Below are 72,089 nucleotides of genomic sequence, written 5' to 3'. Positions count from 1 at the left end.
GATTCAAATCCTAGCAAATGCCATTAAAAAGAAAATCATAGAAGCTGCCCATTCTGTAAAATACTTTTCAATAATACTGGACTTTACACCAGATGTGAGCCATGTTGAACAAATTACGATGATCATAATTTTGTGAGTATGGAAAAGTCTACAGATGAAGATAATGTTGAAGTGCTCATAAAGGAACATTTTTTGGGTTTCGTACCACTGAAGGAAACGACTGGAGCATTTATGACTGAAACAATTCTACAAGAGCTTGAAACAATGTCATTATCTGTTGAAAAAACTTATGTTGGCCAAGGCTATGATAATGGGAGTACTATGAAGGGTAAAGACAATGGTGTGCAAAAGAGAATGATGGAAATCAATCCAGGGGCCTTTTTCATTCCTTGCAGTGTGCATTCTCTGAATTTGGTTGTCAGTGATGCTGCTAGATGCTGTTTGGAGGCAAGCATTTTTTTTTTACCTGGTGCAACGTGTTTATGTGTTTTTCTCAGGCTCAACATGCCGTTGGGAGATTCTGACTCGCCATATGAATTCTCTAACTGTGAAACCACTTAGTCAGACAAGATGGGAGAGTCGCATTGATGCTTTGAAGCCTCTTCACTATGAACTTGGAAACATATATGATGCCCTAATTGAAATTTCTGATGATATTACCTTTACTGGATCATCTGGCCACGTTCAGATGCAGAAGCTCTTGCAAATGGCCTTTCCAAGTTCAAATTTGTGACTTCACTTATTTTGTGGTATAATATCCTTTTCAAAATTAACCTCACTAGTAAGCAGCTTCAGGAAAAGAACTTGAACATACATTTTGCTATTCAAAAACTGCAGCAAAGTAAAAATATTCTGGAGGCATTCAGAAGTGATGAAGGGTTTGAAAGAATACTGGTAGATTCTCTCAAGCTTACTGAAGAAATAGACTTTCCGACAGAATTTGAACCAGAGCCAGTTTGCATTTGGCAAAAGAAACAGCAGTTTTCATATGAAGTACAAGACACACCCATTCAGAACCCAGAACAAAGGTTCAAAGTGAATTTCTGCTTCGCAGTCCTTGATACTGCTATTCACTCGGTTGACGAAAGATTTCAACAGATGCAGCAGCTAGAGTCAGTATTTGGCTTTCTATATGATATCCGCAGCTTGCAAAAGAAAACAGCAAAACAGTTAAGAGAATTTTGTATAAAACTGGAGTTGGCATTGACTCATGAAAATTCAAAAGACATTGATGCTACAGATTTGTGTCGTGAGCTTCAGGCTTTTTCAAGACGACTTATGAAAGATTCCACTCCTGAAGAAGTACTGAAGTTTGTTTGTTAAAATAAACTCACAGACAGTTTTCCAAACATCTTTATAGCTCTACACATTCTTTTAACTTTGCCAGTTTCTGTAGCTAGTGAGGAACATAGCTTCTCAAAGTTAAGATTGATAAAAACCTATCTGCATTCAACAATGGTGCAAGAGAGACTTGTTGGACTTGCCACAATGTCAACAGAGCATGAAATAGCTGGAAAACTGGATCTAAAAGAACTAGTGACTGAATTTTCAAAACTTAAAGCAAGAAAAGTCATGTTTTAAGAGCACAAAGTGTTTTTTATTCAGAGTGTTTTGTAAATACAGGTTAAAGTTCATTGAAGAGTTTTCTTATTTCTTTCTATATTGGATGTGGTAGTAATGGCAGGTAAAGCAGGATAGTGTAATGGATGATTTTGGATTTATAATAATAAAAATTATAATTTACATTTTTAATGCATTTTTATTTGAAATCGGACTGAAATATCATCTAGCTGTTGTGTACAAATCTATTCTGAAAATTTTGTGCCTCTATTTTATCTGATCTCATTGGTTGGAGAGACAGACGGATGGACAAACTGAATAATTAGGCCTCTGTTTTTTAAAAAAAATGCTTAAAAGACATTAAAAGGAAAAATGGGGCAAAATGTTTCCCAGTTTACCGAAAACCTCAGCCTAGATCTGCCCTTGGGGATGGGGGCACCGATGCATGGTTCACCTAGGGCGCCAGTTGCTGGCAGCTAGTCTAGGGCCGGTGCTGCTGAGAAGTTTGAGCAGAACTGTCATAGTACTGCACCATCTTCTTCAAGGTCTTTTGTGTGCTGATCAGCAACACCCTTCAGCAAACAATATCAAAGGCAGCTTATGCATGAAGCTTTCCCATTGAAAGAGATGCCCTGCAAGACCTAGAAAGACTCCAGGTGATTGACTCCAGTTTGCTGTGTTGGAGGAGTGTATGTAAACAGCCAAAGCAAGAAAGATGGACTGTTTCAGAGAGGCTCTTCACATCAGCCTGCTAGAGCTCACAACAGCCCATCTTGCACTGATCAATCTCAAAAAGTCATTGCCACAGTCAGTGCATTCTTCTAAATGCAGACAACACTGCTGTGCTGGTGTACAGAGATCACCAAGGAGCAAAGAGCAGACCGTTGCTGAAGAAGGAGACCCTTCTGATCAAGTAGGGGGAGTTCCACCATCTGTCCATCAAGCTGAAATAAAGCCTTAGGGTTAAGCAGAAAACTGATATATGCAAGGATCTCAGTAAGTAAACATCTCAGAGGATAGAGTACAAGCAGGGTACACTGAGTATCAGCCTCTATGGAAAACTGAAAACACAAAAAATTCTGGAGCAGATACAGAGACAGGTGAGAGGGGTGGTTTCAGATGCCTTCGGGAGGCATTGGAACTTCCCTGCAGTGCATGCATCCTCTCTGATGCCTCTCATTTGGAGGGTAATAAAGAAAGTCATTTGAGATAGAGCCAAGCTCACGCTCCTTGCTCCTGCATGGCCAAGAAGATCATGGTTCGTATAAGCTGGTTGGTAGTGGTTCGCTTGAGACTTAGTGTCACAGAAACCCTGCGTTTATCATAATCCAGCGCAGCGTATCTATTGGATTGGCTCCTGTGGGAGAGAGAGTGATCAAAGTTCTAGATGCTCTCCCGTTCTCCAGAAAGAAGGGCACGTCATTTGCTCATAGCAGAACCTGGACAGTGTTCATCTCACGGTGCAAAGACAGGAGGCCAATTTGTGCTAAGTTGTTCTCTGTCCTCACCAACCTAGAATTCCTGCGTGCTAGTTTTCCATAGTCCTACCAGAGTGCGGGTAGCAGCCTTGAGAACTATGAAGGAGTTTGAGGATTGTTTCCAGCTAGGATTCCAACCCATAGCATCTCTCTCCTCTGACCTCTTCTATTCTCCCTGCTCCCTCCACAGAGCCTTCACTTAGTGCTTAATAAGCACTTTATTCCCCCATTCATACTATTCCACTTTTGCTTCTCTCCTGGAAAGTAATTTTCCTGGCAGTTATTACTTTAGCCAGGAGGGGAGGAAGCTATCAGCCCTTTCCTATATTCTGTTCTGTATTGTTTCCCACCCTGATAAAGGTGGCCCCTTCGGTTCTGCTGTGAAATAATTTTCTTCCCAGGATCACTTTAGGGATCCGTATTATCAAAAACTTTTCTCTGGTTAGTCTCTTTTGCCCTCGGCAGTAAAAGTGAAGCCAGCGTTAGCTAGCTAGCAGGAGGCTACTTAAGAGATATCTTATCTGTAAAGTGCCTTTTGAGGTATGTCTTCACTGCAGAATTAACTCAGGTGATCAGCACCTGGGTCTGAGCACTCAGGTTAGCCTAACTTGCATCTGAGCAGCCACACTGCAAAGCCATACTTGAGTTACTGAGTCCTCACTTCCTCATGTGTGTCACTAGGACTTCTGGGGGCCTAGCCTGTGGTTCTTTGTGCTGCACTAAGATGAGCTGTGCTCAGTGAATTCTGGGAGAATCTGTCTGTCCTGGGAGCACAGGGGAATTTGTGGGAAAATACTGGAGGACTATCAGCCTTTAAGTAATTAGCCTGCATTCTCACTGCAAAGTGGGCCAGTTACCAGCCCAAGTGAAAGCAGAATCTAAGCTCTAACCCCACCCAGGCCAGCTAGTCTGGGTTTAAAGCACCAGGGACTTGGGTGTGAGGTTTGTGAGTGGATGGGAGAGAGGTTGGGGAAACACCTGAGTAAGAGCTTGTGTTAACTCTGCAGCAAAGACACACCTTGGGAGGTGTGAGGACCCTTTCATTCTTCTGAAAGGTGTAAAGAAAAAGAGCCCGGGGAGGTAGCTGGGTGAGCTGGCAGGAAACCTACCTGGTTTCTGTGAGATTTCAATAGAATTAACAATTTTTTTTAATCTCCTCTGTCTGAAGCATCAGCGATGGCCACAGATGACAATGGGACATTGGATGAAGAGGGCTATGGCTTTGAGGTGGCACCGAGCTTTTTCTGTCTCAGGTGCTTGGTTGGCTGGTTCTTGCTCACATGCTCAGGGTCTAACAGATATCCATATGTGGGGTTGGGAAGGAATTTTTCCTCAGGTCAGATTGGCAGTGACCTTGGGGATTTTTCCCCCCTTCCTCTGCAGCATTTGCATATGGGTCACTTGCCAGGATTATCTGGGTATATCTCACTTATTTCTCTGCCTTTATGGGGGCCTTGGGCACTGGTGCACCTTGGGCCCTCCTGTCCTCTGCCTGTGGCACATAATAGTTTAGTCTCCTGTGGGCTGTAATACTTTGGTCTAATTTCAGTTGTTGGGTTTAGTGTATGGGTGCTAGATGGTGTTTGTGGCCTGTGATATACAGGAAGTCGGACTAGATGATCTGAGCGTCCCTTCTGGCCTTAAACTCTATGATCCTATATTTCCATGGAACGTTTCAATTCTGTCATTTCAGCATTTTCCTGTGGAAAGCTTTTCAGTGGAAAGTTTCCCACCAGCTCTCCTCTGAAGTTCCTCACAGCCGTCTCTGTTCTTGACTGACTCAAATGGCTGTATGTCCTCAGCAAGTTTTGTCAACTCAATGTCACTTTCACAAGAAAGAGAGATTGTGAAATGGACTCTGCGTATACCATCGAAACTGGAAAAGCTGAAAAGGAAGCTTTTATCTGGGTAACCCTGTCTGCATCTTTGTGAGCTGCTTGGTTGATCAGGGTTCATTAGCGAAAGAGCCAGACCCAGAACTGAGTTGGTTCCCAGTATTTAATGGTATATCAGACCCTAGGATTCTGTGTAGGGTCATCTGTTGAGGTATCTTGTTATCCGGTGCTTGAGTCCTACAAGAAGGAGTAGTGGAATTATTGCTAAATCATGACTAACATGTAGATCAAGTTAGCTCCAACCAAATTATAAATGGGTTGGAACTTCTTTCAAGAACAGATGGAACTTGAGACTGGGCCAGAGGTCGTCCTGAAGGAGAGCCCTAGGAACAGCCAAGTTTGGAGAGAAAGTGTAAGCTGAGGTTTATGTCTGAGTCACCAATAAGGTCAAAACCGGAAGGGGGTAAATGTGGCTTATGTAGGTATGCTGTCTTCAGAGCAATGTGGCTGCTCCACCTACTAAATTGTATTTGTGCTTGAATGGAGCTGGCATTCTGCCTGAAGCTGGCTGGCTCAGTTATCTAGTCGTCCCCTTACAGAATTCGTCCTCCCACCAAAAAAAGTGCAAAAACCTGCAATGAGCAAGACACTTAAATATTGATCATTATTAGCAACACAGGCCACAGGAATGTGCAGCAACATATATCTGGTTATTGCTTTATACGTCTCATTTCTGTTTTGAATTTAAATTTGAAAGTTAATTTTAACACAGATAAGGCCCAGGATGATAAGATCCACGAATATTAGTTAAAAAAATCCTCTGTCAATATTGTTTTTACTAATGTAATAATGTACAAAAGACTGTACATCATAAGGCCTATTGTATATCACACATGCATTTAATACATTCAGGGCATTAGGTTTTAGTGTGATTTCCACCCATTTTGTTACCCACATGAATTTATTTGCTCTTCTATGATACTCAGGTGACATGGGAAACTCGTACCAATGTGCCACTAGATGGCAGCAGCATAGCGTGACATCTTGTTCAATCCCACTCTCAATGGAATACATTGTACAGCATGCTGATTTACTGGAGGGCTCATAGTCTTGGGATTCCAAGCCTGTCATTTGGAGGTCAGGGGTTCAAATCTGGCTCAGGTCAGCAGTGGTTAGAAATCTTTACAATCTGACAGCTGTTCAGTGGCCCATGTGAAATGTGTTTGTGGATTTCCATTCCTGTCTCATGGACAGGTGCCCATATGATAATTGGTACTAATTGGCCCCATTGCAATTTGCTAGCAGCATTTGCAGAGAAGCTAAAAGACTGAACGGGCCACAGAGACTAAATTCCCCTCTCACCTCTCTGGCTTGTTCCACAAGGCAAAGGGTTCATCTCTGTGCACAAGCCTTCCCTCTGTAATGATGCCAGAAGAAGAATGCCCTGGCTTTGTTCCTTGTGGGAGAAAACCACTGCCTGAAATGATCTCATTCGGGATAGGGGCACAGAAGATACGAGGAGTGATATGTAGAGTCCGTTAGCAGCTAAACATTAAGTTGCTGTTAATTTAGTACATGACACTCAGATATTCTAGCAATGGGGCCATTCAATACCATTAAACATGTCAATAACATGTGTTGTTGACAGATCAGCATAGCTGCACAGACAGATTTTATCCGAAGCATTTAGTCCAGCCATAGTGGTGACCTAGCTTTAAAAAAGAAAATGGATCTGAAATCCTTTTCACATATTGAATGTCTTCTGGCTTCAAAGGTTGTGGGGAGAAGGCCCTTTTTGTATCCCCTGCCCTGGAAGACATTTAGCTGGCCATGCTCCCTCCTAACCTCTTTGTAATCCCATGTGGGGTTGGAGCAGCTGATACTCTGAGGACACCCCATGAGATAAGCAATGAGCCTAGCCAGCATGTGACTGTGAAACAGTTCTAGTCTGTGTGTCACAGATCTTGTTCCGTTCAGATCTGAGAAGCATGTTGCTATGCAAATCTCTCTGGGGAGTTGGGCACCTCTCCAGTGCACAGATTTGCCTTGCTGCTAATGAATCAACCTCTTTTGCTAATTTACCTCCCAAGCTTGTTTACTTGGAAACCAAGGGTTTAAGGAACAAGGCTCTCTCCATGCATAACAACGACCTATTTTAGATGGTCTTCCTCTCTCAGTCATATTTATGGAGGGGAGGCACAAGTGAGGGGGCCTGTATCCAAGAGGCACTTCCAGGAAACTGTCACAAACAACATCAGGCCATGTCCATTTTGAGACCTGACATTTCAGGGTGCCAGCACTTCCACAACACAGAAAATGCTGGTGAGAGCCTGCGCTGGAATTCGTCTGCCTTGTACCAAGAGCCTGATGTGGACTCACACTCTCTGTGTATGTTTGTTATTTTGCCATTTCCCTATTTTAGTGAGGAACACAAACAGTCTCATACTCCCCCACAAGGGCCGATCAATTATGACGCTGTCACAGCCACGCCAGGGCAAAACATAAACATGCTCCCCGGCTCCCCAAACCTTCACAGGGCAGGACTGCAAAGGCGATGGCATCTCGATGGGGAACGCTTGTAGAGGCAAAACATTCCAGATGCCGTCCCATCTACGAGGGGCAGGGTGCTCTCTCAGAACAGCCCATAGAGAGGACAAAAAGAGCTCAGCTCCCTCTTGTGGTTCCCCTGTAGGCATCCCTAAGAGAGAACTGGAGACAAAACCATTCAGTGTTATTTAAAAAAAACAACCACCACATTGGAAAGAGAGATGGGCTGAACTAAACCCCTGACCTCACCAACTCTAAATGTGAGGTTTGAATCCCAGTCTGAAACTTTGGCTCGAGCCAATCTCTAGCATAAGACTATTCTTAATCAATACATGCAAGGAACATGGGAGTGCGATGACCAGGGCTGGATTAACTCTCCTGTGGACCCGGGCGCTGTTAGATTTTGTGGGGCTCCTGTATACAAGTCTTTTTCCTAATTTAAAACAAAATGATCACAATTATGGCATTGAGGCTATTAACACTATACTAAACTTGCTTTTTAAAGCTGTTTTGTGGTTACATTTCAGTCTTAAAACATGTAGAATATAGTTAAATTAATTCAAAATAGCCTACTTCTTACCTCAGAACAGCTCTTATATTAGTTTCTTTCTGGGAGGGAGTTTGGGTGTAGGAGGGTGTAGCAAGTTAAGGAAGTATGGGCTGGATGAATGCACTATAAGGTGGGTAGAAAGCTGGCTAGATTGTCGGGCTCAACGGGTAGTGATCAATGGCTCCATGTCTAGTTGGCAGCCGGTATCAAGTGGAGTGCCCCAAGGGTCGGTCCTGGGGCCGGTTTTGTTCAATATCTTCATAAATGATCTGGAGGATGGTGTGGATTGCACTCTCAGCAAATTTGCGGATGATACTAAACTGGGAGGAGTGGTAGATACGCTGGAGGGGAGGGATAGGATACAGAAGGACCTAGACAAATTGGAGGATTGGGCCAAAAGAAATCTGATGAGGTTCAATAAGGATAAGTGCAGGGTCCTGCACTTAGGATGGAAGAACCCAATGCACAGCTACAGACTAGGGACCGAATGGCTAGGCAGCAGTTCTGCGGAAAAGGACCTAGGGGTGACAGTGGACAAGAAGCTGGATATGAGCCAGCAGTGTGCCCTTGTTGCCAAGAAGGCCAATGGCATTTTGGGATGTATAAGTAGGGGCATAGCGAGCAGATCGAGGGACGTGATCGTTCCCCTCTATTCGACATTGGTGAGGCCTCATCTGGAGTACTGTGTCCAGTTTTGGGCCCCACACTACAAGAAAGATGTGGATAAATTGGAGAGAGTCCAGCGAAGGGCAACAAAAATGATTAGGGGTCTAGAACACATGACTTATGAGGAGAGGCTGAGGGAGCTGGGATTGTTTAGCCTGCAGAAGAGAAGAATGAGGGGGGATTTGATAGCTGCTTTCAACTACCTGAAAGGGGGTTCCAAAGAGGATGGGTCTAGACTGTTCTCAGTGGTAGCTGATGACAGAACAAGGAGCAATGGTCTCAAGTTGCAGTGGGGGAGGTTTAGATTGGATATTAGGAAAAACTTTTTCACTAAGAGGGTGGTGAAACACTGGAATGCGTTACCTAGGGAAGTGGTAGAATCTCCTTCCTTAGAGGTTTTTAAGGTCAGGCTTGACAAAGCCCTGGGTGGGATGATTTAACTGGGAATTGGTCCTGCTTCAAGCAGGGGGTTGGACTAGATGACCTTCTGGGGTCCCTTCCAACCCTGATATTCTATGATTCTATGAGGGGGCTCCAGGCTGGGGGCAGAGTGTTGGGGTGCATGAGAGGGTGAGGGGTGCAGGCTCTGGGAGGGAGTTTGGGTGCAGGAGGAGATTCTGACCTGGGGCAGTTGGTTGCGGTGTGAGGGGGGGTGTGAGGGGATGTGAGCTGTAGGCTCCAGCCAGGAGGCGCTTAACACGGTGGCTCGCAGCTGGTGTCGCAGCAGGGCTCAGGCAGGCTGCCTGCCTGCATGCCGTGGCCCTACTCTGCTCCCGGAAGCGGCTGGCTGCTGGCACGTCTCTGAGCGCCCCGCGGGAAGTGGGACAGTGTGTCTCTGTGCGCTGCCCGTGCTGCCCCCGCAGCTCCCATTGGCCAGTTGCTGTGCTAGCATCTGGCTGCTTCTAGGAGCGGTGGGGCCATGGCATGTAGGCAGCCTGCCTGAGCCCTGCTGCACCAGGGTCCCCCTCAGCCCGGGACCCTGGGCTGCAGCCCCTAAAGCCCCTGTGTTAATCCAGCCCTGGCGATGACCTGTGTCTATTAGGATTTTCACCATTGATCCATCTAATCCAGTGTCCCCAATAGCTGATGTTTCAAAGTAAAGAGACAGAGAAATGCACAACATGCCTAGCCATGGACGGGAGAAATAGTATTTAGACTTTATCCAACATGTTTCACCTTCAAAGTATTTTAGTGATATTAACAAATACATTATATTCCGCTCAGAGTCAGTGCTAGCCCATTGGGGTCCCTCAGCAGGCATATTTTGAACCCCCCCCCAACACATACTAAAAAAGCAAATGGGGACTCCCTTCAGCTGCTTGGGGCCTTAAGCAATTGCTTAGTCTGCTTATGCCTAGCACCAGTTCTGATTCAGCTCATATGATTAATTAGTTAAAATTCCTTCCTGAGTGGGATATTGGAGGTTGCATCATCTGCGGTGCATATATCAGGCATTATTTCTAGACATCCGTTAACTGGGCATTACATACCGTGGAGAGTAAAGGATGCTAGCAGCCTAACTCAGTCTTTCCAGTGGTCTCAGATTTTGTAGTAATTGCTCCCCAGAAAGCGGAACGAGAGCAATCTAAGTTGCCTTACTATGTAATGGTGTGCAGTGCTGACTGTGTATGGACACAGTAGACCACAGAGTGGTAACCATGTGTTTTCATAGCAGATTTACGAGCTATTGAGAGGGCTTTAAGAAAGGGGAGAGGGACTCTCTGCTGGAACAAAGCAGCTCCAAAGATCGGCAAGGATGCTATCATTTCTGCTGTTCAGTCCAGTCTGAGAGGGATTTCCTACTATGAATACATGAGGCAATGGTTCTGTATCTTTCTACTGCTTCTTTTTTGCACTTGTTAAAATAATCCATCGTTCTAAGGCACTCAGCCCTATGGTATGCTGGGCACCATTAAATACATTTAGAAACACATCATTGCCCTGAAAGAAAAGGAACAATGCTTCCTTCCAACCCTCTCCTCCCACAGATTAATGCCTCATAGTTAAGAGGAATCAGATCTAGATGGTTTATTCCCCAGAGCACATACGTATTAAAGTGATTTTATTAAGTGACTCACAAAATGATTGTTTTGAAGTGTCTTTCCAGTTCGTTAGGATATTTCCTCAGGCACCTATTTTATCCTTGGGTTTTGCTGATCTATTTCCTGAACCTCTGCATTTAATTTCTTACCATATTTTGTTGTTTTAAATAGATAAATTGTTCTACTGAACGCTAGCTCGGTCCTGTATTTCACAATCTGTAGTTTTGTGGAAAAAATAGACATGTTATCAAATTCGTTTTCGAATGATGACAGACATGGTATCAAAATTATCTGGACTGGACTGCATGATTCAGGGATTTGGTTATGAGAGAAAGAGTCTTTCAGCTCCATGTTGCCAGTGCTAGTCTTACTCAGATCAGTAATGACTGCACATTATTACTGTCTGATGATTATTCAGAGGCCTGTGAAATGAATTGTTGGTCTCAGTACAGTTCCCAGTGGACAGATGTCCACAGCACAGAACCCCCCCTCATAGCTGACCTGGCACTAGCTGATGGTCGCAGCAGAGAGGTCAAGGCTTGTCTGGATCATGGAGCCTAAGCATGGATGGAGCCATTATTACAAAGAGGCATTCAAAAATACAAAGGAAATGATACGTAATATAATATGTGGCAGTTAAAGAAATTCAGCATTTGGGTGTCACATTTGCAAAATCAGCCTCTAAAATTGCAGGTTGAATTTTACTCACCTCCATTTTCACATATCTGAACCTTCCATTTTGTACATGCAGATTGCATATGGGTATTATGCAGATGCAGTTTGCACCAGCAAAAACTCAGATGTGAATCATTGCATTTGCCGTTTCAGTGGCCACTTTTGAAATCCTGGAAGGTGCTGAGCTCATCTCAATCCGTTGAACTCCAAAGTCCACCCCTCTCAGAATGTGGCTCTAAAATAGGGACAATCAAATCTCAGGGCATAAACTCTTATTGGTTAATTTTACCTTGGTTCAGAAGAGAACTGCGAAGCCCTCCCACTGCCAAAGGCTCACAACCGGTACCACCAGCAAATGCCTAATGCCAGAAAGGTTCTGTGCCCTAAGCTCACATGATTTGGCAGAGAGGGGCTATATACATTTACATGGATCCGCTTGCTCTGACATCTGAATAAGTGATATGCAGGGGTCTGGCCACTACTCCAGCCTCGGGGCTGCACTAGCAGCTATGGAACCTGTGCTGCAACTATTCCACTCCCTGGCCTCAGGTTGTGTGCGCGAGTGCATGGATTTCAGTTCCCTTGTACTTCATCCACAGGAAGTATTGTGGACCGATGAGCTGGGTAGCACATGAATAATAATCATATTCTATGCGTCTATAGCACTTTCTATCCAAGGATCCCCAAGCAATTTACAGGATCCCCAAGCAGATCAATTAATGGTGGGATGGCATTTTGGAAAAAAAATAAAATGCAATAGCAACGTGTGTTACTGTTATTTTTAGAGAAGGGCAGAATATGGATCGCGATCCAAACTTTCTCAAAGTTCAGGCTTGTTCATACCCAGAGCTTTAATTTCTTCACATCAATTATTATTAACATTTACTAGCTATTAACTATCCTTTAACTAGCTAAGCCTCATAAAGCTATGTGACAAAGATCAGAATTAGAGGGGTAGCCGTGTTAGTCTGTAGCCACAAAAACAACAAGGAGTCCGGTGGCACCTTAAAGACTAACAGATTTAATAAATCTGTTAAAGATCAGAATTGTCACTCCCACATTACAGATCAGGAACTGAGGTGCAGAGAAGCTAAGCAACTTGCCTGAGGTTATGCAGCTTGTCATTGGCATGACTGGAAATAGAATCCAAGAGTCGTCCCACAGCAATTCTTCTGCTCTAACCACTACCTACAGCACTCTCTCCCACTGTTCCAATGCAGTCCTTTTTCTGAATTATCTGCTCTCTTTAGGGCCCACTCCTGCTCATGTATTTGAGCAGTTCAAGGTCTACTCATGTGAATAAGGGTTTGAAGAACTGGGCCCTTATTTTGAACACCTAAAGCAATAACTTTAGGTAGCACTTCTAATTATATTTCATGATTTTCCTCCCTTTTCCCACCCACAAAGCACTAATTTCCCCTGTTGACTCTCTCCCATAAATACAGTTTTTTTCGACAGTCCAGAGAGGGTAGGGAGCAAAGACAGAAACAAATGCTCAATGCACAGAGCAGATCTGTTCACTTGGCCTCATTGCCCTCCCCAGAGCTCTGAAAACAATTAGAGCGATCCTCTAATTGGGAAGAGCTAGGTGTCCCTGGTTCCCAGCTCACCCACCAGCTTGGCAGGTTGCACACACTAGGCTCCCAAGGTTTACAGCCAGGTGTTATTGCTTAGTGCAGCTGGGGCCTTGCCAGGCTTTCTGAAGAAAGATGTATTTATTTAGAACTGGCTTATGCGATGGAAAACTGGTTTCTATATTTAACAGGAAGCACCCTCTGCAGATTAACACCAGCAGTATCTTCTTTGGGGACTGCTGTGTTCTTATGTGAAAACGTGCCACTACCCTCTGTGGCCTTTTTAGGCATAGTCCTCCACAGAGCTGTGGTCTGGTAATTTACATATTAACCATTTATAGGTCTTTTCCCCTTCAAAAGCCTCAGATTAAGAATTAAATAGCCTCCTAGAGCACAGGAAGATAGGAATTTTCAGAGCCATTGGAAGACTGTTGTGTAGGATTTGCTGGGAAATTTTTTCCATGTTGAGAAACAATCCTTTGAATGAGTATGTGCATACTACTTTGTTTGTCAACCTTGTCCATTGCCACGGGCTAAGCCAGGCATGACCACATCACTGCCTGAAGGGGAGACCTCCAAGAAACCCCATGATTCTGCAGCAAGAGGTGATTCACTATTACTGTGCTCCAGTGTATGAGGGTGCTATGGTGTTGGAGGTACCATCATTTGGACGAAATGTAAATCCACGGCATGTTTTTGTAAGAGTAAAGGTAGCGTCCCCCAAACTCCAACCTGTGTATTACATTCCATGTACCTACATTTCCACTGCCTGTTCAAATGCATGCAGTCTCTTTCCTCTCTTCTTCTGCTAGCTAAACTCTTGTGTAATATTCCTTTTTATTCCAGGGGCAGGTACATAGTTCTTGTATATGCCTTCCAACCTACCCATTTAGGCTTGTTGTGAACATTACTTACTGTTTGAAAAAAGGCATTTGGATCATCGGATGAAAGGTGCTATAGCTGTATCGACATAATTAATTAGGCCTCACTACACCCTTGTTAGTTAGATGGTATTATCCTTATGTACTATTTAAGGAAACAGGGGCACAAAGAGGTTTAATGACTGGCCTAAGACTATATGAATCAGTGGCAGATCCAGGAACAAACTCTCAGCATTTCAGTTCTCCTGCTGTGCCCACAAAACTAAAAATTCCCAGCACTCCTCATGTCCAGTCCCTTCTCCCTTCTAATAACAACAGTAAAAATATAAGTAAGATTTTTAGGGCTAGGACTGTGTCTTTAAACGTATTAGTACAGCATCCAGCATAATGGGGCCTGATCCCGATTTTGTGACCAGGACCCTATTGCAATATCAATATGAAATAACAGTAAAGCTACGTGACAACATTACCATAGACAACTATTGTGCAAGGAAATCCTGCATTTGTGTTTGCAAAGTGGACAGCTGTGAGGAGCATACGTTCTTGTTTGCACGCAGTTACTCATTTAGTGTGTGCAAATGCTCAGATTATGTATGCAACAGGTACACATGTAGGTTTTGTAAGTACAAGTTGGATGTCAACATTTGAGAAACCTAGCCTAGTCATCACATTCACTAGCAAGGCCTCGGACAAATACGCGTACAAATTCAGTTTGTACCGAATTTCCCCAGTAATTTCGCAGATTTTGAGAAAAGCAAGTATTCAGGTTTTACCGATTTTAACACAGATTTTGCAAGTGCCAGCACTCCCCAGAGCCAGTTATCCCCAAACAGAGTCCCCACAGCACGACTCCACACAAGAGGGTAACTGCTGGCTGGCGACTGCTTCTGCACAGGGTGGGAGCGAGACGGGCAGGGACCTGAGTGATAGCCCCCATCTGCTTTCCTTGCCAGACAGAGCCCCCTCCTGACCCCTGCCCTTCAGCGCAGCCCTGTCTGCTTCCCTGTGGAGTGAGGGAGTGAGAGAGGCAGCCAGGTCCTGGCAGCTGAGACTGCTCGACCGCTGCTGTGACTGGCCCCAGGGAGTGGAAGGCTCCCACTGTGCCCCTGAGAGTACTGGGAACCCTTCATTTTCCACCTTCTGCCCCCCATGAGTATCAGGCACCTGCCAGTCCCCCCACCAGCTTAACCCCCATGAGTACCAGAGACCCCTCACCCTGACTACTATCCCCTGGGTGTACCAGACGCCACTCATCCTCCTGCCCCCCATGAGTACTGGGAACCTCTCACCCCTTCTGGCCCTTCATTTTAGTTTTTTTAACCTGTTTTCACCCATCTTTTAATTATTCTTTTAAATAAATGATAAATTCCCAGAAATTTTTTTTTTTTTTAATTTTCTAAAGCCAAAGGCCTTACATATCCATCACCTGAACTGGCTTTTCAGAAACCTGCACACTGACTGTTAAACAAATCACTGACATTCCTTGTGCCACTGGCCATAACCAGAGCCTTGTTTTCTGCTACCAGCAGTGACTGATTTATATTATCTGCAAGGCAGCCAGTTCAGGAACAATGAGGATTTGTAGCTATTAGGACAGGAGACATGCTGAGGTGGCTAATTCAAACTCCTTACTGAAAGCCTCGAACCTGCAGAAAGAGGGCAGGAGCTTAACATGTATATGTCCTTGCCAGGCAGCACAGTCTAGTGGTTGAAATATGAACCTTGGAGGCAAGAGAGCAAGGTTTTACTTTCGGCTCAGCCACAGAATTGCTGTGTATCCTTGACCAATATTTAGGCTTTTGGGCCAGAGTTTCAAGGATATGTAGGTCCCTAAAGATGTAGATAGGCACCTGGTAAGTGTTTCTCAGGGGCCTAAGCAGTTTAGGTGCCTAGGTCCCTTTAGGAGCCTTATCTGCCTAGACACTTTGGAAAATCCTGCCAGGCGCCTAGCTGCATCTTTTGGCACCTGAATACTTTCGAAAAGCTGGCCCTTTGTGCCTCAGTTTCCCCATCTGTAAAACTTGGCTAACTAAAATTAACCACCCAACATGGGCTACTATATATCTTAATTTGGGGATGTTTGTAAGGCGTCTTGAGATACTTACATGGAAGGTGCTGAAGAGGCGCATATCGTATTTGCAGATTTTTATTCCATTAGTAGCATCTTTCTGCCACAAATAGAATACAAAATAGCTCTGGTATCTTTAAGGAGAGATCTATTTATGTATCTGTGGGCAAAAAATCTAAAGTCCTTGGATTGACAGTTAAAGCATACTTCTGAACTGGGCATCTGCGCAGATGGGCTAACGGGGAAGAATATGCTTTAGAACCACCTCCCCCCCCCCAAAAAAAAATAAAAGAATGCAGTACAATGATACAAAAGAAATAAATTCTTGTGAATAGAACCAGTTCCCTTTTCTGCCTGCTGGAAACTCTGATCTGGCAGCAAGTGTTTGGGAGTAACAAGAGCCATAATAGGTATGAGACCCTTGTGCTTTCTATATTTGTAATGGTCTGGCCTGGTTGGAGGCAGCTGCATTAGCGGCCGCATGTTATGTCTTGTGACCTGCTCTCTGATAATAAGCATAAAATGATGGTGACGTTAAGAACTGGCAGAAGCCATTTTTAGAGTGTGGAGCAGGAGAGGGCAATAGTTTATTGAACTTTTGAAGAATTTGTGCCCTCCCAGGAAACTCTGGCCGTGAATCCTCATTGAAACATAATCCTAGTGAATATTCCTTTAGCTGAATGCCAGATCCTGAAGCTAAAACCCCAATGTGAGGCCCATGCAGGTGTGAAAAAGATCTAGCCGTCCTTTTATGCTTATTATCAGAGAGCAGATCACAAGACCTACCATGCGGTTTCATCCAGTATCAGTTGAGAATTCTTTCAGGATTCTCAGGCTCAGCCTGGACCAAAGAGATTGGAGGATGGAAGTGGCCACTGGCTGCTTTTCTAAAAAGGCACAGCAGCACCACAATAGCCCAATCACCAAGAAAGTCACCACCTTGAAAGTAAAAAATAGGCTGCATGGCGATTGTGAACCCTGTTTCTCCAAAATTACCTCCCCTTTCCAACGCCACGAAAAAAAATTGAAAAATTTCAGCCAGCACTATAGTTGGCTGAAAATAGGAGGGGAAACCCCCCAGAAAAAGCTGTGTCAAAAATGTTCCCCCCCCCTTTTTTTTCCAATTTGCATCTAAATTAAAAAGAAATCCAACCAGCTCTACTTGGAAGATTTAAATGATCTTCAAAATCATTAACACTTGTGCTGCAAGCAGACTTTTTGAACACAAAACAAAATGCCTCTTCCTTACCTCCCAACATTAAAAACCTCCAAAATATTAGATGGGCTAATATGTGTCTCAGATAGTTTAGCTGCTCAATGTGTAGCGGTTACCAACTCCCAGACGTGTCGGCAGTAAGCCTCCCCCACTGCTATCTTACCATCATCTGAAAGCCTTCGATGTGTTTCATTGATCATTAATGCATCAGATTAATTATCTATGTTCAACTGCAAAAAAGCAAGGAAGATACATGGAACTGGCTAATTAATAATAACTAGCTAGGTAAATACTGACTCATTATCATCCAGTCATGTCTTTAAAGGAACAAACATTACAGGGCAGTTCCTTAACCTTTTGCTAAAATGATGGAGTTCAGTTAAACTGAATATTTAGGTAGCTTAAATCAAAACTGAACCCAAATGTCAGGTGGAGGAATTCTCCAAATTAAAGCATTGTATATCACCAGGCCCACTTTTACTTCCCATCATTGCTCTTCTTTAGCCACTGTCCCTTCTCTAGAGTGTGCTGGCAGCTGAAATAGCTACCAGAGGTTACTTTCAAACATGGATTTTGCAGAAGTTAGACACATTGACACAACAAGGCCTATAAGCTGATTGTGATAATACATTCAGCAAGGGACAGATGGATATTCTGCGTTAGTCTGTCTCTCTTTCACTCTGTCTCTCAAGGTGCAGACAAAGAAGCGGACTACAAGGACCAAGAGAAGCTATGGGCTTCTGGAGAGATGGTTGGAATTCCAGTTAAGATTGAAAATGGAAATGAGTTGGCTGATCTCATCCGTTCAGTCCAAACTACAGAACTACTCTTTTGCATGACTGGTAATGTGAGTTCCAGAGATATCCAGGATCAGAACACAAGGGCGTGTTGCACATCAGAATTGGGCAGCACTTGCAGAGCTGTTTAAGGGAAGTTTGCCCAGCCTCTGTGCACACTGCAGCCTTATTCCGACAAGATCATGCATGATGCGCAAAAGGGTCCCCAAGTTTGTAGGCCAGTGGGTGCCCAGAAAGTTAAGAGCTAAGCATCTATCCTCCGTACTTAGCAGTAGTAAATCCCAAGTCTCCTGAACGTTTCCTTCCTTCCTCTCAAGATTGCAAGGTAAAAATCAACCAGGTGGGGTGTGGCCATTACTCTTGTACCTAGGCAGGAGCAGCTTAGTGACCACACAGCAGCAGTCTCACTGATGCAGGAATGGAGTCCCCTGAACGTTTACTCTGCCCCGTACTATTTACCTTGCACTTTCCCAAGCAACATGCTGCACCTATGCTAGATAGGCTCAAGTCCTAGGTCTGATGCCATTGCAATGATCTGTGCATAATTTCCATTAGTGCTAACTACAAGTTCACAAGCCATTCATTTCCAGCTACTTACCCCTGTCTTCCATTTTATGCACATCAAAAGCGAAAAGTAAGAATGATGTAAAAAAACCTGGATGGGGCAGGGCTCCAATGTGAGCCAGCATGGCTGCTGAGTGCGAGTGCCCTTTGGCTGTAGGGGAAGAGCTGGATTTCAGAATCAGTAGCTGGGGTTACAATGAACGTCATTGCACTGCAATGAAATGTGTTGCTCTGCAGTTAGAGCAGGGCTTCTCAAACTGGGGGTCGGGACCCCTCAGGGGGTTGTAAGGTTATTACCTGGGGGGGGTGGTCACAAGATGTCAGCCTCCACCCCAAATCCCGTTTTGCCTCCAGCATTTATAATGGTGTTAAATATACAAAAAAGTGTTTTTAATTTATAACGGGGGGGTCGCACTCAGAGGCTTGCTATGTGAAAGGGGTCACCAGTACAAAAGTTTGAGAACCACTGAGTTAGAGAATGAAAGTGCCTCAGGGTAGCTGCTGCTCCTCAGTTGGTGTGTTGTTAAATCTCAGGTCCTTATGTTGATAACTGGGTGGCAATAGTGACACACTTTTGGTAGCCTAATAAGGGCCGTATTGTGCTTGGCCACAGTGCAGGTACAGCAAGGAATTGTGAGGTGTCAAGAAGTGTTGCTGTCTTTGTATCCCGTTCAGGGGCTGCACATCATCGCAATCCCTCCCCAAAGAGACAATCCTGGCTTATCCCTTAGGCTAGGAAATTTCCAGGGCTTGCTAAATAAACTGGCTAGAGCCAAGTATTGGTGGCTGGTTCTCTGCAAGCTCCCTGATTTGGAACAGCCCTGCCAATGTACCTCTGTTCTCAACTGTAACACCCAAAGCTAATCTACTTCTGGGTTTTCTCAAGCAGGGAATAAAAGTGGCAATTCTTCAACAAAAAAACTTCAAAAACAGACTCCAACAAGAGACTGCTGAATTGGAATTAATTTGCAAACAGGATACAATTAACTTAGGCTTGAATAAAGACTGGGAGTGGATGTTCATTACACAAAGTAAAACTATTTCTCCTTGTTTATTTCCCCTCCTACTGTTCTTGTAAAGTGCTGGAAATGGCCCACCTTGATTATCACTACAACAGGCTCCCCTCCCCCGCTTGTAATAGCTCACCTTACCTGGTCACTCTCTTTACAGTGTGTATGGTAAAACCCATTGTTTCATGTTCTCTGTGTATATAAAATCTCCCCACTATATTTTCCACTGTATGCATCCGATGAAGTGAGCTGTAGCTCATGAAAGCTTATGCTCTAATAAATTTGTTAGTCTCTAAGGTGCCACAAGTCCTCCTTTTCTTCTTATAAAGTCTGCAGATGACACCAAGCTGGGAGAGGCTTCGGAGGATAGGATTAAAATTCAAAATAATCTGGAGAAATGGTCTGAAGTAAATAGGATGGAATTCAATAAGGACAAATGCAAAGTACTCCACTTAAGACGGAACGATCAATTGCACACATACAAAATGGGAAATGACTGCCTAGGAAGGAGGACTGCAGAAAAGGATCTGGGGGTCATAGTGCCTCACAAGCTAAATATGAATCAATAGTGTAACACGGTTGCAAAAAGAGCAAACATTTTGGGATGTATTAGCAGGAGCGTTGTCAACGAGACACAAAAAGTAGTTCTTCCACTCTACTCTGTGCTGATAAGGCCTCTGCTGGAGAATTATGTCCAGTTTGAGGCATCACATTTCAGGAGAGATGTGGACGAATTGGAGAAAATCCAGAGGAGAGCAACAAAAATCATTAAATGTCTAGAAAACATGACCTATGAGGAAAGTTTGAAAAAAAAAATGGATATGTTTAGTCTGGAGAAGACAGAGTCAGGGACATGATAACAGTTTTCAAGTACATAAAAGGTTGTTACAAGGAGGAGGGAGGTTCTCATTAACCTCTGAGGATAGGATAAGAAACAATGGTCTTAAACTGCAGCAAGGGAGGTTTAGGCTGGATATTAGGAAAAGCTTCCTGTCAGGTTAGGTAAGCACTGGAATAAATTGCCTAGGGAGTTTGTGAAATCTCCATCATTGGAAGTTTTTAAGAGCAGGTTAGACAAACATCTGTCAAGGATGAAGATAACACTTATGCCTGCCACGAGTGCAGGGCACTGGATTAGAAAAACCTCTCGAGGTCCCTTCCAGTCTTATGAGTCTATGAAGTTAAGTGACTTGCCCAAGGTCACATAGGCTGTCTGTGGCAGAGCCAGGAATAAAACCCAAATCACCTGGCTCCTAGACCTGTATCTTAACCACAAAACCATCCTTATTCCCCTTCACTGATGCTTTCACAGGTCCAATAATTCAGTATTCTAGTGTAGCAACACAAAATGCCAAGGAATGATAGTCCTCAGTGGTTCAGGAGCCAAATTAGCAATCAAGATTACTCATAAGAGCCACAATACATACATAAGAATGGCCATACTGGGTCAGAACAAAGGTCCATCTAGCCCAGTATCCTGTCTTCCAATAGTGCTTCAGAGGGAACGAACAGAACAAGTAATCATCAAGTGATCCATCCTGTCTCCCGTTCCCAGCTTCTCGCAAACAGGGGCTAGGGACACCATTCCTGCCCATCCTGGCTAATAGCCGTTGATGGACCTATCCTCCATGAATTTACCAAGTTCTTTTTTGAACCCTGTTATAGTCTTGGCCTTCACAGCATCCTCTGGCAAACAGTTCCACAGGTTGTCAGTAGTGTGAACTCGTTTCATTTACTATAGTATTATATATTCAAATTTAAACAGTATGACGGGGAAATATTTAATTTATATTATTCTCACAGCAAAATAACTGACTGAGTATTATTATTTTATCACCTACAATTGGTTAATAACATAGTAAAAGCCTCCTGATTGGTGAATGATTAAATGACACCGTGTTTTAATCTCATGTGCTGCACCTGCAAAGAGCTGCAGGAGACACATTAAATAGTCACTTGCGGCTTGTGAGCCTCGCTGTGAGTATCACTGTGCCAAGGTAATTCCATTTATGCTGCTATGCTTCGAACATTTACCAAAGAATTACTTACAGACGTATGGTATGCTTTACCATAATGCAAAGTATATAACCATCAGAGCAGTTGGAGATCTAAGGAAGGCAATCTGCAGATGCAAAAGAAACCTTGGGATAAGAATATTTCCCCATGTTAAACCCTTAGCTTTCGGCAACTATTTGGGAAAACACTTGCCTTTTGCTACTGTATTCATAGAATAGAATTCAATTTGGACACTAAGTACAAAAGCCTCCAGAGCTTCTTGGGAGTAGATAAAGCGCCGCCATGCATTCTGGGATCTCCAGATTGCCTATCTTAGAATCAGATGAGTAACTGATAGTGGTACCCCCAAACCCCTGCTTTCAGAGTATTCTACTGAGTATCTTCACAGAGCCCTCTGAAACATTCCCAGAATTTACAAACCAAAAATTCATATCCAAAAATCCCTGTTTTTTGGGAAATTTGAGATCTGGATCCACATTCCCATCTGTATAAACGTCCTAGCTAGCATGCTCCAGGCTGACTGTATATGGTGAATCACTAATAAGCATGAAATAAGATACTTAAAAGTGCTGAGTATTTCCATTGGTATCACTGAATTAAAGTATATTATCTCACATTAATTACATACTAAATGTAATAAAGGATGAAGCCAAAAAGAATCAGAGGCTCAGTTTTAATAAACTTTATTATCCATATTATCCAGGCTTCTTGGGTTTTCAGAATTGGACCAGAAGTCTCATGAGAATAGGCCCACACAGTGGATTTCTGGGGCTTACTGCTTCTGCAGACTCCCCAAGAACAGTATTTCAATGCACCTGAACCAAAAATCCTTGAACCAAGTTCTTCAAAACTTTGGGAGAGTTCAGATGTGCATCTGTATCCAGATCCAAATTTTGCAGCTCATTCCTACCTCTATAGTGGGCTGAACCAATAATTGCATTAGCTTGGCACATCAAAAAGGGTAAGCGACCTGCAATCTGGACACTAAGGCCTTGTCTACAGTAGGGAAATTTTCAGCTCCTCACATATTAGCAATGCTAGCAATCCTAGTACAGGATGGGTCTCCAGCCCTGGCAGCTGTCTCCAGCACTGTGTTGGTTAGACTTGCCAGTTTAGATGACAGGGTGTTAAAAAATGTTTGTGGCCCCTAGCAACAAGCTTACAGTGGGACTCCCAGGGTTGATTGCAGAAGGTGCTGAGCACCCACCCTCTGGAAATCAGCTGCTTTTAAGGTGTCTCATGATGGACATCCAAAATCATTGATCACTTTTGAAAATCTCGGCCAGGAGCTTTCGTGTTGCAACCCAGTAGGACAGATCACTTTGGATGAGCACAGGTCCCTGGGAAGTGGAGGGATGAGGGATAGCCAAGAACAAAGCAGACCATCCCCCTGACTTTGTTTAATAATTAGCAGTGAGTTGACAGCTGTCAATAGTGCAGCTTGGGGAAACGCGAAATCCCTTCAAGACACAAACTCACTGCTCAGGGGAGTGCAACCACATCACATCCACTCCCTGATAGTTCTACCAGCTCCTCATACACTTCAGGATCCGGTTCAGAGTATGCAGCTTAAGGGTGCCAAAAAGGGGATAATGATGCACCACCAGTATTTCCCCTCTCCCAACTCCTTGTCCTGTACCTTCTGCTCAGGTAGCACAGGCCTCCTCCCTGTCCTCCATTGCTGGCGTGAGAGCCTTCTCCTGTGCCACACTGCTGTCTGCAGCTGCCTTGCTATGACTGTTTGCCTCACCGAATCCCCCCTGAGCAAGGCATGCAAGACTTGAACCACGGTCTGAAACAAAACAAAGAACCTGACCTCCCTTTTCCCAGCTACAGAGATAGCCCCCGGTACCAGTTTTCAACTCAGTTTCATAGAAATGTTTCATCTACTGCATATATATTTCATTTCAGAGGCCAGCCTCTCCCCAGGGGCCGTTCAATGCTGATCTCTAGTCTGCTACCTCTGTGTAAAACTCTGGCCCCAGCTCAGAGAAAACAGTGGCGGTGGCAGCAGCCAGGGGACAAACAGCAGGGGGTGCGCTGAGATTGGAGGGGGGTTTGCTTGGTAGATTTTTGAATTCTTGCCAAATAGCTCACAGAGGCTGTAATAATAAGAGCAGTAGAAGATAAACACTCTGAGGGCAAGCTACTCAGCTGGCATAAATGGGCACAGCTCCACTGACTTCATTGGAGTGACACCAATTTACACCAGCGAAGGTTCTGGCCCTCTACTGCTAGCAATGACTGGAGTTTAAAGTTATGCACAGAAACTCCAAGAGATGGAATTTCTAAAGCTAAAATTCAGCAGAGATACAGCCAGATCCTAAATCCCTATGAAGTCTTTACACAGGCGCTTTTCCAATTAAAGTCAATGGGAGTTTCGTCTGAGTAATGACTGGAGTAAAAATAGAGTAAGAATATCAGGCTTTGACACATAGTCTTTAACACATACCCAGTAAACCCTATGCTGCGTGATATGCTTTGACTTTTCATCCGCCACAAAGATGTTAACTATGCCACCCAGTACATTCCACAGCAGAACAATATTTATATTTGATCTCTGAGATGGTTTAACCCCACAAGTTACATAAGACAGTCATTCCCCATACAGTAATGGAAACAGACAGCGCTTGCCATAGTTTATTTTTGCACCAGGCATTCTTTGGCAGACACTTATGGGACACAATATGGCAGGGGAATGGCATCGGACTTCCCCTGTGCGAGAGTCAGGACAGCAGCCCAGCAGAAGAGCAACACAGAACTTTTTCTCTTTTTTTGAAAAAAGAAAAGGAGGACTTGTGGCACCTTAGAGACTAACAAATTTATTTGAGCATAAGCTTTCATGAGATACAGCTCACTTCATCGGATGCATTCAGTGGAAAATACAGTGGGGAGATTTATATACGTAGAGAACATGAAACAATGGGTGTTACCATACACACTGTAAGGAGAGTGATCACTTAAGGTGAGCTATTACCAGCAGGAAAGCGGGACGGGGTGGGGAACCTTTTGTAGTGATAAGCAAGGTGGGCCATTTCCAGCAGTTGACAAGAACTTCTGAGGAACACTGGAGGGTGGAGGGGGGGGGGTGGGAATAAACATGGGGAAATAGTTTTACATCCACTCCCAGTCTCTATTCAAGCCTAAGTTAATTGTATCCAGTTTCCAAATTAATTCCAATTCAGCAGTCTCTCGTTGGAGTCTGGTTTTGAAGTTTTTTTGTTGAAGAATTGCCACTTTTAGGTCTGTAATCGAGTGACCAAAGAGATTGAAGTGTTCTCCAACTGGTTTTTTAATGTTATAATTCTTGACATCTGATTTGTGTCCATTTATTCTTTTACGTAGAGACTGTCCAGTTTGACCAATGTACATGGCAAAGGGGCATTGCTGGCACATGATGGCATATATCACATTGGTAGATGTGCAGGTGAACGAGCCTCTGATAGTGTGGCTGATGTGATTAGGCCCTATGATGGTGTCCCCTGAATAGATATGTGGGCACAGTTGGCAATGGGTTTTGTTGCAAGGATAGGTTCATGGGTTAGTATTTTTGTTGTGTGGTGTGTGGTTGCTGGTGAGTATTTGCTTCAGGTTGGGGGGCTGTCTGTAGGCAAGGACTGGACTGTCTCCCAAAATCTGTGAGAGTGATGGGTCGTCCTTCAGGATAGGTTGTAGATCCTTGATGATGCATTGGAGAGGTTTTAGTTGGGGGCTGAAGGTGACGGCTAGTGGCGTTCTGTTATTTTCTTTGTTGGGCCTGTCCTGTAGTAGGTAACTTCTGGGTACTCTGCTGGCTCTGTTTCTCAATCTGTTTTTTCACTTCAGCAGGTGGGTATTGTAGTTGTAAGAATGCTTGATATAGATCTTGTTGGTGTTTTTCTCTGTCTGAGGGGTTGGAGCAAATGCGGTTGTATCGTAGAGCTTGGCTGTAGACAATGGATTGTGTGGTGTGGTCTGGATGAAAGCTGGAGGCATGTAGGTAGGAATAGCGGTCAGTAGGTTTCCGGTATAGGGTGTGTTTATGTGACCATCGCTTATTAGCACCGTAGTGTCCAGGAAGTGGATCTCTTGTGTGGACTGGTCCAGGCTGAGGTTGATGGTGGGATGGAAATTGTTGAAATCATGGTGGAATTCCTCAAGGGCTACTTTTCCATGGGTCCAGATGATGAAGATGTCATCAATATAGCGCAAGTAGAGTAGGGGCGTTAGGGGAGGAGAGCTGAGGAAGCATTGTTCTAAGTCAGCCATAAAAATGTTGGCATACTGTGGGGCCATGAGAGCACCCATAGCAGTGCCGCTGATTTGAAGGTATACATTGTCCCCAAATGTGAAATAGTTATGTGTGAGGAAAAAGTCACAAAGTTCAGCCACCACGTTTGCCGTGACATTATCAGGGATAGTGTTCCTGACGGCTTGTAGTCCATCTTTGTGTGGAATGTTGGTGTAGAGGGCTTCTACATCCATAGTGGCCAGGATGGTGTTTTCAGGAAGATCACCGACGGATTGTAGTTTCCTCAGGAAGTCAGTGGTGTCTCGAAGATAGCTGGGAGTGCTGGTAGTGTAGGGCCTGAGGAGGGAGTCTACATAGCCAGACAATCCTGCTGTCAGGGTGCCAATGCCTGAGATGATGGGGCGTCCAGGATTTCCAGGTTTATGGATCTTGGGTAGCAGATAGAAAACCCCAGGTCGGGGTTCCAGGGGTGTGTCTGTGCGGATTTGTTCTTGTGCTTTTTTCAGGGAGTTTCTTGAGCAAATGGTGTAGTTTCTTTTGGTAACCCTCAGTGGGATCAGAGGGTAATGGCTTGTAGAAAGTGATGTTGGAGAGCTGCCTAGCAGCCTCTTGTTCATATTCCGACCTATTCATGATGACGACAGCACCTCCTTTGTCAGCCTTTTTGATTCTGTGGTGACCTAGAATCCTATTTTCGACATCTCCGACTCAAGAAATATTTCCAACATACCTCTGAACAACATACTAACCCACAGAGAGCTTCCTACCAAGACTACAAAAAGAAGGATTCTGGGTGGACTCCTCCTGAAGGTCGAAACAACAGACTGGACTTCTACATAGAGTGCTTCCGCCAATGTGCACGGGCTGAAATTGTGGAAAAGCAGCATCACTTGTCCCATAACTTCAGCCGTGCAGAACACAATGCCATCCACAGCCTCAGAAACAACTCTGACGTTCTTGTCAACTGCTGGAAATGGCCCACCCTGATTATCACTACAAAAGGTTCCCCCCGCACCCCCTCCTGCTCTCCTGCTGGTAATAGCTCACCTTAAGTGATCAGGTTTCAGAGTAGCAGCTGTGTTAATCTGTATTCACAAAAAGAAAAGGAGTACTTGTGGCACCTTAGAGACTAACCAATTTATTTGAGCATAAGCTTTTGTGAGCTACAGCTCACTTCATCGGATGCATAAAAGTGGAAAATGCAGTGGGGATATTTTTAAACACATAGACCACGAAAAAATAGGTGTATGTAGAAGTCCAGTCTACTGTCTCGACCTTCAGGAGGAGTAGAAGCTGTCCTATCTCGGGGCCTCTCCTTCTGTCCCTCCACCCCCACGAACATGATACAGTTCTGTGGTGACCTAGAATCCTATTTTCGACGTCTCCGCCTCAAGGAATATTTCCAACACTCCTCTGAACAACATAGTAATCCACAGAGACCTTCCTACCAACACTACAAAAAGAAGGATTCTAGGTGGACTCCTCCTGAAGGTCGAGACAGTAGACTGGACTTCTACATAGAGTGCTTCCGCCGACGTGCACGGGCTGAAATTGTGGAAAAGTAGCATCACTTACCCCACCATCTCAGCCGTGCAGAACACAATGCCATCCACAGCCTCAGAAACAACTCTGACATCATAATCAAAAAGGCTGACAAAGGAGGTGCTGTCGTCATCATGAATAGGTCGGAATATGAACAAGAGGCTACTCGGCAGCTCTCCAACACCACTTTCTACAAGCCATTACCATCTGATCCCACTGAGGGTTACCGAAAGAAACTACAGAATTTGCTCAAGAAACTCCCTGAAAAAGCACAAGATCAAATCCGCACAGACACACCCCTGGAACCCCGACCTGGGGTTTTCTATCTGCTACCCAAGATCCATAAACCTGGAAATCCTGGACGCCACATCATCTCAGGCATTGGCACCCTGACAGCAGGATTGTCTGGCTATGTAGACTCCCTCCTCAGGCCCTACGCTACCAGCACTCCCAGCTTTGGAGACAATGTATACCTTCAAATCAGCGGCACTGCTATGGGTACCCGCATGGCCCCACAGTTTGTCAACATTTTTATGGCTGACTTAGAACAACCCTTCCTCAGCTCTCGTCCCCTAATACCCCTACTCTACTTGCGCTATATTGATGACATCATCATCATTTGGACCCATGGAAAAGAAGCCCTTGAGGAATTCCACCATGATTTCAACAATTTCCATCCCACCATCAACCTCAGCCTGGACCAGTCCACACAAGAGATCCACTTCCTGGACACTATGGTGCTAATAAGCGATGGTCACATAAACACCACCCTATACTGGAAACCTACTGACCGCTATGCCTACCTACATGCCTCCAGCTGTCACCCAGACCACATCACAAGGTCCATTGTCTACAGCCAAGCTCTACGATACAACCGCATTTGCTCCAACCCGTCAGACAGAGACAAACACCTACAAGATCTCTATCAAGCATTCTTACAACTACATACCCACCTGCTGAAGTGAAGAAACAGATTGACAGAGCCAGAAGAGTACCCAGAAGTTACCTACTACAGGACAGGGCTAACAAAGAAAATAACAGAACGCCACTAGCCGTCACCTTCAGCCCCCAACTAAAACCTCTCCAATGCATTATCAAGGATCTACAACCTATCCTGAAGGATGACCCATCACTCTCACAAATCTTGGGAGACAGGCCAGTCCTTGCCTACAGACAGCCCCCCAACCTGAAGCAAATACTCACCAGCAACCACATACCACACAACAGAACCACTAACCCAGGAACCTATCCTTGCAACAAAGCCCGTTGCCAACTGTGCCCACATATCTATTCAGGGGACACCATCATAGGGCCTAATCACATCAGCCACACTATCAGAGGCTCGTTCACCTGCACATCTACCAATGTGATATATGCCATCATGTGCCAGCAATGCCCCTCTGCCATGTACATTGGTCAAACTGGACAGTCTCTACATAAAAGAATAAATGGACACAAATCAGATGTCAAGAATTATAACATTCATAAACCAGTCGGAGAACATTTCAATCTCTCTGGTCACGCGATTACAGAAATGAAAGTTGTGATATTACAACAGAAAAACTTCAAAACCAGACTCCAGCGAGAGACTGCTGAGTTGGAATTAATTTGGAAACTGGATACAATTAACTTAGGCTTGAATAGAGACTGGAATTGGCTAAGTCATTATGCAAGGTAACCTATTTCCCCTTTTTTCCTACCGCCCCGCCCCCCCCTCCTCAGATGTTCTTGTTAAACCCTGGATTTGTGCTTTAAATGGCCCACCTTGATTATCATACACATTGTAAGGAGAGTGATCACTTTAGATAAGCTATTACCAGCAGGAGAGTAGGGTGGGGGGGGGGGGGGGAGAAAATCTTTTGTAGTGATAAACACCCATTTTTTCATAGTTTGTGTGTATAAAAACATCTGCTGTATTTTCCACAGTATGCATCCGATGAAGTGAGCTGTAGCTCACGAAAGCTTATGCTCAAATAAATTGGTTAGTCTCTAAGGTGCCACAAGTACTCCTTTTCTTTTTGCGAATACAGACTAACACGGCTGTTACTCTGATCCCTAAAGAAGCAAAGCATGAGCTAGATCAGTGGTTCTTAACCTTTACTGCAGCCTGCACCCCTTTGGTTCTCAAACTATGTTCTTGCACCCCTTAGCAAAAATCATTGAAGTAGGTCAGTTCTTTAAACCTAGATATATTTTTGTTTGTAGTTGTACTTACGTGCCTGTACTTAATTTGTGTTTTCCATGATTTACCTTCTAAAAAAATCTGGCACGTCTCACACCCCCAGAAAGGGCCTCTCGCACCCCCAGGGGGCACATGCATCCCAGGTTAATAATCACTGATCTAGAGGAACAAGCAGTGAGCTGGGAATCAAACTCCCAAGCTCAAATCTTGGCTCTGCTAGCAAATCACTATGCGGCCTTGGTAAGTCACTTCACCTCTTTGTGTAGTTTCACTATCTGCAGAAGAGGGGATAAAGATACTCACCTACCACGTCCAGGAACCTTATAAGGATTAATTAGTTAATGTTTATGCAGCACCTTGAATATGTACAACTGCTCAGTATTATTATCATTATTACACAGCTTGTTCAGGTCTAGCTACGGAAGACTCTACGCAGGTTATGTAGAGATGGGACTCAGCCGCAAAATTTGGATCTGCATCTGAATTTCCTCCAAGTTCAAGGGTGTTTGGTCCAGGGTTTTGGTTCAGTCTATTACAGATATCAGGCCAGCCACAGTTCAGCCTTGTTTGGATCCAGGTTTTGGATTGAGGCTCATCAGTAATAGACCATGGAGACAATATTGGCTTTTCATCACTTTCCTCATTTTGGGATACTTTCCATCATTAGGTATCCTCTCTGGGGAAGATGAGTATAAAGAACTGAGTGAACTTTGACACTATCTGTTCTGAACCCTTTGGAAATGAATGAAAGAAGAGCTCAGTCTTGAAAGGTACTGAATTGCCTACCCTGCCTGTGAGGTGGTGAGCATGGTTATCTCCAGTGGAAGCCAAGAGGAGCTGAAGATATTCAGCTCTAGGTTTGGGCCCTACGTGCATGAACACACTTAACAACTTCTGTCATGTGTTCTGATCCCATTCCTGCATGGTGCAAAATGCCTCCCGGAAGGCTCGACTTCAACGGAACTTGGACCCAGGAACCTGACCCTGGTTGAGCCACGAGTAGCTCTCAGTCGACAATTATTCTTTGCAGATTTTATTTTATAGATCAGGGGTTGGCAATGGACTTTAAATACATCTTATATATAACCCACTGTGAGCTAGGTTGCATGAGCGCGAAGAGGCAGGTCTATATGTAAACCCAGATGGGAATGCATTAGCGGGAGTCTTAGCACGCCAGCAACCACATGCATCATTTTTGCATCATTGCTGGAAAGAATGGAGCAGATCATACCCTGGGACTTTGTCACCTGAAGATATATGATGAACCTCCATGTGTGTCACATTCATATACGCCACAGTCTGTTCGCAGAGCAAGAACAAGAAGTGCTGCAGGGTGAGCTGCATTTCACAGCCCTCCACCTGTCAGGAGGAGCAGGGAGAGTATGGAACAGGCTGCATACAGAAGATGGGCCAAACCAGAAATAGTCCATCATGTGCCACGGGCCCCACATTCCTGAGGATCTTTTCCTAGGAGTCTGATGTCAGAAACAGAGAGTGTTACCACCATTCATCAGTCGATGAGTGCGGTTTGTGCTTTGGTGTTTTTCCCCTCTCTAGTTGCTCTTCCTGACAATACACTGGGGCTCCAGGGAATTACCCCGACTTGTATTGTTTTACTAACAGTTAGACCCTCTGTTCTTGCAGATGCTGCTAGGAGTGAAAACACTCGAGGGGAGTTCAGTAGCTGTTCAGGGATGGGATGGAGAAAAAAATGGAATGAAATATGTTCACATTTCTTAACTGCATGTCCCAGCTAAACGTCTTGTTCCCTGTTCCCTTTCTGCCATTTAATCCAGCCTTTTTGCCAGTGATCAAAGACTGCTGCAAAAAAGACTGCTCCTGAGTGTGCCCAAATACTTTTGCAAAACCCTTGCTTTCCAAATTCAACACCCTCCTGAGCTACTGCTTTCATGCCATCAATGGGGTCTTATGGGTGTTATCAAGTGCTAAGAAATCCTTTGCTGCTGTCAGAAGCTACAATAAAGCTCGCTGCTTCCCTAGCTCTTGCCTTTATCCAGATCACACACTTTATTTAGTTGGCTCTCTTCTCCAGTTTCAGCTGTAGATCCCTCCCCCCACCCCGCCCCCACCAGAGTCTAATGTCCTTCCCAAGGTCATGCTGCTTTCTGAGTCGCTCTTGTTTCCTCTTCAAAGTCAAGCTGTCCAACCCCTCCCCCCCACCATTCCCCTTCCTTGCTTCTTTTCGCTCTTCCCTCTCAATTGTTTAATCAAGTTTCTCTAAAAGATCAGCTCCTGTGGACAGCTCCCTGTATAGGCCTTTCCCCAACCCCTGCCTCTCCGCCTCACTTCACTTCACAAAGATAACGAAGTCACCTGGATGCCAGTGACCAGAGTGAATGTGAAGGCAACAGATGTTATGGTAGAATAGAACCTGGGGCTGTTCGGTGATCCAGTTTACAGTGGCCCGCTTTTGAGTCACTAGCTAGCTCACCTGTGCTTTGGGTTTGGTAGGAAAATAAGGGTCTGAATTTCAGACATGCACTTGTAGAAAATCACACGCACTCTTGCATCTCTAATGTGCACACACAGGTAAAGTGGAGAGAAAGCTGGGCATCCGTGCAGGACACCAGATAGGTCAGTGCATACTTCTATGCACAAATTGGGCATGCTGGGCTGGAGCTCCAGCCACTGTGGACAGGCATCGCGCCCGTGGACTCTTGGCATGGACTGCAGTGGAGCTATGCCAATTTTCTCCCGCTCAGGATCTCGCCCAAAATTCTGCCTGTATTGGAAAATTAGGTCCTAAATATATTTAGAATAAATAAACTAAGAAATAACTTGGCAGGTGATAGTTCAGACCCTTTGGTGGCCAGACACGTGCCAGTTGTAAGCTAAAATATTTAGGGGGCCATTGACTTCCTAGCAGATCAATAGTCCTTGCACCAGAAAGCTATTGGCTGACTGGCGATGGCCTGAGAGGAAGCCACATCATTCTGTGACTCTCACGGCCCTGGCCCTGACTTGTACGACTTGCAGCGGTGCTGACATCAGTGGAGATGAACACAATGTATAGCAGGGCAGGACTTGGTCCAGGAGCCTCCATGGAAGGCTAATGGTAATTACCCACATTGAAATTCTGGCAGGGCACTGGGTCAATGCCTCAGCTCCATCAGGATTCGATTGTCCCTGCAAAGCTTAGCCCCAGTTAGAGGGAAGTACAGAGCCACATCGCAGCAGAAGGTATTTTACTTCTGGAATCCAAAGTGCCTCTGAGAGCTCCAGTCTAGCATGGGTCGGAGTGGATTCTGCATCACCCTTTGAGAGCATATACAATGCACTCCCCATCTCCATCCAACACCAGATCTGCTGGCTGGCATGGAGGTGATAGCTGGGCTATGGCTAAGGTACGGCCTCCTTTAAGAAGGCTAGAGGGCATTAGTCCCATGTCGTCAGACACTGTAGTTGTACCAGAGCCCTGCGCATGGGCAGGTGGGGAGGAGGAGGCTGTCTCTCTTGTTCCCTGTAGGCCATATAGGAGCCAGACAATCTGGCCTGCACTGTCAGCAATTGTTTATTGCTTATACTGCAAAGCAACAGAGATGTCCCAGTAACCAAAAAAAAAAAAAAGAAAAAAAAAAAGAAAGAAAAGAAAAAGAAAAAGAAAAAGAAAAAGAAAAAGAAAAAGAAAAGTAAATAATAGACTATGATCTGGAGGCTGTTTTGGAAGTGATTCTTTCTCTTCGTCTCCATAGGAAATTTGACACCCTCCAAAGACTAGAAAACTTACTGGTGTTAATTCCCAGCTTTAGCAAGGGATGCGACTGGAGGCTCATATTTCTAATCAAGTCAGGCAGGTTGTGATTTTTCAGAGTGATTCATTCTTTCCCTGTAATGATCCCAGAGGAGAATCCACAGCAATTCAGCCATAAGCCCCTGCATCCTTCCTCCCTCCCCTTTCCAATTATCCCTCTTGAAATTAAGCTTCTTGGCAGTGCAACTCCAGCTCCTACCTCTATTTCCTTCTGTTGCAGGACCCTTTTGAAAATCCTGGATTCACCACCTTTAGGGATTAGCCCATACACAACTGTCCCAGCACAGAACAGAGAGAACATCATGTTATTTCCATTCTTCTCGTGGTTGTGTTCTCTCACAGCCCCACATTGCTTATGGCTTCCATGCCACGTATTCTTCTGTCCGTTGCCATGGTGCAGCCACTGGTTTGTCATTAATATTGTGGGTAACTTCAGATCCTTGACCTCAAGGCTTTCAGTGCTTTTCATGGTGTATTTTCCTCTTGATTGAGTTGCTCTGCATTCCCAAGCAAAGTTAAAACAAAAATAAAATGCAGCCACTTTTGAATGGGAAAATCTGTTCCACAAAGACACAGAACAACAGATGCTGAAGAACAGCAAATGAAGAGAAGATCAGCCATCCTCTTCAGGCTCGCAGGCTATGGGGTATATTTAGATTTGTCTGCGCTGTGTTTGTCAAACCATTGTCCCAAAGGATTTTTCATGAACTCAATACCTGCCCCAGTTTTAACTCTTCAGTACTAATATTCTGCACTTTCATCTAAGGATCTCAAAACACTCTACAACTATTAATCCATTAAGCTCCACAACACGCCTGAGAGATGGGTAAGGCATTATTATTCACATTTTATGGACAGGAGAACTGAGACACAGAAATGTTAAACATGTGCCTACCCAAATTATATATTCAAGCTCTCTCCTTCCAATATGTGTGTTCATAAGTCGTGACTTGCACACACATTGGAGGAGTGACCCAAGGGGTTGTGTGCTGAAGGCGAGTTCCTGTAAAAGTTTGTGTTCACTATTTGAACATTTGTGACTGTGTGAATTGTCCAACAGGATTACTAGCTAAACTGCACTTTCAAGGTCAAATTCTGTCCCTGGTTACTTATGGGCAAACCCTAAAGTCTGCCTTTAGCTACTAAGGGCAGAATTTGGACCTACAGCATCATTATTCAGGCTGATAATGTACTTGCCAGAAAGGATCCAGCGTCACTCTCAGATCCCAGGGTGAGTTTGCAGCTCTGGTAGCTACTATTATTTGTAATCTCAGAAAATATGATAGACATTTATTTGAGACAGGAAATATACTATGTCATTTTGAGTCACTTGTCAAAACAAAACTGCCCTTTAATGATCAAAAGCTTTTAACAAATGTATTCAGTTAAAGATACTCCATTTGCAGAGGGTTTCCCTGAAAAATTAACTTGTAAAAATATGAATTCACATTAAACAGGACTAACTTGCTGCATTCTTGAATATCAAACCCTCCTACCTTGTAGAGGAACAGTTTACATGGTGGTGTGCCCACAAGGACATGAAAACCTGGGGAAACAGCAGAGCTTCTTCACAAGGGGGAAAAAAATAGCATAATTGTCTAAAAGAGGAAAGTGATTCTATTTGGGGAAAGCACTTTAGGAGCATCAAACAAAGTATGAGCCTACATTTGTCACATTCCCTCAGTCCATGAGGAAGCTTGTTTCCACACCCACACACCCAGTGCAGGCTAATGGTAGCACTGATGATAATACCAACTACCACCTGGTTATTTCTGAATCAATAATACAAGAAGAGCAGCAAATGAAGAACAAGGCTCTGATTTTGAGATCCTTCACTCCTGAATTTAGCTCAGGAATAGGTGAGGGGGGAAAGGAAAGCCACCTCTTTCATTTTGGAGCCCTTTGGTGCCATTTAGTTCTTGCCAGCAGTTAGAGCAGCTTAAGGGTTACTCTAAATTCCACTTGGTTTCTCATGGCTCCCTAGGGGCTCTGGAAAGCAGAGAATAGCTATAGTTCTGACTGGTCTAATGCCCTCCCCACTCCTGAAATGCTGGGGGCTATGAGTGGGGCCTGTGTAGGGCCATTTTGGCATATCTTCTGGAGCCTCTTTATACAGGGAGAATTCCCATCTTTGATGCTCCCAGAGCAGCAGAAGAGGCTACAGAGCTACTGAGAATGACCCCATGTGGTTTGCTCCTTCATCAGCCATGCAATCCAGTTGGTTTGGTTTCAGGGTAGGCCATAGCCCTGTCTGTCTGTCTATCTAGCTATGACAACTGTAGGGGCAGCTCATTACTTATTTTTACCATTTATAAAAAAAAAATTCTCCTATCGTGACCTCTTATCTACATGTGCAGTAAATAACAACGTCTGCATAGTTGTTTATGGTGGTGTTGTAGCTATGTTGATCCCAGGATGAAGGAGAGACAAGGTAGGTAGGGCAATATCATTTATGGACCAACTTCTGTTGGTGGGAGGAAGACGCGTTTGAATGACACAGCCCAACAAAAGGTATTACCTTCCCTACATTGTCTCTCTTATATCTGCACACACACTCCATCAGCTGAGCCAATCTCAGGTAATGAAAGCAAAATGACTCCTTATACCCCAACTCAGGCCCCTCCCCACAAGCCATCTCTTGCAGAATGGCCAAATGGACTGGCATGGACAGATGCGCTGATGGACCAACGAATTCCAAAGTGGAAGGTCCTCCAGTAAGAATGGTCTGTTACAAGGCCCTAGACTAACACATCTAAGGAATGACAGCTCAAACGACCCATTAGATCCAAGCTGCCAGATTTGAATGCTAGGAGAGAGGTGGTCTGTTAGGTATCGAAAACAGGGAAGGGGGCTCCCTGTAACTAATATGGGTCCTATTACTAGGCTTGCTGCACTGAGCAAGTCTTGGCCTAATAGGCTAGATCCTTGGCTGTACTGTAAATGCCAGTATTTGCACCTAAAACCTGGCTCTACGAGCTTAGTGCCTCCACCTAGGGAACAGATACATACCATAAGACCTGTGCATTCACTCAAAGATAGCTGGTATTGCAATGACAAATTCTGATGCTAAGAGCTTGGTTCAGAGAACTTTGAAAAACTTGACAGTGATTAGGCAGCTGAGACCATTTTGATCATGCTGACCAATATTGTCTCATTGTTTCCTTGTGCTCTCCTGTCTGTCTATCTCCACCTCTCATCATACACCTAGATTGTGTAAACTCTTCGGGTCAGTGACTGTATTTCTGTTTTGTGTTTGTACAGAATCTAACACAATGGGGTCCTGCTCCACGACTGGGGCTCCTGGGCTTTATCACAATTATTGTAATAAAATAATAATGAATATTTGTGAAATAAGTTTGCAGAAAATTTGGAAAAAGACAAAGGGCTAAAGATGAAATAGGTTGCTTAGTAAAGCTGGTCAGAAATTTTCTGACCGAATATTATTCCATTGGAAAATGCAGATTTGATTAAATCAAATTGTTCTATGGGAACATATACATTTCATTGAATATTCTGGTTCCCCACTAGCTCAGCCACCTCCCTGGCAACCTGTCTGGTGGGCTGCCACCAAGCTGGGAGCTACCAAGGCTGCTGGGTTCCCTGCCTGGCAGCCTTTGAGCGCCCCAGTGCAAGTCCCAGCTTGCACAGCAGAGAGCCTGGAAGCAGGGCTGCCAGGTCTCTGTGCAGATCGAGGAGCCCTGTCAATTTTGTTTCAAAAAGCTAAAATGAAATGTCAATTTGATTTTTTTAAAATGAAATTCTGGAATTCCCATTTCACTGGAAATGTCAAGATTTAGTGCTGAAAAAAAATCAGAATTTCTCGTGGAAATGGAATTCCACGTTCTGACCAGCTGCGTTGTTCAGTGCAAATAGCTCACATATCTCCCACTGGAGACTGATATTTTGTGATGAAAAAAGGTCCGTTTTCCATTTTACCAACTCTAAACAATGTGGAAATGTAAAGGTCACAGGCCAGGTCCTCGGCCCCAGCGTCATCTTACCTGGCTCTCTGGGGATTTTCCTGTGTTGAAGGAATTCCCCAAAGGCAAAGAACCATTGTAATGGCTGCCATTGCACTCCCATACCTGTTCCTGGCATAGTGGGGATACATTTGGTGGGGGGAAAGGAAATACAGCCAGGACATACTTACAATCCAGTAATCCCTAGAACAGTTTACGTAGGACAAGGGCAGCCGGGAATAATTCACAGCAGCTCTGAAGGCTCTCTAATTTGTGTTGGGAGGCCAGGTGGACTAGATCAGCCACAGAAGCAGGGGAATTCAGAGGTGGTTGAGAGGCATCATTTGCCTCCTTTCGCTGTCATCCAATCGTGCACAAAGCAAGACTCAGACAAATCAGAAGATTTGGCACCATAACCTGGCTTTCAGTGTAGCACCCAGAATTTTGCACCTGCAAATACCTGCAAGTACAGTTGATAGTAAGAGACATACCTGATTTACAGGCACAACCAAGGAGTCAGACATCTACATTCTGTCATTCACACCCAGGGTCAATCATTCCCCCGCTGACTGTAGAAATCAAAGGGCCAAATTCATCCTTAGTGAAATTATCCTGAAGTCAATAGAGTTACACCGGGAGTTAATCTGGCTCTCAGGAAGCTTAGTTACACCAACATATTGATTTGATTGGACGTGCGGCTGTTAAACTGTAGAAGTTAATGGAACACTAGTTTGAGATGCACATTGACTCTTTCAAGAAAACGTCATCCATACCGGCCAGGTTACGTGTGGGTCATTACAGTAGTAGCTATTCCTCTACACATGTGCAAATAGGAATTTAAGATCTGCCTGATTTATAAATTGTACATTTTTGCTACTCCCTCTTCTTGTTTCAGAGTCAGGTATGGATTTTAATTGGGCAAGCCCCCAGTTATTGTGAAGAAAATGGGATTAACAAGCCTCAGAATAGAATGTTTCACTTGGAAACAGTTCCTTATCCAGTCTTTCTCCCATGTGGAGAATATGACTCTAGAATGGAAATAGCTTACACCATTTTACAAACTGGCATCAGTCAAAATAAACAGCAGGCGCTGAACGAATTCCAGCAGCGTGTTTGCATGCTTCACTTATTTGCAAATTGACAATACAATGATTTCTTCACTGGCAATTCTGTGAGCATCTATAGGTGCCGTATATCAGCACTTAAGAGGATTCTGATTATTTCTCTACAGAAGCCGTGGCCTATTTATACAATATGCAGTTAGCTCACAGTGATATCAGAAACAGCATCTCTAGTGGCTAACGCATGGGATTGGGAACCAGGAGATCTGGGTTCCAATTCCAGTTCTGCCACAGATTTGCTGTCTGACTCTGGGCAATTTGCTAAAGCCTGGATTTCCAAGTATCTGCTAATTTTGGCCCTCAGGAACAACTAAAATCTGATTTTCTGAGGTGCTAAGCAGCTGCAGTTCTCTCTAGGAACTGTGGGTATTCAGCATCTCTGAAAAATCACTTCCTCGATGTCTCAAACTGGGCACTCAAATTTAGAGGACCCTTGAATATTTTGGCATTTATCTCTGCATACTGATTCCCCACATGTAAAATGGGGATACTAAAAATACATTTCTATTTCATGGAGAAGCTGGCTGGCCTGATAAACGTCTATAATGAGATTTCAGATCTTCTGCTGCAAGGGGCTATAGAAATGCACAGCCTTACAACAAAGTGATATGATGTGTCATGTAAAGTAGCAATTATACAGCAGGATGTGGTGTTTTCACTTGTTTTTCATGATATCCTAACTAAAAGGATACACTCTTCCACAAAAATGTGTGTGCATTACAGCTGGCAATATTTAAAGCAGAACCTCAGATTGTAGCTAATGCAAGGTGAATCCTTTACAGAGAAACGCCAAACCATGTATACTGTTCAAATGTGGAAAATGAAAACAGCTGAGTTTTGCACAAAATTATGGTTTTGGGTCCTGTGAATCTTTTGTCAAAGCTCAAAGTGAAAATTCTTGCTGTCCCCGGAGAGCAGCAATTATTATTCAACCATGTTTTATGGTTTCCTTCCCGTTTTACTGCAAAGTCTGTGACAGCTGATCATATGGTATGTCTGGGTTGAATAAAGCAGGTGACCCTTTGCCAAACCTATGCACAATACACGGGGAGCTTAATGAAACGTGTCAGTTTCACTTTGAATTGTGCATTCATCCTACTGGATGAACCTGAATCTGCAAGTGAAACTCAAGGGTTGTATAACCATGTAAATCGTTACACAGGGAAAAAATCCTTGCAAAACATTCACCAAGTCTAGTTACAGCAAAACATATCAGTATATCTGGAACTGAATAGATTAGCTTGAGTAATAATTTAAAATATGTACCACATCTAGGGCTGGCTATAGGAAAGGAAGTATAGTTTACTGGTTAAGGCAAAGGACTGGGAATCAGAAGACCTGAATTCTATTCCCAGCTCTGCTACAGACTTCCTGTATGATTTTGAACAAGTCACTTATCTGTGTGCCTCAGTTCTCCATCTGTATAATGGAGATAAAAAGTGTCTCCCTTTGCTTGTCTTGTCTATTAGATTGTGAGCTCTGCAGGGCAGGGGCCATCTATTCCTGAGTGCCTGTACAGTTCCAGCCAAGAGGTCTCCAACACAATTGGTGCCTCTAAGCTCTGGTGCAATACAAATAATTATCTAAATGTTTATTGTACACAATAGAAAAGAGCACAGTAAGAAAGGATTTGACTGAGGTATAACAAACCACTGAAGTGTCTAATGTAAATTGATCAGACCTTTCTTTTCACTCTGCCCCACAATATAAAAACAAAGAGACCCTTGATGAAAATGAAAGGCACTAGATTTAACAGAAAAATAAGCCTGCAAAAGAGGAAGATCTTTCCGCAGCCTGTTGCCAAGCTGTGAAAGTCCCTGCTGCCCAGCAAAAGAGATGAACTGTATTCCAGCCCCCTTCCCCCAGCTCATTGCTAAAGAAGACTATTGGGTGAATAAGCTAATGGGCAGATTCTTGGAGATGCTGAGTGCTCCTGTTCTCATTGAAGCCAAAATGAAATGTGAGAGCTCAGTGTGATGAATTGGGGCCATTTTCTCCAGTCCATTTTCTCCACTTGTCGTGTGATAGCCTGCATGAGGCAGGGGACACCTCTGCCTGCCTGGACACCGATGGCCCCTGACGACTATCAAAGGAAGAGTGAGATAGAGAGGGACATGCATGTAATGTTTATTGTTTTGTATGATCAGTACTCTCCTGTGCTTTACATGTTTAAGTATAGAAGAGAATGTGACCCACATTAGGAGAGTGCTTCACAGCATTCAGACAGCTGACCTAACTGTACAGGTGGAGAAATGCAATGTGTGTGTGTGCGTAGGGGGTGGCAGAAGTGGGCTATCTTGGCCGTAGAGTGCGGAAGGGCTGCATAAAAACAGAGCCTGCAGAAGTGGAGGTGATCAAGAACTGGCCCCCTCCCCAGACAAGAAAACAGGTACAATCCTTTATTGGGATGACACGGTATTATTGGAGATTCGTCCCTCACTTTAGTACTCTGACTGCTCTCATCACTGATCTATGTAAAAAGGGTAAGCCAGCCATGGTCATTGGGTCCCAACAGTGTCAATGAGCAATCGGTGAACTGAAGGAAGCCCTGAGTACAGACCCAGTTCTAGTAAGCATGGCCTGCCACAAACTTTTTATGCTTTTCACCCATGCCTCTGACAAGGGGCTTGGGCTGTGCTGATGCAAAGCGATGAAAAGGGGGAGACACATCCCGGAGTGTATCTGAGCAAGAAAATGCTTCCCCCAGAGGCAAATTATGCAACAATTGCAAATGAATATTTGGCAATGGTGTTGGCCCTAGGAAATTACAGCCCTACCTTTTTGGGTGTCATTTCACTGTATATAGTCACACTCACCTGGTTGCATCAAAGGAAAGAGACAAATACTACATTGCTAAATTGCTAAATACTACATTGCCTTGTGCCCCAGACGTATGATATAGAAATGGTTTATGTCAAAAGGAATACAAATTTGGTCACTGATGGTCTGTCCAGGAAATAAGTCAGTGGGCCCCCCTTGGGTGCTGGAAAGCCATCCTTGCTAGTAACAGCTTCTTTAAGGAGGAGATGTGACAGATATTGTAACCACTTGCACATCTTTGGGGACTATATTATGTTTTGTGTTTAAAAGAGGAAACCCCCAAAAGCCATTATAATGAGATGGGCCAGTGTGAGCTGTAAAATACATACAGCCATTTGTGTATTTGTGTGATCTTGGTTCACAGAGGGTGGGTTTCCTGCAGAATCTGGAACCACTAGGGGGTGATTCATGAAAATTACCCAGTGCCTTTATGGAAAAAATCAGCCTTTCAAAGTTTACCCCTGAGGAGGAAATTGAATCATTGAATAGTGATTACCTGTTACAGGAGGTCAGAGATCAAAGGCCCAAACTGTACAAATGGCTGAACTTCCCGAAGAGGCTTCTGGTTCTTGATAAGAAACCTGATAAATTGGTAACCAGGAGAGCAAGCCCAGCTGATGGGTTTGAAAGACTGACACCTACGAGAGCCTTATGCTGGAGGTGGGGGTGACCACCGGCAAGGTTTTAGCAATAGGGATTTTTATTGTGTTTTGTATGTTTTCTCTGTAATGCTTTTGTCCTAAGAATGAAAATAAATGCTTTGTGAAGACTGTTGGTAACTGGGTATGCACAGTCATAACCCCAGGTGCTGGGCCCCGGTCAGACCTGTTGGGGAAATCACAGTAGGTGCAGAGGGACTGCAAGCCTAATCCCCCAGTCTGAAGGCAGAAAGACGCAGGACTCTGCCCAAGAGAGGTAAAGGCTGGGAGCCTGAAATCATAAGTGGGTGCCCTCTCCAGGTAGACCAGGAGTGGGCTCAAAGCCGCAGTTAACCCTGAAACTGTGACACTCAGCCTACGGTGACCAGACAGCAAATGTGAAAACCCAGGACAGGCGGTGGAGGGTAATAGGAGCCTATATAAGAAAAAGACCCAAAAATCAGGACTGTCCCTGTAAAATCCGGACATTTGGTCACCCTACAGCATCCCTGAAAATCAGGCCATTCATACTCTGGGTTTTATGCCAGCATAAATGTATTACCTTTTATCAGCCCTAGTTGCAGGGCCATTGCTCTTTTCTCTATTCTTTTTATTCTGCTACAAATTGAATTGCCCTGTGTCTAGACCTACCTGTTATTCCACTGGAGTGGCAACCTATGAAAGGAGAAAATCTGTAACCGGACACCTAACTTCAGTCGGGAGAGCTTGTTTCAGTTTGTTCTGAGTCATAGCCCTGGTCTACACTAGGACTTTAGGTCGAATTTAGCAGCGTTAAATCGATGTAAACCTGCACCGGTCCACACAATGAAGCCCTTTATTTCGACTTAAAGGGCTCTTAAAATCGATTTCCTTACTCCACCCCTGACAAGTGGATTAGCGCTTAAATCGACGTTGCCGGCTCGAATTTGGGGTACTGTGGACACAATTCGATGGTATTGGCCTCCGGGAGCTATCCCAGAGTGCTCCATTATGACCGCTCTGGACAGCACTCTCAACTCAGATGCACTGGCCAGGTAGACAGGAAAAGAACTGCGAACTTTTGAATCTCATTTCCTGTTTGGCCAGCGTGGCAAGCTGCAGGTGACCATGCAGAGCTCATCAGCACAGGTGACCATGATGGAGTCCCAGAATCGCAAAAGAGCTCCAGCATGGACCGAATGGGAGGTATGGGATCTGATCGCTGTTTGGGGAGAGGAATCCGTGCTATCAGAACTCCGTTCCAGTTTTTGAAATGCCAAAACCTTTGTCAAAATCTCCCAGGGCATGAAGGACAGAGGCCATAACAGGGACCCGAAGCAGTGCCGCGTGAAACTGAAGGAGCTGAGGCAAGCCTACCAGAAAACCAGAGAGGCAAACAGCCGCTCTGGGTCAGAGCCCCAAACATGCCGCTTCTATGATGAGCTGCATGCCATTTTAGGGGGTTCAGCCACCACTACCCCAGCTGTGTTGTTTGACTCCTTCAATGGAGATGGAGGCAATACGGAAGCAGGTTTTGGGGATGAAGAAGATGATGATGAGGAGGAGGTTGTAGATAGCTCACAGCAAGCAAGCGGAGAAACCGGTTTTCCTGACAGCCAGGAACTGTTTCTCACCCTAGACCTGGAGCCAGTACCCCCCGAACCCACCCAAGGCTGCCTCCTGGACCCAGCAGGCGGAGAAGGGACCTCTGGTGAGTGTACCTTTTAAAATACTATACATGGTTTAAAAGCAAGCATGTGAAAGGATTACTTTGCCCTGGCATTTGCAGTTCTCCTAGATGTAGTCCTAAAGCCTTTGCAAAAGGTTTCTGGGGAGGGCAGCCTTATTGCGTCCTTCATGGTAGGACACTTTACCACTCCAGGCCAGTAACACGTACTCGGGAATCATTGTAGAACAAAGCATTGCAGTGTATGTTTGCTGGCATTCAAACATCCGTTCTTTATCTCTCTGTGTTATCCTCAGGAGAGTGAGATATAATTCATGGTCACCTGGTTGAAATAGAGTGCTTTTCTTCAGGGGACACTCAGAGGAGCCCATTCCTGCTGGGCTGTTTGCCTGTGGCTAAACAGAAATGTTCCCCGCTGTTAGCCACAGGGAGGGGGGAAGGTTGAGGGGGTAGTCACGCGGTGGGAGGAGGCAAAATGCGACCTTGTAACGAAAGCACATGTGCTATGTATGTAATGTTAACAGCAAGGTTTACCCTGAAACAGTGTAGCCACTGTTTTATAAAATGTGTCTTTTTAAATACCGCTGTCCCTTTTTTTTTCTCCACCAGCTGCATGTGTTTCAATGATCACAGGATCTTCTCCTTCCCAGAGGCTAGTGAAGCTTAGAAAGAAAAAAAACGCACTCGCGATGAAATGTTCTCTGAGCTCATGCTGTCCTCCCACACTGACAGAGCACAGGCGAATGCGTGGAGGCAAATAATGTCAGAGTGCAGGAAAGCACAAAATGACCGGGAGGAGAGGTGGCGGGCTGAAGAGAGTAAGTGGCGGGCTGAAGAGAGTAAGTGGCGGGCTGAAGACAGGGCTGAAGCGCAAATGTGGCAGCAGCGTGATGAGAGGAGGCAGGATTCAATGCTGAGGCTACTGCAGGACCAAACCAGGATGCTCCAGTGTATAGTTGAGCTGCAGCAAAGGCAGCTGGAGCACAGACTGCCACTGCAGCCCCTCTGTAACCAACCGCCCTCCTCCCCAAGTTCCATAGCCTCCACACCCAGACGCCCAAGAACGCGGTGGGGGGGCCTCCGGCCCACCAGCCACTCCACCACAGAGGATTGCCCAAAAAAAAGAAGGCTGTCATTCAATAAATTTTAAAGTTGTAAACTTTTAAAGTGCTGTGCTTAAAGTGCTGTGTGGCATTTTCCTTCCCTCCTCCACCACCCCTCCTGGGCTACCTTGGTAGTCATCCCCCTATTTGTGTGATGAATGAATAAAGAATGCATGAATGTGAAGCAACAATGACTTTATTGCCTCTGCAAGCGGTGATTGAAGGGAGGAGGGGCGGGTGGTTAGCTTACAGGGAAGTAGAGTGAACCAAGGGGCGGGGGGCTTCATCAAGGAGAAACAAACAGAACTTTCACACCGTAGCCTGGCCAGTCATGAAACTGGTTTTCAAAGCTTCTCTGATGCTTACCACGCCCTCCTGTGCTCTTCTAACCGCCCTGGTGTCTGGCTGCGCGTAACCAGCAGCCAGGCGATTTGCCTCAACCTCCCACCCCGCCATAAACGTCTCCCCCTTACTCTCACAGATATTGTGGAGCACACAGCAAGCAGTAATAACAGTGGGAATATTGGTTTCGCTGAGGTCTAAGTGAGTCAGTAAACTGCGCCAGCGCACCTTTAAACGTCCAAATGCACATTCTACCACCATTCTGCACTTGCTCAGCCTGTAGTTGAACAGCTCCTGACTACTGTCCAGGCTGCCTGTGTACGGCTTCATGAGCCATGGCATTAAGGGGTAGGCTGGGTCCCCAAGGATACATATAGGCATTTCAACATCCCCAACAGTTATTTTCTGGTCTGGGAATAAAGTCCCTTCCTGCAGCTTTTGAAACAGACCAGAGTTCCTGAAGATGCGAGCATCATGCACCTTTCCCGGCCATCCCACGTTGATGTTGGTGAAACGTCCCTTGTGATCCACCAGAGCTTGCAGCACTATCGAAAAGTACCCCTTGCGGTTTATCGGTGGCTTGGTGCTCCGGTGCCAAGATAGGGATATGGGTTCAGTCTATAGCCCCACCACAGTTAGGGAATCCCATTGCAGCAAAGCCATCCACTATGACCTGCACATTTCCCAGGGTCACTACCCTTGATATCAGCAGATCTTTGATTGCGTGGGCTACTTGCATCACAGCAGCCCCCACAGTAGATTTGCCCACTCCAAATTGATTCCCAACTGATCGGTAGCTGTCTGGCGTTGCAAGCTTCCACAGGGCTATCGCCACTCGCTTCTCAACTGTGAGGGCTGCTCTCATCTTGGTATTCATGCGCCTCAGGGCAGGGGAAAGCAAGTCACAAAGTTCCATGGAAGTGCCCTTACACATGCGAAAGTTTCGCAGCCACTGGGAATTGTCCCAGACCTGCAACACTATGCGGTCCCACCAGTCTGTGCTTGTTTCCCGAGCCCAGAATCGGCGTTCCACAGCATGAACCTGCCCCATTAGCACCATGATGCATGCATTGGCAGGGCCCATGCTTTCAGAGAAATCTGTGTCCATGTCCTGATCACTCACGTGACCGCGCTGACGTCGCCTCCTCGCCCGGTATCGCTTTGCCAGGTTCTGGTGCTGCATATACTGCTGGATAATGCGTGTGGTGTTTAATGTGCTCCTAATTGCCAAAGTGAGCTGAGCGACCTCCATGCTTGCCTTGGTATGGCGTCCGCACAGAAAAAAGGCGCGGAACGATTGTCTGCCGTTGCTCTGACGGAGGGAGGGACGACTGACGACATGGCTTACAGGGTTGGCTTCAGGGAGCTAAAATCAACAAAGGGGGTGTCTTTACATCAAGGAGTATTTCAGGTAGGACTTCACGGAGGGTTCCAATAAGAAATGGTGCACCTAAGTTATCGTTCTTATTGGAACAAGGAGGTTAGCCTGGCCTCTGATTGATACATGGCTAGATTTACCTCGCTGCACCTTCTCTGTGAGTGACTGCAGTGTGACCTAGAGGAATGAGTCCCCTAGACAGGGGAGGGGGGGAAGCAAATGAGTACAAAACAAATCTGGTCTATTTCTTGTTTTGATCCACTCCATCTATCTTTTACATCTTTGGCTGGCAGCAGACAGTGCAGAAGGACTGCATGCCATCCACATCTCATGGCTGCTCGGCAGAAGATGGTACAGTACGACTGCTAGCCATCCTCATCTCTTGCCTGCCTGGCAGAAGATGGTACAATACAACTACTAGCAATCCTCATCTCTTGCCTGCCTGGCAGAAGATGGCACAGTACGACTGCTAGCAGTCCGTATCGCCTGCCCGCTCACCATAAGACGGTTCAATAGGACTGACTGCAGGACTAAAGAGAATGACCTGGTCAAGTCACTCCAAATTTAGTCCCTGCGCCCATGTCTGCCCAGGCGCTCCCAGCCGACGTGGCCAGGAGCACCTCGGACACGGTGAGGACGACTACCAGTCGTATTGCACCGTCTGCTGCCAGAAGGCAATGGGTTGCTGCTACTGTTTAGCAATGCCGTACCGCATCTGCCAGCACCCAGGAGACATAGGGTGATGGTTAACTGAGCGGGCTCCATGCTTGCCGTGGTATGGCGTCTGCACAGGTAACTCAGGAAAAAAGGCGTGAAATGATTGTCTGCCCTTGCTTTCACGGAGGGAGGGAGGGAACGGGGGCCTGACGATACGTACCCAGAACCACCCGCGACAATGTTTTAGCCCCATCAGAGTGCTCCATTGTGACTGCTCTGGACAGCACTCTCAGATGCCCGATTGTTTGCCGTTGCTCTGATGGAGGGAGGGGCGACTGACGACACAGCTTACAGGGTTGGCTTCAGGGAGCTAAAATCAACAAAGGGGGTGTCTTTACATCAAGGAGTATTTCAGGCAGGACTTCACGGAGGGTTCCAATAAGAAATGGTGCACCTAAGTTATCGTTCGTATTGGAACAAGAAGGTTAGCCTGGCCTCTGATTGATACATGGCTAGATTTACCTCGCTGCACCTTCTCTGTGAGTGACTGCAGTGTGACCTAGAAGAATGAGTCCCCTAGACAGGGGAGGGGGGGAAGCAAATGAGTACAAAACAAATCTGGTCTATTTCTTGTTTTGATCCACTCCATCTATCTTTTACATCTTTGGCTGGCAGCAGACAGTGCAGAAGGACTGCATGCCATCCACATCTCATGGCTGCTCGGCAGAAGATGGTACAGTACGACTGCTAGCAGTCCGTATCGCCTGCCCGCTCACCATAAGACGGTTCAATAGGACTGACTGCAGGACTAAAGAGAATGACCTGGTCAAGTCACTCCAAATTTAGTCCCTGCGCCCATGTCTGCCCAGGCGCTCCTGATCGACCTCACAGAGGTGACCAGGAGCACCTCGGACATGACGATGACGGCTACCAGTCATACTGTACCGTCTGCTACCACAAGGCAAGGGGTTGCTGCTACTGTGTAGCAATGCCGTATCGCGTCTGCCAGCACCCAGGAGACATAGGGTGACGGTTACCTGAGCGGGCTCCATGCTTGCCGTGGTATGGCGTCTGCACAGGTAACTCAGGAAAAAAGGCGCGAAATGATTGTCTGCCCTTGCTTTCACGGAGGGAGGGAGGGAACGGGGGCCTGACGATATGTACCCAGAACCACCCGCGACAATGTTTTAGCCCCATCAGGCATTGGGATCTCAACCCAGAATTCCAATGGGCAGCGGAGACTGCGGGAACTGTGGGATAGCTACCCACAGTGCAACGCTCCGGAAGTCGACTCTAACCTCGGTACTGTGGAAGCGCTCCGCCGAGTTAATGCACTTAATGCACTTAGAGCATTTTCTGTGGGGACACACACACTCGAATATATAAAACCGATTTCTAAAAAACCGACTTCTATAAATTCGACCTTATTCCGTAGTGTAGACGTACCCATAGTGACAGCTTTGAAGCAGACAAGAAGCCCTCTGATTCTGTCACAGGGGGTTTAACTGGGGGGGGAAAAAGCTTATTGTAAAAGAGGATGCATAGGCCCATGTATAGCACACACACCCCGCCCCCATATCACATGGAGATCAATATTATATTTTGAAGACCCTCTGAGAAACTACTGAGTGTCTGAACACTGATATTAAATAGGTAATACATTTCCTCTCTCCAACATCTTCTGCTGAGGGATCTCAAAATGCATTACAACCATTAAGGAATTAAGCCTTACACCATCCTTATGACATAGGTAAAGGTTGTTATCCTATTTTACACATGGAGAAACTGAGGCTCAGGGAAATTAAGTAACTTCACCCCCAATCTCAGAGAGTCATTGGCAGAGCCAGAAATAAGATCCAGATCTCCTGACTCCCTATCCCATGCTTTAGCAAGCATGTCCTTCACCTCCTAGTGATGGAGATACGTGAGAGTTACAGAGCCAAGGTGAGTAGGAAAGCACTAGGAAAAGATGAAGGGGACTAAACTAGTGGTGTGGGTGTGGTCAATGGGCAGATTTTCTAGCAATATTGATCTCCACCACCATGGCACATTCCCAAAGGGATGCGGCCTCCTTGCAAATTGACTCACACCCAGATCGATTCTGGCAAGGTACTTAAGGTGGTCTGATCGGGTATTCAGTTTATGTCAATCCCTGGCAACCTTGTCACGCCGCTGAAGCTATTGGTGCCCAGGTGATTGATGGCTGTGTTGTGGCATTCCTTGGTACACGTGCTTCAGAATTCCTAGGTCTTCCATTCTTATAATATGTCCATATCAAGAAAGCTACTGAATCTAATATGTCTGTACCAAGAAAGCCAGTTTCCTATCTCTATGTGAGGTCAGTAAGGCTGTGTTCTGGCACCATCTTTGTTCATTATCGGTATTGACTGATCGATGGGTAAGCTTGAGGAGGCAGCTGTTGATGGCACTTAGCTGAAAACCATTCTGCTTTGAGATCTTGAATACGCTAATCCCGTTGTCTTGTTGGCTCAGTTTGGTGAATCGCTGTAGCTGATGGCAGATCTGTTCAGGCAAGAAGCAGCATGCATTAGTCTGATTATTAATCCAGACAAAACTAAGTCTCTAGCCATTACCACGGAACAACCTCCAGCTCCAGATTACAACCAGCTCAATTTTATTCTATCCAGACAGGTGGCAGCTGTCAAATATTTGGGCAGTGTCATAGACAATGCTGAAGGATGCTTGAAAGATGTGGTTGCTTGTATAGCAGCCGCTGCTGCCATGATTTGGACCCTTCAGGGACGCTCTCTGGGGACATTGTGACATACACCTTGCTACGAAGCCACATATCTACAGAATCACGGTTTTACCAACTTTGTTGTACGTAAGTGAAATATCTGTGCTGAAGAAGGCCGAAGAATACAATTGACATTTTTTATTCCTGTCCTTTCAGTCAGCTACTCCATATAAAGTGTCAGGACAAGATCAGGTATGAGGATATTCAAAGCCAGGCCCAGCAACCTCCTCCATCAGAGGCTCAATTTTGGTGGCTAACAATATGAGCAAGCTACTAAAGCATTGTTCTGTCGCAAGGACTAATTGCACAGGGAGATTTAAAGGGACAATCATAGCAGATGATGGGGAGAAAAAATTCCTCCTCCCAGTAATCACGTACACATGTGGCTGAAAGCCTGGCAAGCAGAGCTTTGAAGAAATCAATGTAGCATATCTTATAATGGTGCCCAAAAAAGACTAGAGGGGTGAAAGGATCATCCCCAAACATAGCTCCACTCCTCCCCATCCTCCATCCAAATCTTCCCTTTGCCCTAATTGTTCTCAACTCCAGCATCATCTTTCACCTTGTACTCTCCTTCTCCTCCCACAACTGCGCAGTCTGTAAATCTTCCGGTCACCACCTCTGCTGTGAATGCCGATGCTTTGACTCTCCCTCCGTTCATCTAGACCTCAATTTCCTCTTTCCTTGGAGTGCGGCAGTCTCCTCTCTCTAAGGCTCTTCACTCTCTGGACTCCAGCAGGTGCAGAACGCTGTTCTTCGCATTCTCACCCATACAAAGGGGTCTGACTGCTTCAAGCCCATCCTTAACCATCTCACCGGCTCCCTGTTCATTTCGGGAACCAGTTCCAAACTGTCACCTGGGCCTTTACATTTTTGATTAGTCTTAGCTCTTAGGCCTCATCTCTCGCTACTCTTCCCATTCTCTGTGGCCATCCAGCACCTACCTTCTCGTTCTCACTACACAAAATCTCCACACTGCTGGTAGAAGAATCTCCTTGGTGCAGTTTCCATTGTTTGGAACAGCAGTTCTATATATGGCACCTTTCCACGTTATTGGCTGTTCTTTCAAAAATCATCTTGACTTTATTATTTATATTAGGGTAACACTTAGAGGCCCCAACCAAGATTGGTGCCCCAATGGGTTAAGCACCGTACAGAGAGTCTACACCGCAACTAGAAATGTAATTTCTTGTCAGGTAGATGTACATGCACTCGCTTTGATTAAGCTAGCAGGCTAAAAAAAGGCAACATAGCCACAGCAACATGGGCAGTGGCTCAGGCTAGCCACCTGACTACAATCCCAACTGAGTGCCTAGGCATGTGTTTGGGCAGTTGGCCTTCATCACCACTCATGTTGCTGCTGCTGCTACAAGACTATTTTTCTCATGTTAGCTTGGTCAAAGTTAGCGTGTACACATATATTCAAGCTGTACGTTACATCTCCAGCTGCAGTACAGACGTACTTATAGTAAGAGATGGCCCCATCCACAAAGAGTTTTGTCTAAATATACATGGTGGCAGATGGAAGCATTATTATTCTTATGATTTTCTTAAGAGCACACAGGGAAGTCTGTGGCAGATACCAGAATTCTACCTATATTTCCTGAGTCCCAGGCCAGCGTCTTGACTGGAAGGCGACCCTGCCTTGCAAGGAAAAAAAATTCTCCTTAGCCTGTGCGTCTTAATTTCCCTTTCATTTCATTAATTGGTTTGTGAACAGTCAAATATATTCAATGTTCTTTTAACCACAGTTTTCTGTAATTACCGTCATATACTCTCTGCTGCCCTCTCACTGATTCTGGAAAGAGGTTTGTATGGAAATCATTATATACAGTTGTACTGTGCTCTCTTGTTTAGTCTAATGAAAGCTGGTATTCCCATCAGGAGGGATTAATTTAAATGCTCTTATCTCAGTTACTTTAATCCATTTATTTGTAGATGGGCCAAACTGCTCAATTCTAGCATCCTGTGCAAAAATAAAAGGACTTTTTCATAGGAAATATCTCCATGGGATCATTTCCCTCCGCATCTACGGCTAGTGGCTGCTGTGAGTTGAAACAATTCTAAACCTTACTCTGGTAGAACCCCACTAATTGATGCTAGTGTTCTGAGTCTCTATAAGTGTTTTTAATTGCTCAGAAAAAATAATGCCAAAACTGAGCCAACTGCCAGTGTTTCCAGGGGACTGATTGCATTCACAAATCTTGTAATCTTTTTATGTTCATTCTGAGAATACTCCAAAAAAGGCAATCAGAACTTGGCCCGCAAATTAAGTGCTTATTCAAAGATTAATTCACATCATCTGTACTCCATTAGATGTTCTCTTTTGCCAGGGAATATAATGCAATATCTTCAGGGGGGAATAATTCCTGCTATTGCCAAGTGCTTGCAATTTACTGGCTCTCATTGCACTGACACAGGAATCACAGGACCATGGGCACAGCTAAATCAGGTATTGTGGCAATGTATGGGATGAGACATATGGAGCAAATCTGTTTCATTCTTGTGCTAAAAGAGTATTGATGACAAGTCTGCAATGCAGCCAACTGACATAGGGAAGGCAATCCCACCTATCATTAAAAACATATCCCCCTTATACTATGAGAGGAACAGAATTTGTTTAAATGTTAATAACTGGATTTTTCATTTGAAATGTCAGAGATATGGCTCAGGTGGCTAGTGATATTGGATCTCACAATTTTTGGGTGCCCAGCTTGGGACACCCCAAAGGGGCTTGATCTTCCAAGTGTGGGTGCTCAGTACTTTCTCAAAAAACAGGTTTCCCTATGGTGGGCACCAAAAATAAAAAAGGCTTCCAGAATCAGAAATTGCTTCTGAAAATCATGGTCATGGTTTCCATTGGGATACAGTGGTCACAGAATATAATTCTTCTTCTGGGGGTATGTCTACCCAGCCCACGGCAGTGAGTCTCAGAGCCCGGGTCAACAGACCCTCAGACTCACGCTATGGTGCTAAAAACAGCAGTATAGATGTTGTGGCTTGGGCCGGAGCTCAGGCTCCGAAGCCTAGGGAAGGAGGTGGGCTTCAGAGCCCAAACCCCAATGTCTACAGAGCTATTTTTAGTGCCATAGCATGAGCCCTGCAAGCCCAGGTCTGTTGACCTGGGCTCTGAGATGCGCTGCTTGAGGCTGCCATTCGCGGTGTAGACATATCCAACGTCTACCCTGTTTCTAAACCTCAGGCTGTTCAAATGCTTTTGTGTAAGGTAGGGAACAAATATCAACTAAGCCTAGAACTTGTAACCTACCTGATAGCAGCAAATGACTTATTGGGTTAATACCATGGAACTACATACTTCCTGCTCCTCCATACAGTATACTTAAGAATTACCATGCAGAGTTCTGTCAAGTGTTGTTCAATATCCATGTGAAGTAGGACCATTGCTAATTATGGCCTAGAGCATCACCAGGATGTTGGTGATACAGAACTGTGTATCTTACATCCGTGTTGTGGAGGCCTTGCCTGATTGATGTTGATCACTAAATGGATCCTCAGGCAAAACAGGAGTATTGGTGTCGGGTAAAAGTCATCCTTAGAAAGAAGCTCTCTCCCCCTTCATGTCTCTGCTTTTAGAGGAGACTCATAAAATAAGAATCTGAGACACACTGTTGACACGCTCTTTCCATAAAGAATCACATGTTGGATGTAGTCCAAAGGCTTTTCCAGTAACAGTTGGTGCAGGCCATCTGCTTATCTATTCCACAGCTCTCTTGAAACACATGCCCTCATGACCACAAGGCTTGGTTACAGGATGCCCTCTGAGTGGAGCTGTAAGTTGAGATCCTCCCAATGCTCACAACTTGTTCACAAGGAAGCAGCACATTTACTCACTGGCTTGAGCATCAATACATTTATATGGCACTCTGGGGTCAGAGGAAGGTTTGAGAGGAAGGAGTGCAATTCCCCCTCCTTTCCCTAGCTTAGGGATGGAGCGCATCCCTACAGCACTTCCTCTTCCTTGGCAGATGCAATGAGAACTCCGCCTCCTGTTTCAATCTATTTTAACACCAGATCACACCCCCTTTACATCAGCAGCCTATAAAGAGGCATATGGACTTTAAGATGGTGCTGTTGGGTTTTTAGACTATGTTTGTTTGGTTGCCTCCTCTGTGCATCCCTCACTCCTCCGGCCTTTCTGGATTTATCAAATCAATTAAGTCTCAGGGTGATCTAGGCAGGCCATTTTAGGTAGGCTTAAATCTCCTATTGTACTGTCTAGGTCACTTTTCTGTGCGAGACTCTCAGAGAGACCCCATAGCTGGAAATATCCATGGATATATCATTTGGCTGCATCGAGGGCTCCTCTCCCTCACAGAGGAACAACAACTGAAGAGATGTAAGTTGATGGGTATACAGTACCCCTGGTTTGATCTAGGTAGGTCTTGATGACAGACCATATACATTTTTCCAGATATGCCTCTGCATCTACTGTGTTGAAAAATACGAATGTACAGGTATCTCATGAAGCTTGCTTAAAGTTACATTCTTTTTAGTCTAAAGTAATTTTAATGACTGGATCACCATGGACTCTTGATGCCATATTGTCTGTATTAAAGTGTATTTGAATGAATCACACACCAGCTGAGTCATTTGCTCCAAGGCCCAGATCCAATGCCCATTGAAGTCAGTGGGAATCTTTCTGTTGACTTCAGTGGGTGCTGGAACAGGGTCCAACTGCACGTGGTTTGATATGGAAGTCAGAATGCTACATGTTTTGAAGTAGCCATTTAAAATGGGTTTCCCTGAAGGGCAGAGCTAAGCAACAGTAGATTGTTTATGCCCTGTAGGAACCATGCAAGGGGAAGTTCTGTGCTCCATAGTGAGGCTTTGAGATATGGAAGTAAATATTAAAATTGTTCCCAAAATAATATTGTGGAAAAACCTATGCTCTGCCTGACATTTAGAAAACTAATCCCTTCCTTCAGTACAAAATGCCGACTTCTCCCAATAGCTACTCAGAACCAAGAGGGAAATTTGAATTACCCTCTTTATGAAATTTTATTTTTATTATTATTATTATTATGCCCCATAAATATCAAGGTTTTTTTTATTTTTTTTACTCCCAAGCTCTTCCCTTCAGGAAATGTCAGCCAAGCATAACCCAGTGAAAAACGAACATTTAATGTTTGCCTTGGCTTCTCAGACTCATGATGCTTCCAGAGTGTGGGCAGAACAAAACAGAGAGGCCCAGACAAACAACCTGGCCTGAAAATTGGGCACTATTTGAAGCCAGATTGTGTGTACTGGGAATCAAACCTGTATGCTGGGCTTCGCCAAGTCTGGTGCTTTTCCTTCACTTTCCCAAGCCCATGGAAGCTACATCAATATATATATTTTCAAGAAAGATATTTGCGATCTTCCAAAGTTTCAGGCTAACATCCTTCCTCACCCTCTGTCACACCATTTGCATTGAAACAACTATTATAAACGGCATTGTAAAGGTTTCACAGACTTCACTATCTTTGGGCTGTTTTGGGCTGTTTTGCGAGTATATAAATGATATCTCACGCTTTGCCTGGGAAAATGACTTTGGAGGCCAAGTACTGTGGTTTTGGCATTTGTACTGTAAACAAGAGGGCATCCTTATGTCTTTAGATGTGCCCCAAATGGAATAGGTTCATTTTGTAACTCATTCAAATTTAATTTGTATATAACTGTTTTCTGCATTAAAAATATAGGGAATGATTCATCACTCCATTACTCCAGTTGCAACATAACTCCATTGCAATCAGTGCAGTTAGACCAGTATCTAACTGGAATGGTAGATTAGGCCAATAGATTATGTTACTGTGACTAACAGATGATAAATTACTTTCCCTCTTTAAGCAGGAAAACCAACCTCCAGCCTCAATGGTAATCAGGATTCTGTTAGCTGCAAAATGATTTCATTCATTACAATAAGAGTGCTTCAGAACACTGGGGAAACTCTGGGTAACTAACTGGCTGGCTGAGCAGGTAATGGATTATAACTAGTACAGCTGTGCCACATCATACTGATGCATAGGGTAGTTGAAAAGCCTATATCCATAGCTAGAGCTGCTCAGAAATTTTCCATTGAAATCTAAGCAAAATATTTCATTTCAGCTCAGGCTGGCCTGAATCAAAGTATTTTGGTTTACTGAACTAATTGAAACACTAAATTTCAGGTCAGTTCAACATTAATCTATGTTCCCCAGAGCTCCCATGGTGCCTCCTGGGAGTTGAAGTTCAGGTACCTCGTGTTCCCGTTCTCCACTATGGGCTTAGATCCCTGTTTGAACTACACCTCTCATGATCCATTGTGGTGTCCCCTCTGGGTGAAACACCAAAGTGCATCATGGGCATTCCATGATCATGGTGCATTATAGGAGACGTAGTTCAGCCAGGGAGCCTGGTCCATAGAAGACAATGGAGGCATGAGGCACCATGGGAGCTGGGAGGACAATGTCAAACTGACCCAACATTAAATGTTTTGACTCAGTTCAACAAACTGAAATGAAACATTTGGATTCAGGAATGTCAGAATGTTTCATTTTGATTGAAAAATGTCAAAACAAAATATTTCAAACATTTTAAAATTGATTTTGGGGGATGGGGGTGGGGGGAATTTCTGTTCTGTGAAAAAAATCGATATATCAACTTTTCATCCCAAATCAGGATGCAATTTAAAAAAAAATATATCAGGAGGAAAATTCCACTTTTTGACCAGTTCTACCCATAGCGCTAACAAAGCCAGTATAGTTTTACTATCTCTTTTTTATTCTTCATCTAGCAAGAATATTGCTATTAACAATTACCCACATTTTCAATTATGGCTTCTCATTTTATGCCACTATGGTCAAATGGGCACACTGTTACCTACAGTTTGAACGCTATGTGGCAATTCTGCCCACACAAAATTGAATTCTGGCTTGAGTCACTGATGCCTTATGGGAAACTTGACAAACATTTCATTTAGAAACAATTCTGGTGGAGCTGGATCAGCAAACAAACAACACAAAACAAAAGCCAACAACCACCTTTTCAGACACGAAGTTTCTTCACCAAGGGAAACAGAAACAAAACAGTTTTACATAACCAGGAAACAGAAGAACCACAGCCTGGGTCACAAACAAGATGTGCAACTACTAGAAAATAGGTACTATCTTCTCAGGTGGGCTGATAAGAAGCGGATATTTATTTCCTGCCCCCAGTCACATGATAGGTATCAAAGTTATCAAAGGTTAATATGCCAGTCATATGGCAGAGGCCAATGTCCACTAATTGCAGTGGCTACTCTTACATTTTCAAAAAGAAAATGAGAGAAGATCAAAAATTAATAGAGACCATTAATAATAAACAGAGGCAAAACACAGTGTTGCCAGCTTCTGAGATTACTAGTCTTACAGTATTTGATGCATTACTTAAAGCCCCAGCCCCTGAAATCAATTGACTGCAAAAGAATCTCAGCTGTACGCAAGTGTACACAAAAGATTAATAGAAAGGACACTCCTCGACATTTATTTTTTAATCTCTTAATTTTTAAGCAAATCTCATGATTTTGGGAGGCCTGCCTCATGATTTTTTAACACTGAGGTTGACAATACTGTAAACAATGTACGATGGAAGTCAAGATGGACAACCAGAAGCCTTCTATAGTAGAGGAGAAGATTATTCCACCTTCTTATTGAACACCTGTCAATAATCTCAACCTCAGTTGCACTCTGATCACATGGCCACTGCTTGTTCTCAAAACATTGTCTTCTGGAGTGGCCGGTTCTGCCACTGAGGTGGATGTGCCACTTGTAGCCTATATTTGCTGCTCCTTATGTTTTTTATTGTCAGCGACTGGGTGGGTTTGTGTTGATTTTGCCAGGACAGATGCATTGTCAGTAGCATTTTTGATGCTCTAAAAAAGCAGAAAACCGCCTGGGTTTCGATTTCTGGTCGGTAGAGCTGTCGCTTGTGCTTGGTTATGATACATGACCTTGATGCAGATGGTATAGAAGCCAGCCACTTTCTGTTTGAAATCTAACATTCTCTCCCACTTGGTATGGCTGGCATTCTTGATGGAGCTTTTCTTCTTTCCTAGTTTCCTGGTGTCTAGGTCATTTGTGACTCTTTCAGGTTTAATTATCTTTGGCTCAAGAAGCTTGTTAGATATTGGCACTAAGGTTTTTGTCCTTCTGACTGCAAGTCTCTGAAACACTGAGCTTAATGAAGCCTTGGGAGGTATGTTCCGATACACTAACAATCCAACTATGGATCCCTTCAACATGCCAGAGCTTTTCATCATCAAGTTATTTGCTATTTAAATGGACTTTTCTGTTAACCCATTTGACTGCTTAGTAAAGGTTTGATATGCTGGTAGGAGTCCGACGTTTATTTCCTGGACCAAATCACATGATGTGGCTCAAGGTCACAAAAGACACATGGCAGGGGTAAGTGTCCACTGACTCCATTGGCTACTGTTACACTGAGTAAACCTCTTGCAGAGTTTCTTGTATTCCCTTTGATAACCTGACTGGACCTTCTGTTCCCAGCTTGCCTTTTTATTTCACCCTGGACACCAGGAGCCTAAGCAAGAAGTTAACTCTGTCCTGCTGTAAAACAATTATGGCCTACCCAATACGTAACCCACAGGGGGATTTTTAGTTTGTTTGTGAGCCAAGCCAGTATTTCTCTGTAGAGCCAAGGGGCACGTGTAAATACTGCTCTACTTTCAAGAACAAAAACTGCTCAAAGGCCTTCTGATTAGAGACAGGGTTTGGACTCCTCTTGCCATACCAATAAAAGAGCCATCTTCTTCAGAAAGTAGCCTGTGGAGGCTAGGGAAGGTCACCAAATATTAATCAAAAGCTCAGGAGAGAACAAGGCTGAGGAGAGTCAGCTCAGGAGTTTGGAAATGTCAATATTAGGGCTTCAAGGGGAACAGGGGCTTGACCAGAGCACTCAGCTTATCTTCTGCAAGCTCTGGTCCCTGCTGCTAACACAAGGGACCAAAGGCTCTGAGTTTATGGCCTGTGAGCAGGGCCGGCTCCAGGCCCCAGCGTTCCAAGCAGGTGCGTGAGGCAGCAGTTAGAAAGGGTGGCAGTTCCTCTGGCCGCGGTGGCAAATCGGCGGCAGCTTCTTCCTTTTGCCGTCCTCGGCAGCAATCTTTTTTCACTGCTTGGGGCGGCAAAAACTATAGAGCCGGCCCTGCCTATGAGGTTACAGGGCGGTGCAGGAGGAGGACGGCAGGACAGAAACCAAAAGTTTGATTCTCCATTGCCTTTCCCTTTCACAGACATCCAGGCAAAGTGGGTGTAAAACGTCATCATTCTGATTTGGTAGCATTTGACCCTCACACCGCACAGGTGTAAACGGCTACACAAGGAACAGAGGAAGGGAGGAGCAGACCACAAGAAAGAAGAGACCCTTACTAGGACAGAGGACTGGCTGATCTTGCCCTCCTCAGAAGCATCTGGGTCCCATTCCCAGAACCTGTGTGGATCTGGTAACCACCAGCCCCACAACCTCTCCTTTACACAGAGACTTTGAGTCCTGGGACGTCTCCGCTCTATAGTTGCTTCGTGGGCCCTATCACTGGAGCCTCTCATCTGGGACAAGAACAGGCCCCACTATCTCTAAGGAGGCCAACATTTGTGTGCACTTAAGATTTGTTTTTGCCATGGAGTATTCAGTATTCTTAGTGACCCTCTAATGTGTGTTGGGGAGTTAGCTCTCATTATCTTACAACTATTAACATTTTATAGATTTTAAAAAAATGTTTCTTAGGACTATTTGCCATATCCCGCTGCCTGTAAAGGCTGGTCTGATTTTCACAGATGCTGAGACCTGCAGCTCCCTTTGAATTCACTGGGTATTCTGCACTTCTAAAGGTCAAGTAACATGAGTCCAACTATACAGGACTCAGAGGGAGCCAAAAAGGCCTCTAAAATTGGCCTAAAAACTTTTGTCACAGATTTAAAGTCCATTATTTCAGTACGTTGCAGGACTAGAACAGAGGCAGCTGTGTATGCTACTGGAGAGCTCTTGTTTCTTCTGGGCGAAATCTCCAAGGTCTGCCAGGTAACAATATTGGATATTTAATGTGTAACATTTTTATGTTTAGAAAAGCTGTCACTGGCCTGGACTGAATTTTACCTCCACTGGGCTTTAGGCTAGGGTTGCCAACTCTCTCATCTCACAAACCCAAACCCCCTTGCCCCACGCCCTTCCCTGCCCCTTCCCCAAACCCCGCCCCTTCTCTGAGGACCCACCCCTGCTCACTCCAGCTCCCCTCCCTCTGATGCTCGCTCTCCCCCACCCTCACTCACTTTCACCGGGCTCGGGCAGGGGGTTGGGATGCGGGAGGGGATGCGGACTCTGGGCTGCGACAGAGGGCTATGCAGTGTGCAGTGGGGTTCCGGGCTGAGCCTGGGGAAGGGGATTGGGGTGCAGGAGCGGGCTCAGGACTGGGGCAGGGGTTTGGGGTGCAGGTGGGGGCGTGGGATGCGGGCTTCGTGAGGGAGTTTGTGTGCAGGAGGGGGCTGGGGCAGGGGGTTGAGGTGCAGAAGGGGGCTCAGGACTGGGACAGGGGGTTGGGGTGCAGGCGGGGGTGTGGGCTCTGGGAGGAAGTTTGCATGCAGGAGGGGGCTGGGGCAGGGGATTGGGGTGCAGGGGTGTGTGTGGGGTGCACTCTGGGAGAGAGTTTGGGTGCGGGAATGGGCTCAGGGCTGGGGAAGGGGTTGGGGTGTGGGAGGGAGTTCAGGGTGCAGGGTCTGGCTGGTCAGCACTTACCTCCGAAAGCAGAAGCAGCATGTCCAGCAGTGGCTCCTAGACTCAGAGGCAGCCAGGCAGCTCTACACACTGCACCTGCCTGCAGGCACTGCTCCTGCAGCTCCCATTGACCACAGTTCCCCGTTCCCGGCCAATGGGAGTCGGCGCTGGGATGGGGATAGCATGCAGAAACCCCCTGGCGGCCCCTCCGCCTAGGAACTGCTGCCGGACATGCTGTCCGTTTCCGGGAGCGGCGGGAAGCCAGAGCAAGTAGGGAGCCTGCTTTAGCCCTGCTGCACTGCTGAACTTTTAGTGGCTGAAAATCTCCAGGATTGGCTTCAGTAGTCTCCGGGACATCGAGCCCATTTCTGGGAGACTCCCAGCCAAACTGGCAGGGTTGGCAACCCTACGTTGGGCCTGGGAACCTGTGGGGAGACAGAAAACTCATTTCAGTAACAGGTTGACTTACAAAAAGAAAAGAAAAGAAAAGAAAAAAGAAAAGCAGCAGCTGTTTGGAGCTGCTCACAATTTTGGGAGGTTAGGAGTCGTCCTGCAAAAGGTGGATTAGTGGGCAGAGAACAGGTGAGATGGTCAAATGGTGCATGAGAAATGCAGTTCATCATATGGTTGTGCAATTTATCACATGGATACCACTAGCATACACTGGGTAGACAGATTGTGCAAATAGCTATCTAAACACAAAACTTACTGTACTGCTGTACTGATGCGTTTCTGGTTCTGCATGTGCCGAATTTATGAGAGATTCTTGGCAATGGCAGAAACCCAGCAGAGGAAAAAAATAAACCAGGACTCTCCCCTTTTCTCTTGAACAGCTTTGTTGGGACTTAGTAGGACAGGCCAGAAAGTACTGAGAGCGTCAAGATGGAAGTAGGAACATAATACAACTGTCAAAGTCCATTTGGGATAACATACCTCTGATAGTCTGACCAGAAATACTGTTCCAGAGGAACGCAGGTAACAGCAAAACAGGTCTCAACGGGGACGCGGGGGGAGGGGCACACAGGGTCATGCGCCCCCCAACCCCCGATTTCTGCCTTCCATTTAGCACAGAGGTTTTCAAACTGTTGCCTCCTGCCAGGAGCCGGCGGATTGGAAGCTGGTGGGAGCCGTCCAACCCACTCGGGCTCCTGGCTCTCCACGCTGTGGAAGCTGGGGTGCTGGCTGGCTCACTGACCGGCAGCCATCCCTGCCCTGCGCCTTGAGACAAGCCACCTCTGCTCAGTTGGGTGCTCCCCACACAGAGCAGGCAGCACAGCTCTGAGCTGAGTCCCGATGTGTTCCTGCCTCTTCCTCGAAGAAGCCCAGTGTGGCCAACGATGCCCCCTGGAGCCGTCCCCTGCTCGCAGAGCCTGCCTGCCATGAGATGTTCCCCGAAGCTGCTGCCCCTCAGCCCAGAGGCGACATGCAAGGCAGTCACGTGCCTCCCCACCCCCCTGGAATCTTTAAATTGTGTCCCCCCACCATCAAGAGTTACGCATTGCCTCTGCCTGGATTGTAATCCTAGCTCTGCCACTGATTTATTGGGTAACTTTGGTTAAGAAATTTAACCCCTCCAGGCTTCAGTTTCCGCATCTGTAAAATGAGGATAAGGACACTGAGCTCAAAGGAATTAGGTGGAAATTAGTTAATATGTTTGCAGTGCCCATAAAATGTAAGGTACTATATATGTATAAAGTATTGCATACATTACTGAGATATCCATTTCACCTCCACACTGCCAGTGACACCAGCCTCCATCACCTACTTGTTACATTTTCAAACAAGCAGCTTTGTGCTTCCTCACACTTGCAAGCAAACACATGCAAAGCTACCTCATTGTCCTCCTTCTGATGCCTCCTTAAAAAACCTCTCCTTCACCATGATGCCTACAAAACACAACAGTTAGGCAGCTGGTGAACTGAGCCAGCTGCCTATGAGGCTAACAAATCCAGTGTCACTGGTTCCTTGGGACCCCCTGTCAATCCATCGGTTTCCACCTGTTGTCTCTTGGCTGGTACTTAGGCTGTAAGCTTTTTGGGTCCATCTTTTTGTTCTGTGTTTGTACAGCACCTAGGACAATGGACACCTGGTCCGTGAGTTGGGCTCCTGGGAGCTACTGCAATACAACTAATGAAATACTACTACTATATAAATATTAGGCAACATCATTACTAAGGTAAGCTGTCATGACGCCTCTGTAGGTGGAACACACACAGGCATTGACTCCACAGCCGTCATGAGCCCTCATACAAGGTTAGATGACATGATAAACGCCGTAAATAGAAACTATTTGTTCTGAGCAATTGCTGTTCAATCAATAAACAGTCGAAACGTCAGCGAAAAACCACTATGTTTCCTCAAACAAGAGTCTGTATCTTCCCCCCCACCCCTTTCTAAACAAGTTCAGTTTGTGAAGACTGAAGAAAAACAGGGCGTCCTTTCAAATCCCTTCTCTGGATCAAACCTCATTAGATTTTGATGTCAATGGTGCATAGAAAGCTGACCACTGCCAGCGTAAGTATTTGGCAGCCTGACAGTTACATAATACAATCCTGTCTTTCACAGAAGAGAGATCTCTTTGCTACTAAAAGTGCTAAATTTTAACCCACTGCTTTGCTCCGTCCAGCCAAAACAACACTGTACATTTTCCACAGTAAAGAATTATGTTAAAAAAATGTTAAAACCCACTGCTTGAAAAAAAAATACCCCGAAAGATTGAGAAAATATTTATTTAAGGAAGTACACACTTCCCCCTCCCCTCCACCAAAATCCACTAGGAAGAGGGAGAAGTTTGTCTCTTAAAATGAATAGTTGTATTTTTAAAAAAACACCGTGTATGTTTATCAACAAGTACATAGTAAAGAAAAAAGGCTATGCTGATCTCAATACCACATCATTGCTTAATGGAAAGGTTTGGATTCAGAATAAACAGAAACGTGCACTGTTTTCCAAAGGTGTTGACACTGAGTTTGCATTTTCAGGTCCCACGAACGCGGGGAAAAATACTCAACAGTTTTATCCCCCCTCAGAATGGGTTTTTAAGTTTGTCTGTATATCATATGCCCCCTGAAGCAGCATCTATTCAAATAAGGCTTCTATATGTGTATGTGTATTTTTTGGGGGGGGAGGGGGCGCGGAATCAGTGGCACTTTTGGCTTTTATTTGTGCTCTTTGCCAACAGGATGACAAGCTGCATGAGAGTTTTATAGGGCTGGATTCCAAAGTCCCTACTCAGGTGATACTCCCACTGAAAACAAGGGGGGATTTAATAGATTCAAAGATTTTAAGGCCAGGAGGGAACATTCGATCATCTAGCCTGACCTCCGGAATAAAACATGCCATAGAATTTCATCCATTACCCCTGCAATGAGCCTTATAACTTGTTTTGACGAAAGCATACCTTCCAAAAAGGCATCCAGTCTTAAAAGCAAACAGGATGTTAGGAATCATTAAAAAAGGGATAGAGAATAAGATGGAGAATATTGTATTGCCCTCATATAAATCCATGGTATGCCCGCATCTTGAATATTGTGTACAGGTGTGGTCTTCTCATCTCAGAAAAGATATACTGGCATTAGAAAAGGTTCAGAGAAGGGCAACTAAAATGATTAGGGGTTGGAACAGGTCCCATATGAGTAGAGATTAAAGAGAGTAGGACTTTTCAGCTCAGAAAAGAGGAGACTAAGGCGGGATTTGATAGAGGTATATAATCATGAGTGGTGTGGAGAAAGTGAATAAGGAAAAGTTATTTACTTGTTCCCATAATATAAGAACTAGGGGCCACCAAATGAAATTAATGGGCAGCAGGTTTAAAACAAATAAAAGGAAGTTCTTCACACAGCGCACAGTCAACCTGTGGAACTCCTTGCCTGAGGAGGTTCTGAAGGCCAGGACTATAACAGGGTTTAAAAGAGAACTAGATAAATTCATGGAGGTTAAGTCCATTAATGGCTATTAGCCAGGATGAGTAAGGAATGGTGTCCCTAGCCTCTGTTTGTCAGAGGGTGGAGATGGATGGCAGGAGAGAGATCACTTGATCATTACCTGTTAGGTTCACTCCCTCTGGGGCACCTGGCATTGGCCACTGTCAGCAGACAGGTTTCAGAGTAACAGCCGTGTTAGTCTGTATTCGCAAAAAGAAAAGGAGTACTTGTGGCACCTTAGAGACTAACCAATTTATTAGAGCATAAGCTTTCGTGAGCTACAGCTCACTTCCTCAGATGCATATCGTGGAAACTGCAGCAGGCTTTATATATACACAGAGAATATGAAACAATACCTATTCCCACCCCACTGTCCTGCTGGTAATAGCTTATCTAAAGTGATTTCCAGCACAAATCCAGGTTTTCTCACCCTCCACCCCCCCACACAAATTCACTCTCCTGCTGGTGATAGCCCATCCAAAGTGACAACTCTTTACACAATGTGCATGACAATCAAGCTGGGCTATTTCCTGCACAAATCCAGGTTCTCACATCCCCCCCACCCCCATACACACACAAACTCACTCTCCTGCTGGTAATAGCTCATCCAAACTGACCACTCTTCAAGTTAAAATCCAAGTTAAACCAGAACATCTGGGGGGGGGGGTAGGAAAAAACAAGAGGAAACAGGCTACCTTGCATAATGACTTAGCCACTCCAAGTCTCTATTTAAGCCTAAATTAATAGTATCCAATTTGCAAATGAATTCCAATTCAGCAGTTTCTCGCTGGAGTCTGGATTTGAAGTTTTTTTGTTTTAAGATAGCAACCTTCATGTCTGTGATCGCGTGACCAGAGAGATTGAAGTGTTCTCCGACTGGTTTATGAATGTTATAATTCTTGACATCTGATTTGTGTCCATTTATTCTTTTACGTAGAGACTGTCCAGTTTGACCAATGTACATGGCAGAGGGGCATTGCTGGCACATGATGGCATATATCACATTGGTGGATGTGCAGGTGAACGAGCCTCTGATAGTGTGGCTGATGTTATTAGGCCCTGTGATGGTGTCCCCTGAATAGATATGTGGGCACAGTTGGCAACGGGCTTTGTTGCAAGGATAAGTTCCTGGGTTAGTGGTTCTGTTGTGTGGTATGTGGTTGTTGGTGAGTATTTGCTTCAGGTTGCGGGGCTGTCTGTAGGCAAGGACTGGCCCGTCTCCCAAGATTTGTGAGAGTGTTGGGTCATCCTTTAGGATAGGTTGTAGATCCTTAATAATGCGTTGGAGGGGTTTTAGTTGGGGGCTGAAGGTGACGGCTAGTGGCGTTCTGTTATTTTCTTTGTTAGGCCTGTCCTGTAGTAGGTAACTTCTGGGAACTCTTCTGGCTCTATCAATCTGTTTCTTTACTTCTGCAGGTGGGTATTGTAGTTGTAAGAAAGCTTGACAGAGATCTTGTAGGTGTTTGTCTCTGTCTGAGGGGTTGGAGCAAATGCGGTTGTATCGCAGAGCTTGGCTGTAGACGATGGATCGTGTGGTGTGGTCAGGGTGAAAGCTGGAGGCATGCAGGTAGGAATAGCGGTCAGTAGGTTTACGGTATAGGGTGGTGTTTATGTGGCCATTGTTTATTAGCACTGTAGTGTCCAGGAAGTGGATCTCTTGTGTGGACTGGACCAGGCTGAGGTTGGTGGTGGGATGGAAATTGTTGAAATCATGGTGGAATTCCTCAAGGGCTTCTTTTCCATGGGTCCAGATGATGAAGATGTCATCAATATAGCGCAAGTAGAGTAGGGGCTTTAGGGGACGAGAGCTGAGGAAGCGTTGTTCTAAATCAGCCATAAAAATGTTGGCATACTGTGGGGCCATGCGGGTACCCATAGCAGTGCCGCTGATCTGAAGGTATACATTGTCCCCAAATGTGAAGTAGTTATGGATAAGGACAAAGTCACAAAGTTCAGCCACCAGGTTAGCCATGACATTATCGGGGATAGTGTTCTTGACGGCTCGTAGTCCATCTTTGTGTGGAATTTGCAAATTGGATACTATTAATTTAGGCTTAAATAGAGACTTGGAGTGGCTAAGTCATTATGCAAGGTAGCCTGTTTCCTCTTGTTTTTTCCTACCCCCCCCCCCCAGATGTTCTGGTTTAACTTGGATTTTAACTTGAAGAGTGGTCAGTTTGGATGAGCTATTACCAGCAGGAGAGTGAGTTTGTGTGTGTATGGGGGTGGGGGGGATGTGAGAACCTGGATTTGTGCAGGAAATAGCCCAGCTTGATTGTCATGCACATTGTGTAAAGAGTTGTCACTTTGGATGGGCTATCACCAGCAGGAGAGTGAATTTGTGTGGGGGGGTGGAGGGTGAGAAAACCTGGATTTGTGCTGGAAATCACTTTAGATAAGCTATTACCAGCAGGACAGTGGGGTGGGAATAGGTATTGTTTCATATTCTCTGTGTATATATAAAGCCTGCTGCAGTTTCCACGATATGCATCTGAGGAAGTGAGCTGTAGCTCACGAAAGCTTATGCTCTAATAAATTGGTTAGTCTCTAAGGTGCCACAAGTCCTCCTTTTCTGTCAGCAGACAGGATACTGGGCCGGATAGACCTTTGGTCTGACCCAGTATGGCCATTCTTACGTTCTTATGTTCTCGAGAGGTGGTGAATCCTGCATAAGGACTGAATAAAAACCGAGTAAAGACGTCAGGATTTGACTCAGAGAAGGGAACTGCTCAGTTCTATGAGTTTCTGAGCACCCTCAATGCTTACTGATTTCAGTGGGCGTTGAAGGTATTCAGCATGACTCAGGCACAAACCCAATATTATGGAGAGATCCTGAAAGATACCAAGAAACTACAGCTCTCACTTTACACTTACTTTTCACTCAGACAAACAGCCACTGACTTCAGTGGAGTGGGAGTTTGCAGAATAAGGACCTGGGGCTTGCTCCATTGAATTTAGCAAGAGTTTTGACTCAATAAAAAGCGAGTGATGATTTCCGGTTTTGCCACAGTAGGAGCGGTAGGTGCACAGGGCCTCTCAGGATCAGACCCTTCATGCCCTGGACGCTAGGCTGCCCTTACACACTGTTCTTGCAGTAAAAAGGGGACATGAAGAATCATGAAATTCTTCATGATTAGAAATCAAGAAAAGAGAGCATGGGATAGTGACATAGAAGGGCGGAACAATCTGACTATCAAGATACACAGCACAAAGAGCTCCCAGTGACAGTGCTCTGAAATGCTCTCCTCAGCACAAGCTAGAGGTTGTCTCCTGGCACCCTTCCAATCCAAGCTCAAGCCCATTGCATTTTCTTTTGAGCTCCATGTGTTTTGAGTGGCCATTTTATTTATTGTACACTGGGAGGGGGTAGGGCAGTGGGAGTTTTACTGGGGACTTTGGTTTTTCCCTGGTTCAGGAATTAACTGGGTCATGTTGTGTGCTGTGTGTTGTTAGACCTAGAGCATGAGCACCATATAAACAAACACGGTTGTAACTGAGGCTAAAAGCTTGCTATGTAGCAAGGGGTCACAGACCCAGCTCACAACAGAGAGTGACCCAGGAGGCGAGTCAGGCACTGGTGAATGGGCATTACACAGTTGTTTAAACAATTGTCTGTGCTCCCCACCCACACTCTGTGATCCCTATCAAAGGGGGCCCAAATTGCAGGCCCTCGCTAGGATCTACTACCAGCAAAGTACCCCTGCAGGCCCCATGCTGCCAAGGGAGCCCTGTGAAGAACACAGACAGAGACTCCTCCTGCATCAGCGGGACCTGAAGGGATGGATCAGGGGTTCTCATGGCCTGACCAGCCCTTGCAAACTCCAGTACTTGACACTTCCTCACGTCTGTCATACCTCTTCTGTGAGGTGATGATACAGCAGAAAACTGGCTCCCCCCCTTTTGAACCTACACCCTGCAATGTCAGATGTACCCCTGGGTCCATGGCCTATTTGTATAACTAGGATGAGGTGGTGTGGGAAGCACCAGAAGATGAGAGGCTGGCTCCACTGTGCTGGGGGAATGACAAGAGGGGCCTTGGGTAAGAGGAAGGATTTGCTAGGTATTTATTGGGCATGAGAATGATAATTAAACAGACTGAAGTAATTTTTGCTAGATATGGAGGAGGGCTAGATCAGTAACTCGCAGTAGCCAAGCGGAGGGGCAGCTGGAGATAGTCTATGTAGGCAAGGACAAAACTAACAAGGCAGGTACTAGTCATCTCCTTTACCACTTCGCTTGTGTGTTGTCCCCCTTTCCCTCGCTCTACAACTTTTTTTTTTTTTTTAAGATAGGAAAACTCTTCAAGAAGGATCTGTCCTCTCTTCTGTGTCTACACAGACCCTAATACCGTGTGAGTACTACTGCACTCTGAATAATAATAAAAAAATATAATTCCACCTGCATGTGGCCCCCTTAAAATCCATAGGCAGAAATCAGATGTGATTTCCTCTTTAAACTGCAGCTGGTGGACTAACAGGAAAGCTGTCCAGCATTTGCTTGGACCAAGAATACCATCTCCTGTGACACATCAATCTTTGGTTAACTGTGTTGCCCAACACAATGTGACTCTGTTGTGCTGAATTCAGTTGTTACTGTCTTTTTATTATTATTGTTACAACAGCTCATTCTCATTACTCTTTGTGATGGGTCTCAAATTCTAATTTTGCTGTAGTCCCTTGATGTGCTAATCCAGTAAAAGCATATTTGCATGGGATGCACACATGGAGATTATTAAACTTTCATTATCAAACAGATTGAGCAAGGCCTTGCTGAGTGAACCTCCAAACGAAGAGGCATTTAAATGCTAAGCAGTATTTACTTGACCAAGTTGTGTGCCCTATATTCATCTTGCAAACTACATTCAGATACCTGCTCATAACAGTTCCAAAGACTTAGGGTAATGTTTTCAAAAGTGATTTAGGTACTCAGGATGCTCAGTCTCATTGAAAGGCAATGGGATTTAAGAATCTTTCAATGAGATTTAGACTCCTAAGCACCTAATTTTCACTTTTGAAAATTTTACCTTTACATTTATTGTTCCATATGGTGTAGACACGTTCATATAGTACGTCTATGAAAGATCTACCTACCTACCTTAGGAACTAGAAAGCACTCATCCCTATGACTGCAGAATACGTACATAAGTACATGTATTGTATCTATCGAAATGGATCCTGAGAGGCACAGCACAGATGGACTGAAGAGAAGAGCTGGACTGGAATTAAGCTAGGTGTAAGGGGACTGTTGCCCCCTTACTAACATTCAGTGGGGGTGTTTTGGTTGGCTAGCTCCCAGTACTAAAAGGGGAAGGGTCTATGGGAAACCAGGACCCTGAGACTGACAGCCCCCAGGAACAACGGGGAGAGGCCAGTGCTCCAGGTCAGCCTGAATGACAGGGCGAGCAGGCTAATCAGGGAGTCAGGAGGCCAGGGAGGTCCCGTCCTCTGTGTGAGCTGGAATTGCCTGGGTCAGATGGAGTGGGACCGAACTAAGGAGAAAGCAGGGGCTCAAGCTAAGCTGGGGAGCAGAGCTGTGCCAGATCCAGAGGGACCAGAAAAGCAGCCCAGAGAGAGCAGACTTGCCCTGGGAGCAGAGCTGCAGCCCCAAAGCCAGAGGCACAGCCCAGAGAGAGCAGACTTGCCCTGGGAGGAGAGCTGCAGCAACCAGAGCCAGAGGGGCCAGAGAAGCAGCCGAGGGAGCTAGAGGCAGAGCAGCAGCAGTGCTGAGACAGAGTGGTGGAGCTGGGGCTGGAGCAGTCCGGAGCTGGGTTCGGTGAGCAGCTGAGGAGACCGAGGGGGACTCTGGGCAGCAGGCCCAGCACAGGGAGATGCCTCAGCCAAGAGGCTCTGCAGGCCAGGCTTGGATCGTAACGCCGACAGGGCGGGGGCGACACTGGGAAGAAGGGTCCTTCCCCTTAGAGCCTGAGAGCCTGTGGCCACCACCAGAGCAAGTGTCCAACCCACAGCATCCCTGCCGCACAGCCAGGGCCTGAGAAGGCGGCCTGGGACTTACAAGGAACAGACTGTGAACTGCCCAGACATTCCAGAGACACAGTTTGTGATGTTCCCTGCCACAGAGCGGGGTGATGTGTTTCCTTTAGCCTTTCCCATTTTTCCTTATTCTTTTTAAAATTAATTGTTGATTAAATAACTTGCCTTTGCTTTAAATTGTATGTAATGGTCAGTGGGTCAGAGAACTGCAGAGAGAGTACCCCGGAGTGGGGACACCCTATCCCCTGTCCTAGGTGACCACAGCAGGGTTGGGGGTCGAGCCCCCCTGGAATCCTGGGCCCAGCCTTGTTGGGGTTACGAGGACTCTGCCAGACAGGAGAGTGGAAGGGGAGTCCTCAAGGGCAGGGAGGCCACTGGGTAAAGGAAGTGGAAGCGAGGATTCAGATCCTTTCGCTAGCCCACTTCACCGGGATAGTGCAGAAGCCATAAAAGTTCCCCACAATAGTGGGACTATTCCCCCGCTTACATAAGGTTCAGGGTATGTATTCAAAACTAAACCCAGGGCTAGAATTTGGGTTCAGTGCAAGAGGTTGCAACTTGCAAGCTATTCTTTCAAGATTGTCAGACCCAAATAGCAGAAATCTCTTGAGATCAGTTGACTCTGTGAGCTAAAAAAGCATTGCAAGAGATTTGTACATCTTGAGTTGCACCGCAACCAGGTCCTGAAAATGGGAGCCTTCTGATCTTGGATCCTATCAGGAACAAAAACTATGGGGACATGTTCATATCTGAGGGAATCAAGTCTGAATTCCTCTAGCCCCCAAACCGGGTGGCATTTGGATTGAGGGAGAGATATCCAAAGAGGCGCTGTTCAGATTTGGATTAGAGTTCATGTTCAAAGCCAGAGCTGGGTCAGGATTCTGATTTAGCAATGGTGAACTCTCACAAGTCTTTCTCCTGAGATTTCAGCCAAATTGCCAGAAATATTGTAAGATCTGCAGTTCTTGTGAGATTTCTGCCCTTGGGCACCACATCTGTTTCACATCCAGAAAGTTCAAGGATGTCTGGTTTGACCCCTTATAGAAGTAGCTGCGAGCTGTAAAAAAACCAAATCTGAATCTGAGTTCAGGTTCTGATTCCTCTGCTTCACTCCATAGTTTGGTGGTATTCAGATTTGGGGCTTTGGTTCAGAACCGTCTTTAATTAACCATTTGAAGCTAGATTAACCTGGAGGGAGCGTGCCTGTACCTAGATGGACCTGGTCATTGAGCTCTGGCCATCTCTCTAGCTCATGTAAACTAGGGAGAACCCCACTGAGGACTCCATTGGCAGCTTCCCAAGAGTGTGACCAGCCACCCCTAATTTGCATACAATAGACCTCATCCCTAAAAAACACTCACGGCCTGATCCTGGCTGCAATGCACTGGCCCACAGGGACCATTAAAGGCGCCCTTCAACTGTCCCCTGTCTCCCCCGTCCCCCCAGCGTGGGGAAATCCCTGGCTGGCATACAGCCAGCACAGCCAGGATGTGGTCACCTTCTTAACCTCCTGCCATGTGGGTACTGGCAGTGACCTGACTATGCTACCCACACCAGCAACCTCCAGATGATTTAACCTCTGAGCAAAATCATTACAAGCTGGAGTAACTTCGGTGGCATACAGCCATACTTGCCCTACACCCTGAGCTGCACTGAACAGAGCTCTGGCCCAAATTGAGGATCTAGCCCTGAATGCCCAAGACCATAACTTTGATTGCTCTTCGTATCTTACTTGTTAAATATCTAGATTGTTTGTTGACTGAACTCACTAGCAGCAAAAGCCCCCAT

The sequence above is a fragment of the Lepidochelys kempii genome, chromosome 7, assembly GCF_965140285.1.
Source record: "Lepidochelys kempii isolate rLepKem1 chromosome 7, rLepKem1.hap1, whole genome shotgun sequence".
Classification (NCBI taxonomy): Eukaryota; Metazoa; Chordata; order Testudines; family Cheloniidae; genus Lepidochelys; species Lepidochelys kempii.
This window is presented reverse-complemented; position numbering follows the sequence as displayed.